The 72,089-nt window shown below is 44.6% G+C and overlaps 3 protein-coding genes and 2 pseudogenes across 3 annotated transcripts; 2 read left to right on the top strand and 3 right to left on the bottom strand.

The window, feature by feature from the left end:
- Positions 1-491: 491 nt before the first annotated feature.
- LOC8042457 (cuticle protein 16.5-like) lies at positions 492-1,885 on the bottom strand. Its single transcript, XM_029973385.2, has 2 exons — positions 1,871-1,885; positions 492-1,376 (listed from the first exon to the last, which is right to left on the bottom strand). The coding sequence occupies exons 1-2, from the start codon at positions 1,871-1,873 to the stop codon at positions 492-494; spliced, it is 888 nt and encodes a 295-aa protein (XP_029829245.2). The 5' UTR covers positions 1,874-1,885.
- A 13,783-nt stretch (positions 1,886-15,668) lies between these two features.
- On the top strand, positions 15,669-19,924 carry LOC121047803 (annotated as a pseudogene).
- A 1,374-nt stretch (positions 19,925-21,298) lies between these two features.
- Positions 21,299-24,042, bottom strand: LOC115314343 (annotated as a pseudogene).
- Positions 24,043-38,198: 14,156 nt separating this feature from the next.
- LOC8025694 lies at positions 38,199-39,005 on the top strand. The gene has a single exon (XM_002409942.3). It carries the CDS (start codon positions 38,199-38,201, stop codon positions 39,003-39,005), a length of 807 nt encoding a protein of 268 aa, XP_002409986.3.
- A 2,576-nt stretch (positions 39,006-41,581) lies between these two features.
- On the bottom strand, positions 41,582-45,980 carry LOC121047825. The gene is made up of 2 exons (XM_040503435.2): positions 45,789-45,980; positions 41,582-42,253 (listed from the first exon to the last, which is right to left on the bottom strand). Exons 1-2 carry the CDS (start codon positions 45,957-45,959, stop codon positions 41,582-41,584), a joined length of 843 nt encoding a protein of 280 aa, XP_040359369.2. The 5' UTR covers positions 45,960-45,980.
- Positions 45,981-72,089: the final 26,109 nt, after the last annotated feature.

Genomic DNA, 72,089 nt, shown 5'->3' with positions numbered 1-72,089 from the left:
GTGTATAGCCATTTCCGTCCGATGTGCACTCCGGTGTGCGTATAGCTTTACTCTTAAATTATGCTCCACCATTAAGCATGCTTAATGCGGAGTATAATGTGATTAGGAATCAGAGACGAGGCGTCTGCAGACGCCTTGTATCTGACTCCTAATCATCGTGACAATACTACCTTCACCACACGATTTGCGAGCACTTTAATATTTTCCTAGAGCGTGTGAAGGAAGTTTGTGTTCGTAATAATTTCATGCGCAAAATTAAAAAAAACGCAATAAAATTAAATTAGTTTTATTGTTTTCTCTACTTAGATGAAGAGCTAAGCCCAGCGGACTCCTAGACGACTTGCAGGCGTTGTCAGAGTCACCGTTTCTGTAACGATACAAACAGAATCACAATTGAGAAGAGGCCTTGAATAAAGGAAGTGTTGAGATACGTAGTCCGAGTTCGCATTTTGGATTTTCTTGAATAGCAACGTCTTGAAAGCGACGAAATGCTAGCTACAGTTTTTTTTTTCAATGTTTAAATCATAAATTTTATACTTACACTTCTTCTTGCGAAGAAGGGTGGTGTAGTCGCCGAAGGTGCCAAGGCCATAACCGTAGTTGAGGCCGTAGCTGGCAAGACCGTGTCCATAGCCGTAGTGGCCAAGACCGTAGCCGAGGTGTCCAACTCCGTAGCCGTAGCCGAGAGCTGGGCCGTGAGCAACGGTGGCAACAGCTGGAGCGTGAGCAACGGTTGTCACAGCTGGGGCAGCGTGGTAGGCGCCGACAACTGGAGCAGCGACGTGGGAGGTGGCGACAGTGCGGGTGACGACTGGAGCAGCGGCCACGGTGGCGACTGGAGCTGCAGCATAGGTGGCGACTGGGGCAGCGGCGTATGTGGCAACCCTGGTCACGGCAGGAGCAGTGGCGTAAGTGGCGACGGCTGGAGCAGCATGGACGGCAGCAACCTTGGTGAAGGCCGGAGCGGCGTACGTGGCGACTGGAGCAGCAGCGTAGGTGGCAACCCTGGTGACGGCTGGGGCAGTGGCGTAAGTGGCGACGGCTGGAGCAGCGTGGATGGCGGCAACCTTGGTGACAGCTGGAGCGGCGTAGGAGACAGTGCGAGTGACAGCAGGAGCAGCAACACTCAGACCGCCGTAGCTGAGACCATGACCGTAAGCGAGGCCATGGCCGTAGCCGAGGCCGTGGGTGAAGCCGAGGCCATGGCCATAGCCAAGACCTAGGCCGTAGCCGAGGCCATGACCGTAGCCAAGAGTGTGTCCGTAGCCGAGGGCGTGTCCGTATCCGAGACCATAGCCTAGTCCGAGACCATAGCCTCCGTTGACGTAGCCAGCGAAGGCGCTGGTCGCCAGAGCCAGAATAAGACAAGCCCGGATCTGTGCCAGATTAAAAAAATATATATATATTTATGGACTGTGTATATAACACAACAATGCGTGAAATGCAGATGGGTCGCTGTTCGCGTTAGTGCCTCGTCCATATGAATAATTATTTCCTTTTGCTTACTGTTGTCTAAGAACCTAAGTTCCATTAGTTTATTTTTGTAGCCTACTACCATAAATAGACAGAACTGTCTGATATATGACACTGTCAAGGTTCTACTTTATATTTTTAACAGAACGAGGTACGTCCAAAGTTTGTAATGTTGGCATTGGTTGGTGATATGGTTATGCATACATAAAGAAGGTTCGCGCAAAGACAAAGTACAGAAATCTGTCGACTGTGACATCGCTCTGTCCATTTGTTTAGTTTATGAAAAGCGTAATTTTTTTTATTTGTTAAATTTAAAAGGAGTCTTTTCAGATTAATTCAAGTGTGCAAAAGGTATCTATTTATATTTCCAGGTACAACGTACCAGACTTATACGCACCATGATTGAATCTGTTGGTTGTCCGTAGGAAGCTTCAACTGTGCGGTTGTGCCTCCTTTCGCCCGTATTTATAGTAAAACTTTGCAGGAGAGGATCCTGGGTAATACTGGCAAGGAATGTTAAATGGAAGAGAAAAGGGCAGGGCAGTTGATGTGATAAAATTCGAAATCTCAGAAGAATGTGAACCACTGTGTGCACGAAGGAACTTCGAATCTCCTCAAGCAACCACAGAATTTCTAATGGGAAGTTATCCGTATACGGAAAAAAAAAGAAAATGATTAGCGGTCACAGGCTATGAAACTAGCTCTGTAGTCCCAAAACCGGTTTACCATGTGATTCTATTCTAGATGAAGCCTTGTTTTCTTTTTTTCAGTTCAGTAAACCCAAGTTACTTAAAATCAAAAGAATAAAACATGGAGGGCAACACGGAGGAACTGTGCTTGGGGTCCTCCGTGTCTTATTCTTTCGATTTTAAGTTTTCGTTTAAGATTTTGCTCAACTCGCTCGTTTTTAGGAGTTAAAACCCAAGTTATTTTCAGGATGCGAAATGTAACTTTATGAATCATGCTTGGTATCTTTTTAATGTTTTGCTACTTTTGGCTATACACATTCACCCTATGAACGCACTGCTGACTTAGGGTACCAGTAGGTGGTAAATAAATATTTCTGTTAAGCTTAGGGCAAGGGATTTTTTTTTCTTTTTACTGAGAATGGTATCTCTTTAAGTCAGAAAAGTAGATACTGTGATGTCTCGTTAAAATGGACGCCTTCGTTTCCCGCAAAATCGTCTATGATGTTAGTTGTCTAAAATACCTAGAGAAATATTCATACCCTCATTCAATTTGTCCGTAGAATATTTAGGTATGGGGTTTTCGCATGATCGGAGTCCGTATTTACTGCACAAAGTGAAGGCGAATGGAATTTTTTTTACAAAATTAGATGTTCACTTATTAAAACAGAAAAGTCGACATAGCGAACATAATACAAATAAAAAAATAATTTTGCATCACGGTCTTTGTTTGCATATTAATAATACAATAGTAGGCCACTTGATTTTTATAGAGACGTATTATTAGAAAATTTTATGAATCAACAATAGTTTTCATTACGAAATCAAACCAATATCGCTATAACACTAACAAGTTGGCGTGCATGAACCATTTTAAGGCCCATCGCGAAGTCTTAGGTGCACGATTTCTTTTTTACAGTTAGGCGATTAAGACTCTGCAGTCAGAAAAAGGAGAGGGTGCTGAAGTTTTATATGTAAAATAATTTTAAAAAACACAAATGTTATTGAAATCTGATGCAGTACAAATATAACATTAGTTTCTTTCGTTTTCGTTTCCCGATCAAACACTGCATGGTAAGCAAGGCTTGGGTCCATATCACATGAGCGAATGACGTTTTAGCGAACAGCGACATTTGAGCGAATCGACGTTTTAGCGAATAACGGGGGCGCGCGTTAACCCATCCGGCGCGCTGCGCTTACGCCACTTCGCGGCGACAGTCTGCGGCGGCTCATTACAAAATTGTGAACCCATTTGGCCCACCCGAAAACGCCGCTTCGCGGCGTCCGACTATTCGCTAAAGTGTCATTCGGTGAAACGCGGGCGTTCGCTAAAACGTCATGCGATCAAGTGAGTGCCTCCCCTCCGGACCACCGTCGATCCCACGGGGTGGGTCAACACTCGCAGGCTTGTCGTGGTGTGCCCAGATTTCAAAGTGTTTCGAAGTGGTCACGTGGTTCAAGGGTCGCAATGGCAACGTAAGATGCGAGGAGATGACAACAGCGTTTATCATCTGAAAGCGTTTGCTCACTTCTGTACGCTTTTACTTCTCACCATCCGAAAACGCAACGCATGCGGACTTGCCATCAAACTGTCCAGGAGACGTGCGCCATTATATTGCAAACGCTCTTCGTGGTTTGAATCGCTTAGTTTCGTAAATCTTGTCTCCATCGTTTCTCGCAGGTAAACTGAGGGTCGTTAGGGTTAGAGACTTGTGCTGCGGGGAAGCCGTGCCCGTCCAGAGAAGTTCAATTCCGCGTCACGAGTAAGGTAATACAAGATAAAATATATTAGGCAAAAAGAAACAAGCAAAACGGTGATTGGGCAGAATGACCGTTTAATAAGTATAGTTCGGTGTTTTCGGTAAATACCGATAAATTCTGAAAATTACGCCCCGACGTGGTTTCATGAAAATTGGGGAAAACGGAGAAACCCCTACTTGGAGGTGTTCCTCGATGAGGGAAACTCAAAACGCAGGGGGAGCAAATGTATATCAACAGCTTTCTTTTGTGTCTTTTACTAGACTCCGGAGACGTCCTCACATTATTCAGGTCACGCGTGTGTTCCCTGGACATTTGGGAATCCCATACACGTGTTTGATTTTTTTTTTTTAACGTGAATTTTGATTAGGCCACGGTTTTTCGGCCTACGAAACCAATTGATACCGAAAGCTCCCGAGTTTGTGGGAGAAAAATAAACCACGAAAATACACCTCAGAATCTGAAGTAAATTAAACCCCAAAATAGCGGTACCCCAGTTATACGGCGGCAGCAAAAAATAACACAAATTTATTTATAAGAAGTTGAAATCCCACACTAAACGTCTGTTATAAGTATGCTTTGGCCCTTCACTAGAGGGAGCATTTTACGGAAACCAGTTGCCAGATGAAAAGTTTCACGTGATCACAACAGTCGATATTACTGTCCCTTTTGCAGCGTGCACTAGGAAAGAGCAGCACTCTGTAATTCTGTTTGAGGGTCTAGAGGGCGATAAGCCCGTGGATATACCTCGCAGGATGCTGAAACAGAACGTAGGCACCATAATGTAACTTATACAGGTGCAAGAGTAATACAAGAAGGCCCAAAGCGGTGAGTCAAATTTGAGTTACGCACCTCACTGCAGCCAAACTCACGCTTTGACGATGCCGGGCTAAATATCAGGAGTTGAAATGCTCGTACTCGAAAACCTCATATCAGAATCAATTAGATGACTCAGGAATTGAAGATAGGTTATTGCTCGGTGCACCACATCATTCGTGATATTCTGCAGTAGCGTACAGCGACCGCCAGGTAGCTACCACAACAACCTACACCAAACATTTAAAAAAAAAATTGAAGAAGTTTCGTTTTTAAGAAATAACAACAAAAACACCAACAAACAAGTTAGAGGTGAACTCTTGGGTATTCCGGTTTTGCGAATTAGAATTTCACAAGCACTTGACTTGAACAAATCACTAGACGTGGGGAAAATCTAAAATTTTGATCGCTAAGGTAAGGCTTGCGTAACGTGCGAGAATGTTGCGATATCTGAATCACGTCACGATTCTTCCGTCCCACCGAACGCGCCGGGAAGGAGGCGGGGCAGCTTTCTTTTCAAATCGCGGTGATAGCAACTTGGCACATCAATCTGAAATGTAATTTTGATATTCGTGGAGGCCAAATGATGACGATTTAAATGTGTCTTTTTTCCTCTCAAATACACGACCGTTTCAGTTTTCCTTTAAGGAAAAGTTTGTGGATATGGGCGAGACGCTGCTATGATTCTGAGGGAGATGATTTTCTTTGAGACATTTTTATAGTTGACGCATTTTGGGTGATCTTTGTTCAGTCAAAAACCAAGAGGGCAAGCGAAGTGTGGAATCACACTTCATCATCAAGCCCAAACATGCTCCTAGCTGTTCCGACTCTGGGCAAGGTTATGCTCACGGACTTCTGGACAATATTTTTTTTTATTATTTTATTTAGAGGATACTACAAGCCATCGAAGGCCCGAGTAGGTGTGGGATACAACATATACATTCACACATAAAACGAAAGCAAATAACGCGACATTAAAAGGTTTACAACTAACTAGCAAATATACAGGATATATTATTTAAAAAAAAGGGGAGGGGGGAAAGCAAGCATCAAGCAGTATGTAATTCCATCATGCACTAATACAAAATGACCTATCCAGATGTAGTATGAAGGTTTATACAATCCTAATGTCCATGCGAAAAAGATGAAGGTGCAGCAATGTACAAAGCAAAACATGTTAGTTATCAAGACGCTCGAGACCTTCTACGAAAATGGTGTCGATAAATAGTTCGAGAGGTAAACCGTTCCAGTCGCTAATAGTGCGAGGGAAAAAGCTAAACTTAAACATATTAGTACGCGCAAAAATGGGTGTTAGTGAAAACTGATGTCTGTGCCGCGTAGCTCTTGACGCTAAAGGGGAAATATATTGCAATGGGTCTATGCGAGTCTGTCCTTGCTGAAGATGAAACAAGAATTTCAACCGCGCTGGTTTCCTTCTGGCCTGAAGAGTCTGTATTCCGTTAGCCTGCATAAGTTGAGATGGTGAATCCAGCCTTCTATACTTTCCGTAAATAAACCGAACCGCTCGACGTTGCACCATCTCCAACTTCCGGATATCTTTCTGAGTGAATGGATCCCAAACAATATTTCCATACTCCAACTTGGATCTGACTAATGAATAATACACTTGTAGCTTAATCTGAATCGGAGCGTCGTTCAACTTTCTTTTAATGAAACCCAACTTCCTGGATGCCGAAGTACAGATATGTTTTATATGAGGAGACCAAGAAAGTGTGTCCGATATAATTAAACCAAGATATTTACATTCTCGCTCCACAGTAACCGGGGTGTCCGCGATATTATAAATGTATTCAAAGGGTTGCTTCTTTTTTGTAATACGTAAAAGTGTTGATTTAGCAGAGTTAAGCTTCATTTTCCACGTATCGCACCATGATACAACGGAATGCAAACTATGATCTAGCAATAACTGATCCAAGCTCGAAGTTATTTCTTTAAAAATAATGCAATCGTCGGCAAAAAGACATATATGGACACCTGCGTCAGTGATTGAAACAATATCATTTATGTACACCAAGAACAAAAGAGGACCTAAAACGCTCCCTTGGGGGACCCCTGACGTTACAGGCAGAACTGGAGAGATGCAACCTCCGATGGAAACAGACTGTGTGCGATGTGACAAGTATGCAGCAATCCAGTTAACAAAACCATGAGGAAGACCAAGCTGTTCAAGTTTAAAAAGCAGTTGTTCATGAGGCACCTTATCGAAAGCTTTGCTGAAGTCCAGGAAAAGCACATCGATTTGACCTCCCCTATCGAGGATTTGCGCAAACTCATGGATGGTAGTGACGAGTTGGGTCGTAGTTGACAAGCCTTTGCGAAAGCCACGTTGAAATTCTGTTAGAAAATTACGACTGTCCAGCAGTTCATTGATTTGGCTGCAGATGATATGCTCTATTAATTTACACGAAGAAGTCAAGGAAGTTGGACGGTAGTTCTCAACTGCTAGGCGATCCCCTTTTTTGTGCACAGGTACCACTATGGCAGTTCGCCAATCATCTGGCAGCGAGCTGTTTGAGTATGATGCACGAAAAATAATGAGAAGATAATGGGCTAGGGACTCAGCGTACCATCGTAAAAACGTGTTTGGAATCTTATCGGGGCCAGCACTTGTTTTCGTTTTCAGTGACAACAGCAAAGAAACTATGCCGTAATACGTTATGAACTCAGAGTGATAGTTTGATGTGGTGGAAATCACATAATCATGGTTACGGATATCGGAAAAAACCGACTGAAAATACTCATTGAAATGGCACGCTATAACACCAGGATCAGTTGAGACAGTGTCATTCACCACGATTTGCTCAACAGGCTTATTTGTTTCAGTCAAGTAGCGCCAAAACTTTTGGGGGTCATGTTTAAGATAGTTTAGAAGCGTACCGGAGAAGTAGTTATTTCTTGCCACTGCAATTAGGCTACGAAGATCGCTCTGCTGATTGGTGACATCACAGTGAACTGGCCTTGATTTCTTCGCTCGTTTTATCCTGCGTTTGAGATGTATGATTTTTCTGTTAATCCACGGATTATTACGATTAATACGCTTGTATTTTGTAGGTACAAATTTGTCAAGGCAGTATTCACATAAGTTCTTAAATTTTAGCCAAAGGGTATCAACATTTGTATCAGTGAAATTATCAAGATTTATGTCAAGATAATCGAGTATGCTAGTATCGTCAGCTCGCGAGTAGTCTTTGAAAGGTGAATATATAACTGTTTTTGTAGGTGAAAAGCGCTCAAGTAAACAAGTCAAGAGGACCAAATAGTGATCAGATATACCCTGTTCAACAGATATGGTACAATCACTAAGCGAATTGTTTACGAAAACAAGATCAAGAATTGAGTGACTTGTACCATGTACTCTGGTTGGATCCTGAACTAACTGCGTCAGATCGAAGGCAAACATCATATCAAAAATAATTTCAGTTGCAGAAGAAGAACCACACATATTCGGCCAGTCAACGGACGGGGTATTAAAGTCACCAGCCAGGATTATTTTATGGTTGCTAAATTTAAACAAGTGGTCAAATAACCTGCACAAGTAGTCAGGAGTAGCAGAGGGGGGTCGATAAACAGTTCCAGGGATAACAGTGTTGCCCCAACAGTTAAGGCGTAGAAACAAGCTTTCATGATTTTCTATTTGGGTTTCCAGGACCGCTTCAATGCCTGGTTTAAGTAAAACAGCCAGTCCGCCACCCCTTCCATCACGATCCCTGCGAAATACATTGTACTGATCCGGAAATACCTCTCCGTCACTAATGTAATCAGTAAGCCAGGTTTCGGTTATAACACAAACATGCGGGTCATGCGTAAGAAGGATAGATTCAAGTGCGTGTGATTTGTTGACGACACTTTGTGCATTTAAGTTCAAAAGTCGAAACTGTTTACGATTAGGTACAAGTCAGTCAGAACGGGTGGTTTTCATCTATAAGAGACCAATAGTAGAGCATTACAATATAAGAGACCAATAGTAGAGCATTACATTCCCAGGGGACTCAGTGTCAGCAGCGCTTTGTATTTTGAACAGATCGAAACAATTTTGAAGTCTAGCTGTGATTAAGTTAAAACGCCATAATTGTTTGCACAGGGATGTTTTGTTGCAGCTGGGCAATTAGCACCTGACACTGACCGTGCGAAAAAAAAACTAGGTTTATTTTTTTTATTTTTTGTGAATTCCGCATTTTTCGTTATCCGTGGACTTACTACCGAAGGATTTTAATTTTTACGTACTCCCTAAAAGGGGCACTCGGCGCAAAGAAGTTCCGTAAAGATGACGAGCTAAAAGCGCCGCTGTACTCGTGGCTCCATAGTCAGCCGCTAGATTCTTTTCTCCCACGACATTCACGTTCCAGTGAAGTGTATGTGCAGACGTGTTGAACAAGGGGAGGACAATATTTCAATGTGAGGAATTGCTTCTAATTATGTCTGTTATCATATGTATGAGAAATAAGTTTCGGTTACGTTTTGAATCAGCCTTGTATTTTCACATTCCTTGAAATGAGTCACAGTCACGGCTTTAGCTGGCTTCAGAGCACAGCAAAACTACATCTCATGAGACCTTTTTGTACTGTCGTGGCAAACCGATCAAATGGTCGTGTTTATAATTGTACTTCCGGTTCATCAGCTCCGTTTTTCCTTTTTTGAGTCTGCCTTGCACTTTTCCGCTGAAATCAGAACACGTGGAATGATTAGGTATACTCAATTTATATGTTGCGGTAAAAGACGACTGCCTTAAAATCACATAGGTGTACAACCCATCTCATTGTAGTGTATTTGAAAATTGTTTGTTCTAACAAGAACTCAAAGCAGCCGAATACTGTGCCTTTGTTCTTGTAGGTCTCTTGCAGTTCTTAAACAGCTGTTTTTTCACTAGTGTTATTGCGTCTTCAATTACTACACATTTATGCGTCGTACATTAAATAATTAAAAATTCAAACCTTGATTTTTCTCCGCAGGCCTAGTATCAGCTCATTTACGGTTAAAAACTAGTTTTCTACAACTTTATTTCGTGTGTAACTGGAGCACAGCCTACACTGAACTATCCGGCCCTGCTGCTTCTCTTCTCGGGAAGAGAACCCTCACCTTGTTTCCCTCTGTACCAGGACGTTTGTCAAATATTGACGTCGTGAGTATGTTTCCTGAAGATTGGAAAAATCCTGTCCTCGTGTTTTATGTTTAGATTTTTTTTCAAATAAACCCTGATAAACGCCGATTTTTTTAAACACAAAATTGCACAACGAAACACGTGAAAAAATAAAACCATTAAATTGGCCCCGAACTTTAAGAAAAATAAACCGCGAAATTACAGAGCCATACACATAATCAAAACAAAATCTTGAACGCTGATAAAGAAAGATTTTCGCTAGCTACACGTCTTGAGCAGCGTGGTACAAGGCCGAGTTGCCAAAGTCTGAAAACTGCGCCCGGTGGGTGTGGGTTTTCCTTTGACGGATATAATAAACATTATTCAGCATTATCAATCTATATATTTTGCCTGATTTCTCGTCGCTTCAATTTCTCAACAATGTTCAGGTTTAAAAACACCTTTATATGTCTGGTGGCGGTCATTTTATTGGTTGAACCGAAAAAGGATATATAGGGCGGCGTTTGCGATGAGTCTCCTCTTATTGAAAGCAGTCTTGCATTGCTATTGTTTTAATAAACTTGACTTCTATGTGGTCTACGTTAGACGCGTGCTAACAGAACTTGAGAGCATGTTGTTTAAGGACAAAAGTTTTTACCCTCTCCTCCAAACGCTTCCGGAAGAGACGTCATGTTCCCATGGAGGATTCCGAGCTTAAAAGGTTCGTCCACTGTTACAAAGTGATGAATGAAAATCACCATAATGCTAACGCAAAGTAAGAAAGAGTTTTTTTTTTTTTTGCTAGTAAGTACGATTTCAGGACGAATATCAAAAAAGAAAATACAGTAAGTTGTTTTGTAACAAACTGAAAATGTGCGTCGTCTGCTACGACCCTAGGGCCGTGTGAGAGTGAAGGTTGCCGGAGGCTGAAATTCTGACCATCCACTATTTCAACATGGAAGTGATTCACAACGCGTGCTTCCGTTGCAAATCTCAAGTTGCACACTTATCGTACAAGACCGAAGTTCGACCGGCGGATGACGAAGCACTAAAATAAGCAGATGAAAGGCTGCGAGACAACTTTCACAATATATAAGTTGATCGGAAGCATTCGCAAAATGCTTCCTAACGATGAATTCACGAACTGGTAAACAAATGCTCGTTCGTCGATTACGCCTGCCAAGTAGGAAGCTGTGACGCCAAGTCCGATCAGCAGCCGAGAACGCTTTCGTCTTTACCTTGAGCAAAATCTAACCCCAGCCACGCACCAGAGCTCTAATATTAGACGAGCGAACTCCGGACTTTCAGCATCTCTGTCCAACATGATGGCCTCTGCACTTCATCCGTCGTCCAGGGCAACATATTCACGGTTGTTTCTACGGCTTCGCTCGCATAAACGTTACCATATACACACGGAAGGGATGAAAATGGCAGAGAGATGTTTCAGTTGACCTTCCTACATCGCACGCATTTTACCTGCTATAACGCTTCGGCAACTTGTGAGCATCAAGCATGCACGTGCAGCGAATGCATGGCGAAAGCCAACGTGCATGTCCTTGAAGCCGGGCGTTCGAAGTAGACGCCCTGCTGTTCTTGTCAGCGACGATATTTTTATCTTATTGAACATCCCAGTAGGGAAACTACTGTCCCTTGAAACGCAAACAACTCGGTTCCACCAAAAAGAAACAAACTTGCATGCAAGACTAAATTACAGTGCCGCCTTTAGTCTTATCAATTTAATCTGAAATTTTATGAACACAAATTAGTTGATTGGTTGGCACTATATTATTTGATTTGAGACGGGCGTTTTAGCAAAGGGTAATTTGCAGACATGGGGGCAGATATTTTTTGTTTCTTTTATATATTTGCTTCTTCTTCTATGTACTTTTTTTTCTCAAAGAAGCTCTTGTGCCGCGTGGCTATTCCCTCCTCACGGGTTTCGGGGCCGGCTTATATATAGCCTGCAAGAAATTGGCGCGCCTGGAGTCCGTCTTCTCCATTACGGCATATCATCCCCAGCGTTGCCTTGAAGGCAGAAACGGCGGTACTGCCGTCGCATTTAGCTTGGGGTGGCATCATACTCCATACTAATATTGCATTTATGACGATAGTGTGGTACAGTAGCGATTGCTTTCCTTTTCGGACTCATAAACATGCCATTCTTTGCGGGAAATAAGCAATCTGGCCCGTGACTCAAAATTGGTTCTGCCTTAGTAACAAAAAAATCTATGACTGAGCAATATCTTCTACTGCTGTGTCTATGATGTTGAGCGACCTCACTTATCAGCATTTTTCCCTAATTAAGAGCGCAGTAAAAGACTTGGACGCACAAACAAAAATAAAAATATTTAAGCGCAAGGTCATGGTGCACTTCGTAAGCCGGTGCATCCCACCTACATGCCTATACTTAGCCAGTGCAGTACGACTGACGCTTTCCTAGTGCTTTCAACGTGCATCACGCAGTAGTTACAAGAAGATCACTTGTTGGTATGCTAATCACTGCAATCGAAACGGGTAGGTTAGGGTATCTACCTTGGTGTTCATCGATTAGAAGTGCGAGCGTTCGCCGCACGTTTTCTCCGTGCGACGCGACCGGCGCGCCACCGCGCGACCGTTACCAAAGTAGGCAGTGAGAACCCCAGCGAAACGAAACCATGCACTCCGCGTACATTGGTACGCATTGAAGACGGAGTGCTGCGGTTGCTGTGGGTTGATGAACTGCTGTGCCGTCAAGTGCTCCAATATTTATGCCTCGTGTCTCGTGAGGACAAAGTTTCATAGTTTTTGAACTGGTCGATGATTTGTGGGACAGCGACAATGATACACCCGTGCCGTGCGACGCCAGACATTTGGTCTCCCGATCATGTCTGCTACTATGTCAGCGCGGCTGACATATTCTACTCTGCTGCTTTACGCTCTCCGTTTGTTTTAATGCGTCAGTATTAGAACGCTTGTTTTGACGAAAACCCGGAAGTGTCTTCCATTTCCAGCGCCATAAAAAGAGGGAGAAGGAGGGGAGAGAGAACTTCAAGAAAGCTTTTCTTTGCTGCAATTCTTCAGTAAAACAAAATAAGAATATCTTCGAGTTTCTATAAAAAATTTCCAGGAATCAGATCGTTACCACGAGATTCTTTTCAAAGCTTCATGGACTCGGTACCGCTTTGTCAGTGCTTCTGAGGTCGGTTCCAAAGAAAGTATTAAGGGCCTCAGCCGCTCTAAAAATAAATAAATATAAATATATATATATATATATATTTTTTTTTTTTTTTTCAGGGACGTTAAAATGATGGTTTTTGAACTCGAACACAGTTTGCGAGTTGTTTAACAAAAGTGACCTTTTCCTTTGGTTTTAAGGTGCGCGAGGTGGTGGTATAATCTTATTAAAAATTGCGTAGGCTTGTGTAAAATAAAATGTACATATATTGATCAATGTAAGAACAACCTTACATGTGCAATTAGATATGCATGTGCCTGTCTCGCTCAGTCACACCCGTTGTCTGTGTGTGAGTATGCGCGAAAGCATTAACGTTTTTCTCTGTTTCCTTCACATTATATTATGCTTGCATGAAATGCTACGTGATGAAACGAAAGAAGTGAAAAATAGACACAAAGCTCACCTCTCGGATTAGCGTAGAAAAGTACCGTATTTTGCTCGTGTTCAGCGTGATATACATATTAATTTGCCTGATGTTTTTTTTTTAGAAGAAAATAAATTTACATGGATCGAATCAAATTACAAACAAACAATAATGAACACATATTTATGGTAATAGTTTTACGGGAAATTATTTTTGTGGAAAGGTGTTTTTACGGAAAATGATCATAGTAATATTGGTGCGGCTTAAATCACGGTTTAAATCATCTTGATTTTTTTCTCCATTTTGAACTCAATGAATGTGGCCAAGATTAATTTCAGAATATTAATGCCTCGTCCATGTTGTAAAAAATGCAGTGACTCTATGCACCTTGTGAAAACCAGGAAGGTTTCTCGTAGGAGGCCAGCAGGCGGTGTGATTGATAGATGTAAAATTAACTTTTTTTTTATATATATAAGAAGCGGAAAAAACAACAAAACGACCTTCTTAGCTCTGCCCTAGCCCTCATGCAACGTCACCCTCAACGTATCGGCTTAAAAAGCCAAAGTTCTATCCGTAACCGCCTCCGCCGCCACAGCTTCGCACGCGAAAAGTCGGAGAAGGCTGCTGAAGGCGTCTCACAGTCGACCGCCTGCTCCTCCGCTAGCGGCGCTACGCGCGTTTTTCAAAGCGCCGCCAATTGTTCCCGCACGGAGCGTATTGAATCACACTGTCAGCGAGATATCCTGGCAGCGATTGATAGATAAATGAGGCTGAAAACAGAATCGAAAAAACGAGATACTCAGCGTGGCCAGGTAAAACCGGTCTGGTCCGCATCGCATATAGAATGACACAGAAGGAGACGATGCTGCTGCAATAATATTATTGAGGAGTTTCAGCGAATATAGGGGGCGCTCTGATCGATCCAACATGGCGGACAAGAGGGAGATAGATTTGCGACGCCCGTAGACCGGAAGCGTATAAATAAAGCAAAGCGTGTCGTTCTCTGTTTGTTGCCGTGTGCGAGACGATCATCGTTTCAATCAAGACCTACCGTGATGCTACAGATGAGGTGTTCAAGCCAGTCGAAGGCAAGAAATCTTGCCATAGTCGAGGTATGTGTGCAAGTGTTCGACGTGAGCTCTCACGCTGGTGCAGCTCTCATCAAGTTGAACCGAATGTACGCGGGTCCAAAGAAAGGTACATGCATTTCAACAATGCTCGCGCGTTGAAACTATGACGCTTACTTTATCTAAAACTAAATGTATCGGTCTGCGGCTACAAACATTTTCGTTGACGTTGCTTAGATGATGTAACCATTCAGGCCTCGCATTAAAAGGTGTTGCGAACTCTTTGGTTGTTCTAGTTATTCAAGGCCAAGATTCTGAGACATTCGGGCTAGTTTAAAAACTTCCCACCACACGGCGCTCAAAAACCGACCTGCAGAATATTTTTCAAACCGAAAAAAAGTTCCCCTCGCCACACTTCCCATTTCCTCCTCTCCCAGTGTTAACTTGACGGCGGGGGAACTCCTTTTGTTGCTGCATCTCGGGGCCAGATAAGCCAAGCTAGGCGCATAATGGGGGATTTGCGGCGGGAGGCACAGCGACCCCTTTCTCCGGCGATACCAGAGAAGCGCCCGAAACCGAACTCTTCTTTCCGCAGCATTTTGAGAGCCTAGACTCTCGGTTTTGTCACCAATTTTTTTTTTTTTTTTTTTTTTTTTTTTTTTGCGGTAAGCATATTTATAGACCGTTGTACTGAAAGAGGGCAAGAGAGAAAAGGGGAAGGGCTAATGGCGCTTTCCCCCTTTCTGATTGTGTAGAAAGAGTGAAAGTCCCGGATGAGAGGCTTCGCCGGTGTTGGGTGTCTGCTGTGCCCCAACTTCGGTCGCGCTTTCTTTTCGGTTTTAAACTCGCAAACTTATGGTGAATTCACCTGGTAGATCTGGCGCGCTCAAAACCCGCTCCTTTTGGGGCGCGCATCTTCACCTCGCGGATTCGGATCAAGTTGGCCATCTTCAGCTCGCAGATTTGTGGCAGCGCGAGCTCCGTGGAGCGCGTCAAAGAGCGGCGAAACCGCTCCGTGGAATTCGGGCGAGCTCTCCGGAAATCGGCTGGTGCTCGGTGGCTCGGTTGCAGCGCGCTACGTCAATTCCTTTCTCGGCGCCTGCTCGGCAGGAGTGGATCGCGCTGTTGTGCGAAATGGCGTCGAAGGTGGGACCGGACTTGCGTGCGTCGGTGCTCCTGCTATGTGAAAGCGATGATTCAGAGAGCTCAGACAGTTCAAGTTCGAGCTCAAGCAGCAGTTCAAGTTCGAGCTCGGGCAGCAGCTCCGGCGAATCGCGTTCGCGGCTACTTTGCGAACGGAAGTTCACGGAGCTCTTTGGACCTTGTAACAAGAGACCCAAGATCGAGGACTACATCGAGCGAACGGTTGACGTCTACTGGGACGAGGAGGTAAGCGATACGTCTCGTACTTCGTCTCATATCTGTTCGGTTCAGCATGCGTAAGCAAAGAAAACCTTTGCTTCCAGTTTCGTCGGAACTTTCGCATCTCGAGGCGAACAGCCTACAAGCTGATCGACGAGTTTGCGGCGTCTCCTATGTACCCCCGCTGCCGATCACGGAGGATCGCCAGCGAAGAGCGCAGAGGAGCACCTGCTGTCATTTCTCTGGTGAGTACTTGACTGTGGTTCTCCGTGTTCACTCCCATCGATTTTTGTTTTCATTCTATGTACACAACTCAGGTACGCGGCTAACAAAGCATGCATCAGAGACGTTGCCGGACGTTTCAACCTGGGTGAGAGCACGCTTCACGGCATGATGGATCGAGTTCTGGATTTCATCCTGAGCATCGGACCGCGCCTCATCAAGTTCCCCGAGGATCTGGAGCGCCTGTCAAGAGACTTTGAAGAGGTTTGTACCATGATTCAATTATTCTAGCTGTATCTCCTCAAAAAGGCTGTGCAGTGTGCACTACCGCACGAATTTCGTGAGGAGGCTGATATATGATATATTTGTAGCCTTGTGCTACAAATATATCAAATATGAGTTAGGGGTAGGTGGCGCAAGGTGCCACCCATTACAAAGGGTATAGTCATTGCCATCCATCCATCCATGAGATGTCTTGAAAGGTCCAAAAGTATCTAACCACACCGTGTAAATTGGAGAGCGACCTTCTTCGGTTGCAGCAGTCGAGGTGGCGCTGCAGATGACATCTTCATACGTTGGCGAATATTGCAATGCATGGCAAAGTTCTTTGCGTTCGGCCAAAAGTACTTTGTGCAAGTCTCGTCAGAAAGAGCACAGTTAACCATAGGCATAGTAATAGACGGATAAAACAACACTCCATAAACAGAGGCCAAACAGGTAGTGCTGGTGATCATCGCACCTCAACAGTAGGGAGCTTACAGGAACTTTTAATTGGGTATACTAGCTTTGAAAACGAGCATGTGTCTCTGCGGTCGCCAATCACTGAATGGTCTCTGCACCTTCACCTAAATGTGGTACTAAAAACAGCAAAAATATTAGCAACCATTTGCAAAGTAACTAGGAAAAACTTCTTTCCGTGGCATCACTTCAACAGGCTCCCAGAAGGCGGCTTGCGAGATTTAATGTTGCTAATAGGAGTCTTATAGGCAGCCGGCAATGGCCAGGCGGCGCCACGATAGTACTGCATTCAGCGCCACAAGCGGAGGCGCCTCTGTTAATGGGGTGGCCTATCTGCCCGCCGGGCCATCGCGAGCGGCAGGGACCCCGATTTCAGCAGCCCCCGTGTGCACCTGCGTGCGTCCCTGGTTTTTTTCATGCGGTTTTTTAAGACCATTGGGAGTCTTGATAGGTTCAAGTGTTTAGAGAATATTCTAGAGTCGTCATCTGGACACCAGTTCGAGTTGTCTTCACTACTTGTGGCCGCCCGATCGGTCTGTGCTTCGCTCGTCTCCCAGGAAGTGACACAATACAACGAGAAGGCAGCGAATAGGCTTATTGTACATCCCGGTTGCCCGTCTTTGAGAGCCGGCAGTCCGGTCCCGCCGACCCTAGTTGTCGCCCGTCGTTCAGAACTCGCAGTCGGAGCCCGTGTCCAGGCCTGCGGATCGTCCTTCCCACGCCAGTGCTGCGTAGGCTAGCTGTTCCGCGCTATAGAGTCTCGCTGCGGAACCACTACGGGATCGTCATAGCCCAGGCCGGTATGGCCAGGGCTCGCCGCTTCCGCCAGTCCTGACCCGCACTTCGCTGGTGGAATGCCCCCGGGAATCGCCATGGGCCAGACCAGCCAAAACGGCTCTATCGTTCCTGCCCAGTCCCAGCCTCGTGCAGCACGCTCTTCCTCTTTCCTCGCCGGCTGACCCCGCTCGCGCCTCGCTGGGCCGTCCTCTCCTCCCGACGGCCACACACACTAGAATAAAATTTTGAACTCAGCATGCTACATAACCGTATGCACATCGCAAAGCCTGGTGTAAAAAGGCGACATGCAACAAAGTATGTGGAAGGATATTTACGCTTCGCACGAGCTTTTTCCACACAAAAACATTACCAGCCTGCTTTCTGCAGGCCGTCACATTTGTTACCAGACTCAGCATGAAATTTGGTTGCTGAAACAAACAAAACTTTGTGCTACGAAAATCCACTCTCGCAGGTTTGGAAGGCTTTGGTTGCGACCACGCGTGCCGAACGGCATCAGGGGTGCCGGAACGGGCCGACGGGCCTTTCGCTTGAAGACCTGATCGCCCGATTCTCGACGTCACAGCAAAGCAACAATCGGCCCGATCGTTCCTATCGTATTTCCCTATATGGCTGTCAAAGCAACTCGTAATACAACTTTTAATATGTTATTTTGCCGAGTAGTCTGCAAAACGAGTTCGTCCGACCACTTTCCGAGCCTGCATATATATTTTCGTTCACGTCCCCCCCAAGAGTTTCTGTAAAGTTCACTTACTTGATGCGTCGCACTGCAGTAATCCACTTCTGTCGCCGTGTCGCTTTCGCTTCCCAAGATCTCAAAGGGAAACGGTGAAGTTTGACGCTTGAGTCACCTTCGCGACTGTGGCCGTCTCTCACGCAGCAGTAGCAACGTTTATTTCTTGGGGGAACTATAAGAGTAGGCGAGATGTTACAGGAACCCGGTGAGGTCGTAGAGACGTGAAGTTGGGACTTACTTTTACGAAAAACGGTTTAAAAAAAAAGCTCACGCCGACCCGGAATGCAACGTTCACACATGGTTTCTGGATGCGCCCGCCCGCTGCACCTGCGACCCGCGCGGGCCTGGCCTACCCAGTTTCTTTATTTTGCAGCCGCTAGATGGCGCAACGTGCAGCGCCAAGCTGCATTGCAGGTTGCCTATACCCGAGATATGAGCCTAGTGAATTTTGGGAAGGCGAGAGAGCAGATGGGCAAGGAAATCATGGAATTATTCACCATGAGAGCAATTGACAATAATGTATCCGCACCATCGCTGTTCCTGTCTAAAGATGGGACTCCAAAGCTTGCATGGCTGCAAATCGGCTTCCAGCTGATTAAATAGCTTTTTCTGGCTCAATATTTTCTTTCTGATTTTGATTTTTGTAGTTCGCACTTTCCTCGTCCCTTTCACGCTTTTTTTTTTGGTTCAGTTTGGCCACGAAGAATGCTTGAGAATTCACTCATGCAGCTGCTAGTTAAAAGATGTGTTTGTCATCCCACTTGCCGAGTTTGTTTTAATTCTTTTGTTGTCAGTAACTTACTAGACACCGAGGATATAACAGTGCAACAATTTAAACCAAATTTGACGCTAACCGTCATTCTGTTTCGTTTGACAAAACATCTCAGAACACCGAGAGAAACTTTTGTCTACCTTTCTTGCTGCAGGTATCCGGTGTCCCTGGCACAATTGGGTGCATCGATGGGTCATACATCGCCATTGAGCGCCCAGCCAAAAAGATCCGGTCAACTTACGTCAACCGGCATGGTTACCCGTCGTTGACACTTCAGGCAATCTGTGACCGCCACAAGCGGTTCCTGGATGTAACTACTGGACACCCAAGCAAGGTCCATGATGCCAGGGTGTATCGAACATCAAGCATTGCAGACAAGCTACCAGAGATCTGCCGCAGGATCCAGTACCACATCCTCGGCGATGCGTCGTATCCTTTGAGAGAGTATATGCTAACTCCCTTCCGGGATTATGGTCGTCTGACCGCAAAGCAGAGGAATTTCAATCTGAAATTCTCTGGCACACGTGTGCTGATAGAGAACTCTTTCGCTGACCTAAAAAAGCGTTTTAGGCAGCTAAAGCTCCTCGAATTCATCACTGTGGACCACTCAGCAAAGTTCATTATTGCTTGTTGCGTCCTCCACAACCTCTGCATTGAGGCCGGAGAGCATAGCGTTGTGGAGGATCCCGAAGACGGGGAGGCTAGACGCCCAGACACTGACTCCCTGGAGGAGTTTGGGCCCATGACGGCCACAGATTCCATCCTCCGCAGACTTGGAGAGGAGAAGAGGGACAGGGTCATTGCCCAAATGGGGCTGAGATGAGTCGCCATCCGGAGACGGAAACTCGCAAGCTTATTTTCACAACCTCATTGGAGGCCTTTAGAATGTAGGTCTTGGGGACAAGGGGCGTCTGCCCGAGTTCTTGTTTTTTCCCTCCCCATCAATGTGGCATAACATTCCTTTCAATTCTTTTTTTTTGTGATAGTTTTTTTTTGCGCTGGCAAAAAAAAGCTATCACCCATTTCGTAGACAGGCAGTGGCCTTGGTGACAGGTAGTGGAGTTTGTAGCATGACCCCTTCCCCGCCCCCAACGTTAGTAACACTACAGTACGAGAGCGAGCTTGCGCCGACCAGCGAGCCATGGGATTTGGGCTTTTGATAAAGACTGTTGATAGACAGGTTAAGGATTGCATATTCAGATTCAACCATAGAGTACCGGTTCACTGTACCATGACAATGCGAAGAGTGATCCACAATATACATTCACGATGTGACTGTGGTGTGTATATATTTAGCATTACTTCACCATGTCACCATTCCCGTGCGGACCTGGGATGAGTCTTGTACTTGTTCTTGTTTCTTCTGATGACCACTTTGGTTTTGCGTGAAATATTTTATTTTTTATTTGTCCAAATTTTGTCTCGTCTTGCCGTTCAGACTATTATTTTCATAGCAACGAAGGGCTGTGACAAGCGTTGATGTTGCTTGTGCTTCCGATTTTATCGCAGTTCTCCCCTGCAGATCTGAAATGAGTCTTCTGCTGTGCTTTAGACCATGTTCTTGTTTCGTTCTCATGACAATTTTGTTTTGTGTGAAATATATTCATCCTTGACTGTCCATACTTTTATGTCTCTTCTTGCCGTTTAAACTGTAACTTTTTAAAAAGCAACTGAGAGCTGATAAGTGTTACTGTTGTTTCTGCGTCTAATTTTATCGCAATTTTTTTTTAACCGTATTGCTATTTTTAGGTTGCTCTGCGTTTTAGTCATGGAACATGTTTGCTGCCATATTTTTTTTTAGCTTGGCAAATGTACTCTGCGTGCTGCTCTGAACTTTACAGGGGATGGGGGCCCGTCAGGCAGAAATGCCTTTTGCCCTGCCTCCCCCTACCCGGCATTGCCGGTGAAAATCCGAATAAAAATGAAATGAAATTTCAATAGACATGTCTGCTTCCAGTAAATATATTCCTGTATTTGTGTGTTATGTTTGCAAATGCTCTCTTTTCGTTGTGTTTTATTCGCAGTATTTAAGCTGCCCTTGCCATGATCATAGAATTTGTATGCTCGAATACTTTTTAAGGTAAGTTTACCTAACCATCTTTTGAAGTATCCACTTCAGATTAGAAGGAAGGCCCACTTGCAAATTATGAATTTATTGCACTCATGTAAAGAATACAGCTATTGTAAAAAAATTCTTTCAATCCTGCTTCGTCTCAGGCTGGGTCACAAGCATGGCGAGAAGCCGCATTTTCTCTCGGTGCATTTCTTGTCGTTCCAGCCGCATCTCTTCCTTTAGCTTCCTTTTGGCTGCACACTTCTCTTCCTTTATCATCCTTTTGGCTGCATGCCTTTCTTCCTTCAACTCGTCCTGTCGTGCTTTTCGTACTGCTCTTGCTTCCTCAAGCTTCGCCATCTCAGTGAAGAACTCCTTCATATGCTCCATGCGTGCAGAGTTCACCCTTCCTGAACGATGAGGGGTGCCTGCACTGCTGGCTGGTTGGGACGACTCCTCTGAGCTTGTAGAGGATGTGCTGGCTACGGCACTGTCGGCTGGTGTTGGTATTGCTTCTGCTGCAGCTGCTTCTGCTGCAGCTGCTTCTGCGGCAGCTGCTGCGGCTGCTGCGGCCGCCCTTGCTTGACTGCTTGGCATAGCCTTCTTGTGCGTTCCCCATGCACGTCCCTGATGACCTCCGGCTCGATACTGTCATCCATCATGCTGATTCTATCCAGTTCATCCTCGTAAGGAACGTCAACAGGTCCCACACCAGAACGGCCGTTGTAGTTGACTGCTTGTCGCTTCCGCTTTTGTATCGTTTTCAGCCTTGTATTACACTGCTCTGGCTTTTTTTGTGATTTAAGTATGGTCTGTAGGTCTTCAGAGATTCTAATAAATACACATTTTTTGTTTTTAAATTTTTTTAGTAATCCAATTTGGGGAAAGTAACGTTCGTAGTAATCAAGCAGCAGCTTTGTTTCGCCAAGTATCCACTTAGCATCTGAAAGAGGAACATTGAGTCATTTACTGTAATACTTAGGGCTTGTCGTTGATGTTAGTTTTCAACGAAGCGAAACACTTTTAGGCACTACTTACTCAATGATCAGGCTCGAATATAGAACGCTTGGTGCTGTTTGCTTTTTTGGATGTGTGAATATGTACAGACGCCGCGGCAACATGAGCCGACAGCCAAGTGCCACCAGCCTAACGCAACTCAAGATATCCACATGCCATTTTTATTGGTCCTGCCTGAACTCTTTTTGTGCCAGCTCATATTGCCACCCCTCCACATTCCCCGTTCATGCAACATGCAAGCCCTGAATAAAAAGTTGAAATGAGGACATCATAGTGAGATCTGGCTTTCTTAGGGAAAAGTAGATTTTTGAATTAGAATCTGGACATAGCTTTTTATGCCAACATGGCCCCAAAGAATCAATCTCCCCAATGTTCTGCCCCCTTTCTCTAGCCAAGCGGGGAAAAAAAGAGTGTAGAATGACATCACTTACAGCCAGCGTTCTTTGTTTTCTTGGGGGCTACCTGGACTTCCTCCGTTGAAGGCGCTTCCACGGGAGGAGGCATTTGGCCTGTAAGGTTATTCACAGCACTGTCAAATCACCATTTTAACACAGGCTCCCAAGAACAAATTTCCACGGAATATTTTGAGCAAGCACTGCTTATCACGAGCAACACCAGCCCGGCTTAAAAGTTCGCCAAGGTTTGTCCTGGTATTTTCATTGAGTGCAGCAGGTGTGGCAGCATCTGAATGAGGGAGATGCATCGGCTTATAAATTTGATCAAAGATTTTACCACCGAGTAACCAAAGCAGGGTCCATAATAGCGAGTACCAGAGAGGAACACCCAGAGCATTTCCCTGAATCATCAACTGGATGCAGGTTGGAGATTGATCACGCTCAATTATGTTTTGATATTCGCAGATGGATAATGCTGAATGGTTTCGGTTCCGGTGACCGAGTCACTCTGGACCACAAGTTACTGTAGCTGTGCATGTAGGAATGTATACATCTATGCGACCGGCCTTAGGATGTTATTGCAGCAAGGCTCATATGGGGTCTAATGAGCAGTGAAGTTTTTCAAGGTGTCTTGAAGTGATGCATTTACTATGTGCCAATTTCATGGATGTACATTATGGGAATAAAATGTAATAACGGGGAAAGGAAAGTGGTTTACACGGCTACTCTAAGAGGCCGGGTGCAACCCTTTCAATCACATGCTTGGCTAAGCTTTCAGGTCTTTTGTGTTTCTAATCCCAATTTAGGTATGTTATTTGAAGAATAGAAAAGTAAAACAGTAATAACTAAAACAATGGTGTCCTCAAGAACACGCAGTGCAGGAGTCGTTGCTGACAACAGTGTCTTGTATGGTCTGCTTTTTGAGCCCAAAAACGCACACTCTAAACTTTCACTGCTTTCATTTTATTTGGCCTATTTACGCGGTCCATTTTACGACAGGAAGACCCGCGGTCATCCTCGAGCTCCTTGCTCAAGCAGCAGAGCCAAACACAGCACCATCCTGCAGGTGAACAAGTCTCAAAATTAAGCATGCACTATGGTTGGCCACACGTGCTGAAAGCCCGAGCTCATGAAGCGTTCGTTCGCGCTGAGAGGGCGCCGGTCAAGGCTGCCGCCTCGCGCTAGTACGGCCTCTACGGATAGTCCGCACTAAGGTAACACGAAGTAGAGCTCCTGCTGCAGTACATCCTAAGGTGAACTCGAGCATAATAACGTGAGCATGTCGTTTTAGTGGTCGCGAAACGCGCACTCGTGCGCAGAAAGCACTTTGTGTTTCGCCCGAAAGTCATCCGCCGACCTCGGAGCACGGACCTCTGCCAACTCACCGTTGCCGTATCCAGCTGCCTCACGTCCTCCGAGAAGGGACAGCAGCAGTTGGCGCACGGCCGGATCTGACAGCTGAGCGGGATCAGCCATGCTGTCGCTTGCAGAAGGGAGAAGCGCGGGAATCGTGCACGGGAGACGGGAGGGCCGGGAGGGAGACTGCTAGAGGCTCACGGGAAGAGCGTCCTTCCGTTTCCGTTCACGTCGGTTGGGCGTTGGGCCGCTCCAAATCCGCGCCCGCATCTTCACCTGGTAGATCCAGAGCGTGGCGAAAGGAGCGGGTTTTCTCCTCCCTCGCAGATTTTAGAAATCAATCCAGATCTACCAGCTGAATTCACCATTAGTTAGAGCCAGAGGCTTCGATGGCAACAGTCCCCCGGTCATCGGGACACCATTGCTGGGTCATAGGGTGCACGAATATAAACAGAAAGCATAGAATACTGTCCGAGGACATATGTAGCTTGTAAGGAATCCGGCAAGGCGAGAGCGGCTGCAATGTCTTTGAGCTCCATCGCTTTCCACATGACCCCTGTCTCCGGCGGCAGTGGATTGCGTCCGTAAAACGAAAAGGCGTTTCCTCAACGCCATCCTCTCGACTTCGCTCGGAACATTTCGTGAATTGAGCGCGCACCAAACGCTGTACCGCCGACGAACATGGGGTACGCTCGCAATGTGCGTGCGAGTTTTCTCATGATAACTGCAGTTTCAGCTTGTAAAATTTTGTAACTGAGTTTATCTTAATAGTGATAATTTGCAGTGGTGACTGACTCAATTTTATCATCTACAACACTTAGTTGAAGGCTCATTTCCGCCCCCGGGTGAGGCTGGAAATTGTTAAAAACGTATTTCTATTTTTTTTTTTAATCGCGATCTTCTGCGCGATACCAGGGAGCCTGCAAAAGCGTCCTTGGAGTGCCGCTGGTGGGTTGCTCCCGTTGACTAAGGCGCTTTGAGGCGCTTGATAGTCGCTGCAGGGAACGTCTGGTGTGTTGGGATCTGCGTTTTCGAGCCCAGTGTGCACGTTTCTTTGTTTGAGTCATGGCATCCACCAGTGTGGCGACGGGGAGAACAGCGGCAGCGAACGTGCCAGTGATAGAAATTGGAGGTGAGTACACAAAATATTGCATCAAATAGTAAGATAATTCGTGGCTGCTTCGAGGCTTTCTGCGGTTCAATAAAACTACATCTGGAGCATCTTCGTCGTTCATTTACAAGGAGATATAAGAACAGGGACACGAAGATAATAACAGCACAGCAAGACGATATGTAGCAGCTCCGGGCGTTTACAAAGTTAATTGAGGTTCCCGTTTCGTGTATCGCTTCTTGATTACAACTAAAAGCGGCTACGTTGAAATAGGCCCATTGCAAGCAGAAATGTATAAATGGTTCATCATTTCCAGTCATGCGGAAAGCAATGGGGCTTAAAAACATTCCAGCCGCACTCGCCTTGCCGGATTCCGTGCAAGCTACATAGGTCCTCAGACAGTATTCGACGCTTTCTGTCGTTATTCGCGCACGCTATCACCCAGCAATGGTGCCCGATGACCGGGGGACTGTCGCCATCGAAGACCATGATTCTAATTAAGTTTGCGAGTTCAAAACAGAAAAGAAAGCGCGAAAGAAGTTGGGGCACAGCAGACACCCAACACCGGCCAAGCCTCACATCCGGGACTTCCACTCTTTCTGCACAATCAGAAAGGGGGAAAGCGCCGGTAGCTCTTTCCCCTTTTCTCTCTCGCTCTCAAAATGGCGCTACCCACGATAAAACGGTGTGAGAGAAAAAAGGCGGAAGGGCTACCGGCGCTTTCCCCCTTTCTGATTGTGTAGAAAGAGTAAAAGTCCCGGATGAGAGGCTTGGCCGGTGTTGGGTGTCTGCTGTGCCCCAACTTCTTTCGCGCTTTCTTTTCTGTTTTGAACTCGCAAACTTAATTAGAGCCACGGGCTTCGATGGCAACAGTCCCCCGGTCATCGGGACACCATTGGTCGGTCATAGGGTGCACGAATAATGACAGAAAGCGTCGAATACCGCCCAAGGACCTCGTAGCTTGCATGGAATTCGGCAAGGCACGTGCAGCTGCAATGTTTTGGAGCTCCACCGCTTTCCGCGTGACTGGAAATGATAAACCATTCATAAATTTTTGCTTGCAATAGGCCCATTTTAACGCAGCCGCTTTTAGTAACGAACAAGCGATACACGAAACGGGAACCTTAATTAGCTTTTGTAAACACCCGGAGCTGCTACATATCGTTTTGCTGCGCTGCTTTTATCTTGCGTGTCCGTGTTCTCATATTTCATTGTGGATGAACGACGAAGACGTTCTAGATGTTCTTATATCGAACCGCAGAAAGCGTCAAAGCAGCCACGAATTATTTTACTATTTGATGCAATATTTTGAGTACTAACCTCTAATTCCTATCACTGACACGTTCGCTGCCGCTGTTCCCCCCGTTGCTGCACTGGCGAATCCCGTGACTCGAACAAAGAAACGTACACACTGGGCTCGAAGACGCAGATCGCAACACACGAGTTGTACCCTGAAGCGACTATCCAGCGCTTCAAAGCGCCCAATCAACGGAAACAACCCAAACAACCCAGCAGCGGCACTCCAAGGAGCGCTTTTGCCGGCTCTCTGGTATCGCACAGGGGATCGCTATTCAAGAAAACCCATAGAACTACCTTTTCAACAATTTCTAGCCTCACCCGGCGGCGGAAATAAGCCTTCAACTAAGTGTTCTAAATGATGAAATCGAGTCAGTCCCCACTGCAAATTATCAATATTAAGGTAAATTCAGTTACAAAATTTTACAAGCTGAAACAGAAATTAACACGAGAAAACTGGCACGCATCTTGCGAGCGTACCCCATGTTTATCGGCGGTACAGCGTTCGGTGCGCGCTTCATTCACAAGCTGTTCCGAGCACAGTCGAGAAGATGGTGTTGATAAAATGCCTTTTCGGTTTACGAACGCAATCCACTGCCGCCAAGATCGGGGTCATGTGGAAAGCGATGGAGCTTAAAGGCATTGCAGCCGCTCTCGCCTTGCCGGATTCATTGCAAGCTACATAGGTCCTCGGACAGTATTCGACGCTTTCTGTCGTTACTCGTGCACCCTATGACCGAGCAATGGTGTCCTGATGACCGGGGAACTGTTGCCATCGAAGCCCGTTACTCTAATTAAGTTTGCGAGTTCAAAACACAAAAGAAAGCGCGAACGAAGTTGGGGCACAGCAGACACCCAACACCGGCCAAGCCTCTCATCCGGGACTTTCACTCTTTCTACACAATCAGAAAGGGGGAAAGCGCCGGTAGCCCCTTCCCCTTTTCTCTCTCGCCCTCTATCAGTAAAACGGTCTATAGGCTGCTTGGCTACTCCGAGCTAGGGTGCCTTCATGTAGGCTCCCTACTCCGAGCATTTGACTGCTTCTGCCGTCCATGTACCCAAGGCCATCTGAGGATGGGCATAGGCCAAGAGCCATCGTCTAGGAACCCCAGAGTTTGAAGGAACTACCGCATTTTCCGGACTATAGTCCGCACCCGGTGCATAGTCCGCAGAGAAATATTTTGCGTCAATTATAAAACTATATGCTTAGATAGTCCGCACCCGGTACACAATCGGCACCCAGTGCAAAGCCCGCACTTAGCACCTAGTCCGAACGTTAAAAGTGTCATACTCAGCAGACCTTGACAAACACCTACTGTATTAGCTCACGATAAAGCTTTATCATACGTAAATCAACATTAGTATAGTCCGTTACTCATGAAATCCTTCACGATTGTCACAGTGAAGGATCTAGAAAAAATAAATTATTGTATTGTCCGCACCTGTAGGTAGTCCGCATTGGTGAATTTTAAACTTTTAAACTTATATAGTCCGCGGACTATAGTCCGGAAAATACGGTACTATAGAGTGTATTGTGACCCTGGATACTTGAAGAGGAAGCGGCGAGCCTTACAAAAAGTGTTTACGGCACGGAAACTCATGCCAGCATGCGTACTTGAACATGTCCGGTGCTCTTACCCCAACCCACCTGGTGTTGCCTATATGGGACACACGTTGGAATAAACAGTGCTGGGGGCTGTAAAACTGTTGTTTTTGTTCTAAAATTTGACCGAATCTCCAAATAATGAGATCTGCAAAAATTCATAATACGAAGCAGAACCTTTTTTTTTTTTTTTTTTCTGGTTCCTTGCATTTTTATATTGCGTTTTGAGATCCTACTGACGTCATATTGCACGTGGCCACACCGGTGACTACAACTCCACCTTTCCGTAAGCAAAAGCTTAAAGTACAAGTTCACCCGTCAAATTTTGGGAGTGTAATTACAATATTGCAATAATTTTTCTCAACTCAATATCTCTTCTCGAAATCGTTAATCACTTTCGTACAGTCACCCTCTTGAGATTTCTAGGCGAGAGACGGCAAAAGCACTTTCCAAAACTAACTGTTTTACATTACCGATTCCTTTTTTTAAAAATCGCTAAAATTTAATTATATCACATTGCAAATTACTGATTAATAATACTATGGGCATTCTCTTCGTATTAAATTTAATTTTTGCAGGTAAAGTTTGCTTCTCGATAATGAAATATAAGTCTGCTGTTGCAAACAGTGCAATGTAGGCGCAATATAATATATATTACTGTCATGCCGCGACCTTGTTCAAAAAGCCGCCGGTGACAACGAGGTTTTACGATGCGCTAGTAACTCCAAAGTATCTGAATCGGTGGTGTCGCCATGCTGTACTACAGCGCAACATATGAGTTGAGACCATAACCGTGCTCTCGCAAGCTCGTTTTTAATAAAGGAGAAGATAATATTTTTTCTTTAGTTCTCTACTTGTGCTTGTAAGTTGTAACACAGCAAGAGCTACTCAAGTCTATTGTAATGCATCACTGATATCCGATAAGCTGAGGTGGCGTGAACTGTACAGCAAAAAATGCTTTGACGGAATCGTTTGTTCTTAGGATAATGCGTGAGGTGCGAGCTAACCTAACCTATACCTACAGCCAAGAATAAAGGCTCCGAGCATTAATTGGAATGCGACAGAAGCACTACGACTTTCCGGACTGCCGTGACTATATCTGGAATGACTTCTCTAATCAAGGTGAACACACGCTCACATATACCGGAGGCACTGTTGAAGTCTCAGGGGCTCGGGTTTGCGTAGAGATTATCATCTGCGCCGATACCCGGTTTTCGCTTTGCTGAAATATTTCAACAACTGCCAGTCTTGAACGCCTCAATGAAAGAACTGATTGTTTTCACGTAGTTGCGTTAAAACATGTGCTTAAGCTACTGTATGGGTGCCCTACTAAAACCAATTTTAATGGCATCTAAAGCGACAATCCCTCTCCTGTGTACTTTATCTTGTAAATAACACTTCTGCGATTGACAAATACTTTTGCGCGCGTGCACCGTCGGCAAAAGTCGCACCATTAAATGATCTCCCTTCTTTTTCTTTTCTTTTTTTCTGAGCGAGAAAAAGGGGGGGGGAGGGAGAGAAGGTTGTTGAGGGTAAAAAATGTTGGAGATATGTGATCTGATTGTCATGATTGTGCATTTTTGATCACCCGACCTCTACAGCTCCCACATGAACGCGACGTCCCATGATGTCAGCCGCAGAAACAGTTTGATCACTACTCGTACATCGCCCACTGCATTCGGTTTACAGGTTATTGTGCACCTTTGTGCGTGTGTGCGTGCGTGTAACTTTGATATTTGTATCTGATATTTGCGAGTGTATATCTCGTAATATTTTCTAGATACAGCATTGAAATTTTTTTTCGTATATTTTTCCCGGAACGGTAAATCATCTATAAATAATTTTTTACTCGAGTTTATAACTGCAAATATTTACAACGCTTCAAACGTGCTTCAATGTGAAAAGTTCCCCAACTTCAGCGTGCAATTAAAAAAAAGAATTTTTTTTTTTTTCTTTTTTTTTTAGGAAAATATTTTTACACTATATCGCGAGGTGTTCCATTAACATGTAGCCTTATTTTGTCTCCATGCAAAATGCAGCGCTTCGGAATACGCGAACTAGGCAACTTTGACATTTTTACCCAAGATTTGTGAGTTGTTATCTGGCAATGTCTTCAAGATATAGCATTGAACTATTTCTGATATGTTCTTCCAAACAATACATATCACCTACATAAAAATCATCGCACTAACTAATAACTGGACAAGTTTACAGTGCGGCAAACAGCTACCACGGCCGAACTCGGTTCCAAGCAATAACAAAAGTTACAAGTACAAAAAGAAAAACGATACTGACATTTTCAGAAGCTTTTATTTTTACGCCACATAGTTTTATTGTGTCCAGAGTTTGCGAGCTCAGGCTGAACTTAAGCAGGATTTACCAATGAACCACTCTAAGCGATCCATTATTCGCAAACACAAAGTAGCGTAGTCTGTTACGATCCGTTCTACCTTAAAATGGGCCGCAGCGGACGCTACGAACCATCGAAGGTAAATCAGTTCTGAGTCTGTGACACGCGACATGCGCTGAGAGGACACGCGGAGAACGAGGCCAAATGAAGCGCTCGCAGCGCTGGATTGGCTGGAACGACTTGCGGCGTCCGGTGTGGTCCATTCCTGGGTATACATAACATAATCTTGTACCAAAGCAGTATGTCTGACTTCTCGGATTACCCCGAAGACATCTCCAAGCAGCTTACAAAAGTGTCATTGTATATTGTCAGAATCTCGAACCGGACAAAACCATTATCACGGAGTACCTTCCGCACAGGACAAGGGGAGGCGTTAAGTGCTCGTTCAATCGTTGTGAGAGCCAGTCCTCCGAAAACAGGATATAAAGCTACAACCCCCTTAGCCAATCGGGGCATGGGAGCAAAGCACTTGACGATGTACCACTGAAACACGATCCTCCCACGGAGAGCTGTCTCGTGCGTCGCTCCCTTGCTCTGATTGGACAACGGGGATCGTAGCTTTCGCCGTTAACCAAGTTATGGTGAAACGGAGATACACTCAGTCCGTGTAGCTTTTCTATCTGATCGTTTTTTCTGTTCCACATATTTTTAAAGTCCAATGTTACGGTTTGAGCGGAGAACGAAACGTGGCTTTTCGAAGTTACTGGAGAATCCAGTGTATGTCTGCTTTGTGTTTCAACGGTCGTTTACTTGCAAAAGCAAGCCGGGTCATCCTGACAAAATAAAGTGCTCCTCGCCGATATTTACGATTCTGCCCCATTCCATGACTAGTTTAAGAAATAATCCAAATCTGAAAGCCCCGTCTCCATACACCTGCGCAAACCCCCGCGTTCTGTCACGCATCTTCTAGATCTCCGGCTTTTAAAGACAACACCCGCTTAACAATTCTCCAAGCTTCTCCCTTTATCTTGCTATCAACGCGTTTCTTTCTAAGCATTGTATACATGATTAAGCAAAAGATAGAGTTGACAACGCGACCACAATTACTACTTTTGTGTATTTGTTTATCGAATGCGCTCTCGCGGCCTGAAGTCATTATAGAGCGGAAGGTAAATACACTGCCAAAATAGTCTGTACATCTGTAACAAATAATTACTAATAATAAACAGAAACAAAAAAGCAGGTCACGAGCCACCGCAAAAACGTCACTGATGGCATTTATAATCAAGATAGGTCATTTATATTAGCAACGAACCAGATGAGGTGGTTTTATTGGCGGACTAAGCAAAGTAGAAAAGATGAACTCGTATTTCAAATTAATGCTGGTGATTGGGTCCGGACAATTCATCGGACGCCGTCTCACCGAAGCCATTTCATCGAACGCCATTGAATCAAACGCCATTTCATCGAAGGCGTTTAATTGAATGCTTTAAAATAGTATTTGAACATCGTTTCTCGTTTTCGGAAATAGTTTCTTTTTGCATCGAAGGACAACTATATTCTGTCATATTTTCAATTAAATGTCAGGACCAAGAAAAGAACTGATTTTCTCCGGCAATATAATGGTAGTCACATGAGGACAAGCGCGCGTACACTATGCAGTGCTGACTACCACGCGACAACCAGAAAGATTTTTGGCTCAGTGACTTGGTCTGCGCCGCCTATTTGTGTCACACTTGTGCTACTAAGCTTGTCTAAAGGAGGGAACATCCAAGCTCACAATTGTTTTGAAGATGTCATTTACGCATGAGAAAAAGAGAAAGATTTAGATGAGGCGATGAAAGGGATAAAAAAAAAGGGTACAAATATTTTCGAACATTTCATTATGCACATAGTTCGCAGCTCAGGCTTAAATCAATCACGATTTACCCAAGAAGCTGTCTGGTTTTCCAAGCTTACTCCCAAGCCTCCCCGTTATTTACAGACTTGGGCCTGAAACATTGAACCCAAACACAAGAGAGAACGCAGCGGAGCCTCCTCTCCCCCCCCCCCCCTTCCCCCTCCCCCTCGAGCGCCTCGATACCACGTGACATTGGAAGTGACTCAGTGCTCGGAAAAGTGACACGTGGCATTCGGATTTGGTGCAGCGATGCGCGCCAAGGAGCGAGAAGTCATATGAAACCCTCACAGCAGGCTGGAACAGCTTGTAGCCGTCCGGATGTCCTACTTCCAGCAAGCCCCCACCTCAGCGACCCGAAGGAATTTTCCAAGCAGGCCCTAAAGCGACCATTGTGCGTTTCGAAAACCTTTGAACGGGGCAATAAAGTTATCACAGAGTTCCTGGTATAGACCAGTGTCCGAAATCCACGCACCCAGCGATCAATAAACCAGAAATACTACTCTCGAACCCAGGCGCTCGCAGCGCCACGACGGGGGGGGGGGGGGGGGGGGGGGGCTGCGCACATCCCGCAGCGATGCCGTAGGTGATGCGATATTAGCCCTTGTTACCCTGCTGTCATCGGCTTTGCGGGAGTGGAGATGTACGAAAGTCGATCATCGGGACGGCACTCTGCCGTTGTTGCTTGTGCTAACAACCAAAGGAAGCGCAGGCTTCTTTTAGACGCCCACTGCGCGCAACACGACTGCACAAGAGGCGACTGCGGTTGCGAAGTGTACGGCTTCCACAAATTTCCGTCCGACGCTGCCCTTCGGCATGAGTGGAACACCGCGCTGCACAGAAAAAATTTCACTCCGAGCAAAAACTCAAGGGTGAGTAGCAGTATGGTGATACTTCGACCAGTTGCTCGCGGGTTGTTGAAACCGAGGCATCCAAGCCGATCCCAGTATTTCGATTTGCTGAGGCGAGCAATCCGTCAGCAACTCCGGAATTGATGACAGAATTTCCCCGTCTGAAGCCCTTTTACACAGCGTAATTGTGGTGATAGCATCTCATTTGTCCTAGAAAAAACCGGCAACGGCTTGCTCGTGCTGTGTTGCAATGTGACCTCTTGCTCGTGCTGTGTCGCGAAACCTTAGAGCATATGTTATCTTCCCAATAAAAGGTATCAATGTAGACATTTCTCCCCAGATTATTCTGTATAGCAAGGCAGTGAGCGTTAATTGCACCTTAGTGGCATTCTTTAGAATGTGCTTTGTGCTATTCCTGGAGGGAACACTATTGGATGACCCTTGGTTGTCACCAAATCCTTCATAAATGTGTTTTCCAGGTGTGCTCAGTGCACTTTTTGGACGGGAAGCCAACGACCACTAATCCAGCGCCAATGCTCAAGCTTGGGTACCAGAGAAAGGTAAATGAATTGGAAAATAACTGGCACATAGTTCTCTTTGCACTTTCTGAAGTGCAAAATTAGTTTTGGTGTGCTCTTTTGCCTAGAGATGCCGCAACCTTTTTTTCAAACCCGAGGTTTGGAGATCAAACGAAGGGATTTGAAATTACATTTGACAGATTTGCCTGACTTCGAACCAGATCAGACAATTCATAGACTAACTACCTTCTAAACCAGGGGGGGGGGGGGGGGGTATGTTCGACAAATGTTTCGTTTTTCCTAAAAAGAAGCGGAGGTGACGATATCCCGTCCGATTGGCTAGAGGCTCAAATGACGAGAGAGGGAACTTCCGTCATTTGAGCCTTTAACCACTCGGACGCAATATCGTCAGTTCCGCCACTTCCGTTTCTTTTTAGGAGAAACAAAACATTTGTCGAACATAGGCCCCCTGGCTTCAGTCAGTACCGGTCCACATGACCTCTTTTTATCCTTTAACAACTGTTGAAAATGACCGGTGCTCACACCTGCATTAGCACTTAACAATAGGCGATGATATGCGGAGGGCAAGTTCGTCTGCTTCTTGCGCAGGGGTGACATCAGAACGCCGAGCCCTGATTGGCTGATCGCGACCCCCCCATCTGAGCGTCGTCTCGTCCTTTGCAACGTCGTCTGCGTCTGTCTTACCTTTCCTGCGACTCTCGGAAGTGCAGGTCTTTACGAGCGAGCTCGATTTCGCCTTCCAGAGAGGGCAGACGAAATAACTCGAGCGGCAGACGCGCATCAAGGAGAGAAGTTAAAGGACTCACTGGCGAGGTGTCCTGAAATGCCGAGGTTTCTTTGCTAAAAACCGACAGTAAGCGTGGTTAGTGTTTGCAAGTTCGCTCCCAAATAAGTTTTCCCTCCTTTCGTGTGCGGCGAGACTCCTCACTCTCTAACAGCGTCAGCGGGTTGGTGCAGTTAACGTTGTCTGCTTTACGTATGGTGGTCAAAGCGATGGCTGCTTTACCTTTCCTGCGTCTGTCGGAGATTCACCGCTTTTTACCGGCGAGAACGCGGCCTTCAAAAATGATTTGTGGTTGTCCTTTGTCCCTTTTGTTCCCCTTCTCCAGGGATTATTTTCGTCATTCTTGTCGAGCTCGCTTACACCTTTGCATTTATTTGTATTATAACAATAATTACGTCTTGGTGTTAACGAATCTACAACAAAACTTCCGCGATACGTTCGACGCCACTCGGGTAGCTCGATCGATCTTGCTCGGATTTTCTTCCACAGATTACCACAGGTTTTCAAACTTTTGCCACTTGGGTTTACGCCACACATACATACCATAATACGCTAACTGACAACAGCCTTTTAGTCGAGCGAGAAAGTTGTGACAAGCAGCGATCGAGCACTTTTGGGCTATGATGTGCTCACAGTACCGATCGCACAGCCACAATTGTTTATTTACAGTCACTACATCGGCTGTCATCTGTCTTTAGCTGATTATTTTTGATCAACTCATTAAACGCGAGCTACCATTCACGAAACTTGTGCAACTAAACGTTTTAAAATAGCGATGAACATGATGTTTACTTCTTGCCTGAGCGAGCGACCTGCCGCGGCATGCTGCTATTGGGGCGTTGCAGCCACTGCTGTGGAAGGTTCGTCTTAGACAGTCCATTCAGAGCCACGGAAATTGCGGTAGCCACCATGTGGCTGCACTTTGCGACCCCGCGAGGGCACTCACAGTGACTCTCTAAAATGTCACCTTTATCGGAGAGCCTCATCTTTACCATGTAGCTAGAATTCTTCAACGACGCCTGGACATTCGCAACTAGAGTGAAATCCCTCACCTGAAAAGAAAGGACGTATCCTTCAAGGTATTTCTTTTTGCCTTTTTCGAAGGCCACGTTCTCACCGGTGAATCTCCGACAGACGCAGGAAAGGTAAAGCAGCCATCGCTTTGACTAGCAGACGTAAAGCAGACGACGTTAACTGCACCAACCCGCTGACGCCGTTAAAGAGTGAGGAGTCTCGTCGCACACGGAAGGAGGGAAAAAGTATTTGGGAGGGAACTTGCAGAGACTAACCACCCTCACCCCTGTCGGTTCTTAGCAAACAAACCTCGGTGCCTCGGGACACCTCGCATATAAGTCCTTTTACTTCTCTCCTTGATGCGCGTCTGCTAGTTGTCAGACAAAAACAACGTACCGCTCGAGTGATTTTGCCTGCCCTCTCTGAAAGGCGAAGTCGAGCTCGCTCGTAGAGATCTGCACTTCCGAATGTCGCAGGAAAGGTAAGGCAGGCGCAGACTCGACGTTGTGAGCAGACAACGATGCAAAGGAGCAGTCGACGCTCAGATAGGGGGTCGCAATCAGCCAATCGGGGCTCGGCATTCCGACGTCATCGCTACCCCCTGTGCAAAAAGCAGACGAACTTGCCCTCCGCATAGGCATGATTGTTTCGTAAAATACTGACTAAAAGCTGAGAACGTCCTTGACAGAGTTGATGACCCAGAGTGCAATGATGGTGGCATAACTTTCAGGGGCTTGTCTCGCCACAACATAAAAGCGCTGGTCGAGTTGCCTTCCTTTCCAAGAGGGTGTGCCGAGAACCTTACAATGCCAAAACACAACCATGTTGGAGCTACGACGAAAAACGAAAATACCTATACTTATTTGCACGTGTTCGTTGCTGCTTTGCGTGCGCCGACAGTGAGCTCCAACTATGTTTGGTCTGTACCATGAAAATTGTTGTTCATGGCAGGCGATAAGTTTCGCTACCTGCAGCTTGTGGTATGATCGCATCTGAATAGTAGCCACAGTTTTCTTTATTAAAAGGCAACTCTGCTTCATTAAAAAAAAGAAATAGTAGTCCTGTTCATTATCACCTAGGAAGACCACACGTCAAATATTACGACGTAGTTCGGTCTAAATGTTTCTTAACAGCTCGGCAAACTTTGCAACTCGCCAAGTTGTCGAAATCGGCTGACTCGAGCGCGCAAATTGAGGCGCAACCAACAGCGCATTTAAGGCTACGGCGTGGGCGTAGCCAACAATGAGCTCAACGTCATCGCAATTGTCCCTTTTTGCCTGTTTTTACTTCTCTGGGCAAACGTAACGGGTGACGTCAGCAACGTTATCTCTCGGCGCGTCTGTGCAGCACGCTTCTTGGGAGCAGTCCGGCCGCCCCGCTGTTACTGCCGTTTCCCGCGTCATAACTGCATTCACACTACGGACACTACGTACGCACTTATGCTGCAGTTATACAGACGTTGAATGTCGTAGACACCAAGACGTGGTGAAAAGTATGTTGCAGACGACACTTGCGCTTGGCACACGCCCGCCCCGATCCCGCTTGACGTCACGTAGAGGATCACGCGACATCTTGTTCCACGTGATGGCCATGTTCAAGGCGGCCCGAGGTCAATGTTGCCGGACGGAGCCGAACTTTCAGTTGAGATTTCTGCTCGTGTCTAAAATTAGATTTAAAAATATATATCCTATTTTTCGCGAAGCAAATGACGTATTGTAAAATACCGCGGAAGCGCCCACCTCGTTCAAGCGCCCGCTATTAAATGTGTTCCAAACTACGGAATTCTGAAAATTTGATGTCAAGCGCCCAATTTGACCAGACAAGCTCCTATGTCTGGATTAATCCAGTGGAAGTGGGGTGGGCGCTCCTCTGGTATTTTATGGTAGTGTCTTTTACTAGGGCTTTTTAATGCGAAATCACTCATTATCCCGAAATCTACGGATTTGAGAGGAGTCACCCTTTAATGATTTATTTTCACTGACAGTGAAATCTGCTTAGTTTGAGTTACCTAAACATACAATGCAGTGGCCTCCTTAAAAAAAATGGCGTTGCTTGATATTTTTTTTCGTCAGCAGAGCTGCTTGAATTGGGCACATAATGCTTGTAGGTAGGGCCTCTATACTACTACACTGATTTCTTAACTGGTCACTGACTATAGCCAGGTAATATGATTTCTTGTGTCACATCACTTCTTCGCAATTTACCCTTTAGGTGAGGCCTGGTCGGCGACAAATTCAAAGGCACCTGCAGGCCCCCTCAGCAGACGTTACAGCCCCAACGGTGTCTGCTGCAATTGATAATCCGACTGCACTACGCCCAACCGATGTTTTGTCAGCATCAGATGCCTTAGACTTGAGCAGTGGTTCTTGTTCATCCAAGACATCAACTGAAACTGCCCCAGACGCCTTCGACTCAAGTAGTGGTTCTTGCTCTTCCAAGACAACACAAGCACCTGCCCAGTCAAGTGTATTTGTACATGGACTTGACCAAGAGGTTGCTTCCACGACTCCTGCACCTAGCGAGTATCACGACTGCGGTGTGCAAGCGAGGCCTCAGATGGTCAACTGTTCTACACAGTGGGAGGACCTTGAAGTGTACGGTGTGCAAGCGAGGCTTCTGATGGTCAACTGTGCTACACAGTGGGAGGTCCTTTCCAAGTCTGTCCGAGCAGAACACAGCTATGCAGCAACACAAGCTGCAACCCAGTCAACGGAGACGCAAACAGTATATCTACCAATGTCGCAAACTCTGTCAGAAGCAGACTGTTGTTTTTATACAGGCCTTAACCTTGAAACCTTGATGGTTTTGCCAAGCTCGTTGCTGCAGTTAGTATGGTGTACAGGTCTGGCACCATGAACACTGGAGACCAAGTGTTGATGACTTTGATGCGCTTGCGCCTGTGCTTGCTTTATGGAGACCTTGCACGGCGCTTCCATATACCAGTTGCACAAGTTGGAAGAGTGTTCCGCAAGCTCATGAACATCTTAGCAGGCATTTTCTCCAAAGTGATTGCCTGGCTGCCAAAAGAGGAGATTTTAGCGACTCTCCCTGCTCAGTTCATCGAGGGTGGATACGCAAATACCACGGCCATCATCGATTGCACGGAAGCACCACTCCAAATGCCGAAACGGCTGTTTGCCAGAGGACAGTCTTTCAGCTACTACAAAGGACGGAACACGGTGAAGTTCCTGATTACTGTCGCACCGAGTGGAGTCGTGAAGTTGGTGTCCTGTGCATACGGAGGGCGTGCGTCCGACAAGCACATAGTAGACGAGTCTGGTTTCGTCGAGTACCTGTCGCACAATGATCACATAATGGCTGACAAAGGATTTAGCCTCAGCACCGAGATGAAAGAAGAGGGGGTGAAACTGAACGTCCCAGCCTTCACAAGAGGACGGAAGCAGATCTCCGAAATGGAGGCGACCGTGTCTAGAAGAATTTCAAGGCTGCGGATTCATGTGGAAAGGGCCATTGGAAGAATTAAAACGTACCGGATATTGAAGCAACCTCTGGCGATTCACCCCAAAAAGATAATGAACAAAATCGTCCAGGTCTGTGCTGGGCTGTGCAACTTGAAGGGTCCCCTGATTGCCAACAGAGAGCCTCAGAAGCGCAAGATAAGGGACAACAATGATTAAGAAAGGGTTCACGAAGCGCATGTAGTGTTACTGAACAACTAAGGGTGGCGCTCTAGTTCTGACCGAGGTTGGAACGGGTAGCGCTGGGAAGAATAAACACACAGAGTACTTGCTGAGACATGCTGTCAGGAGTGACCAAGCCACTTCACACTCCCGTTGCTGAAAGGCCTGCCTGACGAGGAGTCGGCTGCATCCACCCCACCAGTAACCATGAGCATCTATCAACTGTCCCCTTTTGAATTTGACGTCGCCGACTGACCAGCATGGTTGGACAAATTTGAAGATTGCATGTTAACCTTTAACATCACTGAGACAGAGTGCAAGAATCACACAAGAGGCGGTTCAACGCTCACTTTGTGCATTCAAAGAATGTGGTGTACGAGAGCGCTTGTCTTAACCGGAGGGTGCAGGGAGACGATGAGACGGTGGACCAATTTGTCACTTAGCTACATACCCACACTCGCAGCAAGGCGAGAATTCGGCGACCCGAAGAAAGACTGATCCGCGACCAGTTCATTGTGGGATTTTGCAACAGAAAGCTGTCCGAATTGCTTCAAATGGACGCAGATTTAACATTGGAGACTGCTTTCGCGAAAGCCGGACTTCGAGAGACCGTGCAGCGGCAACAAGAGGACCTGGCGAAATCCAGCCTTTGCGGCGCCTTTGTGTGCCCTTCGAGCACACATGCACCGGTACCCTGGCCACAGCGCCACTTTTGTAGTCATGAAGCGGTAGCATGTGGAACTACCCACGAATGCATACCACTTGGTACGCCTGTGCCTATTGGAATTAACTTATCTACATTAATTGTCACTCGAGTCGGACATGCGGTGATGGTGTCATAAACGTGGAATATGTGTCTTTGTGGGTACAACAGGTGGCTACAATACATTGTAGACTTGGCTAGAAAAAATTGCCACAAGAAAAAATTGCATCTATGTGCTTCTGATTCAGAGATAAGCACAATGTGAACACAGGAATAATAATCTTTATTTTCCTCTGGACCATTGCAGTTCCTTCTCATGTGGCTCCAAATGAAAGTAGGTAAGTTATACCATAATTGTGCAATCGTTTTGATTGGTGCAAGTGAGGCTTATATGAAGATAGCCAATTAAAATAAGAGCACTCACTTGACACAACAGAAATACAATTACGTTAAGACGTTTTGCCTCCCATGCAAGAGGCATCTTCAGTGGTTACGAAGCAAATGCAAGGTTCAACCTCAAGTCAACGCTATTTATCAGGAATGTCCTTTTTTTTCTGTTGTGTCAAGTCGGTGCTCTTAATTTAGTTCTGATGTCTCCTAGCTTTTGGAGTATTTTTGCATAAAGATAGCTGGTGCACCTCTGTCCTGTGGATGCTGCCAATCTTCTTGAACCTGAGTGGCAAGTGGTTGAATCAATGGACTTCAAGAAAGCTGAAAGGCAAACAGGTAAAGGGACGAAGCTAGTTGGTGTCGAAGGTTTTTGTTTTGGCACACAAAATGCAAGTTGCCGACTCGTGCATGAAAATTAGTATATCTATCACTCGTATATTTTTCACAATCCAAGTGCTAAACATATTACGAACTGTATTTATTATCAAAGATTCTGAAGTCACCTTAAAGGACCCATGAAACGAATTTCGGGCTGGAGTAAATCAATTTATATTGGGATTTTACTAATAGCACATCGTTCAGTGGGCCAAAAGAACAAAGGTAGAAAGTCAGAAGCCTGACTTTCGCTACGAAAATTTGCAAAACATAGCGGACTATTTCGTACCTCCTTCCCTTCGCAAACTCTCCGCCTTTTCACTGTGATACATCCGCGGACCCCGCAGCGCGTCACCGGGCTACTAGCCACCATAACCGGGCCCCCGCAGCGCGTCACCAGGGCCCAAGCGCACGTCACACGACACCGGACCTCACTTAATCCCTTTACCCCTAAGCTGACATTGCGGTGGAAGCTACGCGCTTGCCGGACCAATCAGCCGCCTCCCTTTCATCACCTGACCTCATTCTCTGCGGGTCGGTATCCGCGAGAGGGCGTGATCACGTGGAAAATGTGTGGCTGGCCCAACGAGCACGTAGCTTCCACAGCACTGTCAGCTTCGGGGTGAACGGGGTGGGGAAAGCAACTAGTCGGAATTTTGAGCGACGGGCTAATCTTCTAGGGGGACAATGGCTGTGTCCGGACAACACAAGCAAGATTCCGAGCAAGAGGGGACTCCCTTCTTTCCGACTTCTTGAACTGTTTGGTACAATGCTCGATTTATGAGTTGAGGAGGAAAGCTAAACAGAAAAAAATTTGAAAAAAGCGTTTCATGACTCCTTTAAGAACATTGACAGAACAAAATAAGACAGTGCTAAAAATATCACAAACCACTTTTTTCCCCCACATTTTCCCCACATATGCCCGAGCGTTGATGCAATTGCACTGGTAAAAATGCACATGTAAACATGAGTGGCAACACGCTAGCCGCAGTTAATTCGCTGTCAGCACAGTCTAGAAATATCGTCTGCCAAACTTGGCACTGTAGTCTAGATCCTGCTTCTAAAAATATTCAAAACAGTGCATGAGTAAAGGATCAGAAACAGTTCACTTCATATTAGCTAATGCAGCATACTCATCAGACAGGACAACGGTATGATCGTGTACGGCATTCACCAGTCTCGGCAGGTAGTGCTGGAAATAGAAGTCTGAAAAGCGGGTGATGTGGTCAATTGTAAAGTCTTGGTCATAATCCACTTCAAAAAGGACGTCCTTATCAAGGGACCACACATAGAAGAAACAACGGGTTCTCTCAGTGCAGAACATTGTGAACTGGACTTGGAAGTAGAAACCCCGCTTTCCATTTTTGGCAAGGAAGTAAGTATCATTGTCGTCCTCGTCGTCGTTGTCATCCCCACTTCCCTCGGCTCTAATGACTTTGACATCATAGTCTCTTGTTTCCCGAATGTATTTTCTGCAGTTGCCAGTTGCGGGGCATTTAATTTCAAGGATGCTGTCATGTCCTGAAAGGCCATCCGGACTTGCCGAAAGAAATGGGTGTGTCGCACTCACGACAGCGCCACACAGGGTCACCACCCTCCCAGTCTTCTGTTGGTATGCCGCTCTAGCTACAGGTTCATACAGTTTCCCGTGCTCAGTGTACTTATTACCTCTAAAGTTTGAGTGTAAACAGCTATTAACAAAGTTGTCAGGTGAGGTCGACGTCTTCTTTGGCACCTTAGACAGGATAGACGCGGTCAACCGCACCTTCCGGCTACTCTTCTCGCACATTCCTCAAGTGAAACCCACTTCTTGTAAAAAGGAAAGCATGCACTACACGAAAGCGGCTCAACATTCTGATGACTACCATGAATCACCTCATCAGACAATAGTTGCAAGCAGGGTGTCGAACCGGAACCGAACCGAACCGAAAACCGGAACAGAACCGTTATTTTTAGCCGAACCGGAACTGAACCGAACCGAAATCTTCGCCGCCATCTTGGAACTGAACCGGAACTGAACCGGAAAAAAATATAACGGTAACCGGTTCAAAACGGTTCACGGTATTTTTTTTTGTTAGTATTACAAATTTATTATTTGGGAATAAAAAATTGGCACGTGTATTCCTCTACGTATTGATCAAATCGTCATATACAGAATTGCAATGTATAATAAATCCTTGTTTTTTGCGGCGCTTTCTTATTGGCACTATGACTAGCCATGTGTCACATCGTCACGTGACGTCATCATGTTAAGACATCCTGTCAAGTAATGTCACATCACGTGACCCCGTGACGTCACGTGACTCACCGCGTTAAGTCGATTCAAATTGAGAACGTCGCTAGATCTATTAACGTTGTTGATACCGTGACGTCACATGACATCACAACTTCGCACTGAGAGTCACGTGACACCATGATGTACTCGATTGTCATGATCCCGAGTCGAATGCCCTGGTTCATGACAACCAGTATCGCCAAACATTCGGGTAACGGCTCGTGTTCAACTCAAAAATTATGATGGGCCCGAGTCCCACAAGAGCTAGCAGCAGAAACAAACGAAAGCGACAAGCCTCAGACACATGCAGCATGTTCGCGATGGTACCTTTATACGGCTTTGAGTTGTTCGGTGCTCGCGAAGGTTACACGAGTGTTTACAAGCCTGCAAATGGTACCATCGTGCGAAGGATACTCGTGTTTTGGCATAGCCTTCTTTATTCTACAAAGCCTGTCAAATCGCGAAATTCTCTGGTTTAAGGCTAGCCGCTGTCGTTTGTTTCTGTTTGTCGCTTTAGTGGGGCTCGGGCCCCATTATAGCCGAACTAAAACTATACCTGAAGATTAGCCCATGCTCTCTGCTTTGCCAACCCTGCGTAGGACTATGATAAACATTGATGGTGCATATATTAGGATCAGATCACGTGGCTGATAATTCTAATGGCGAGTTGAGGAGGGAAAGCTGTTTCATTTCTTTCTTTTGACTGCGTCTGCCATTTCGCGGAGGGGCAAACTAATGGATGCTTTTGCAAGTTATAAACGTCAAGGCTTACAACTTAGCGGTATTTATTGAACTTAAGGTAAAAAAAAAAAATGCTGCACGACCCATTTTACATGTATGCACACCATTGAGGCTCCCAAACGATGATATACGGCAGCCTAATGAAATGTTGCAGCACATGACTGATAAAGAACAGAGTCGTGAAGTAAGGTCCCAAAACAACTGTACGTAAAACCTAAGATAACATTAGCCTCCCGAGGTAGTATCTCGCGACGTTTCGAGCTGAGGCAAGCTGATGCCCAAAAGTGATTTATATTAGGATTCTAAAAATCTTCGTTTGCCCTGTGCGGAATCTATGTTTAATTAGGAATATCATTTTATGCATTTCTATGCATCTCTTTTTGCAGTAAAGCGTTGTGTAAGGGATTATTTAGAAAAAATTGCGTTTCATCTCCTTATTTCTGCACATTTCGTGTATTTGCCTTCAGATATATCATGTGACCACAGTGTTTTTTGCATACCCTGCAACCCAGTATTTTACACTGCAAAACAGCTAACAAAAGCACGTTTCCGAAGACTCAACAGCTGGTGTATTTTCGAGTATCGTCCTTCCGCGTCGGCCTCAGGCGGTTATGTGAAATTCATAAAGTCCAATTTATCGATGATAATAAAAATATACTTAATTCCTGTCTGAAGATTTGGCAGCATAAATAGAAGATCGTCACCTCAAAGATATATAAGTAAATGAACCTTTAAATTATCTGAAAGATGTTCTGCAAATCTTTTCCGGCGCTTTTATCCTCAATAGACACGTTATAGGTGATTTGGAAAAGCTTTAAATAATGTTTTTTTTTTATTTTGAAGCTAATTTAAATAACTATATGTGTTCCTCACGCATATATAACTTCTCGAATATATAGAAGTTTATTATTTCGTTTTTTATGTGTTTTTATTATCGCCTTTTTTTACTGGAACGAATGGTGGAACTATGACGATTGCACACTTAAACTCTCAGAAAGTGTCCAATTAAGTAGCTTCCGAATTGAGTAGAGCATGAAATTCCACTTTGTTCTATTTAACAAAAATCATCAATTAGCGAGGGTGATGCTTATTTGCAAATTAAATTGACCGACATTTTGTCAAGAGCAAACCTCAAGAACCAGGCTATGCCAGTTTATCCAATATAAGAAAATGTTCACATGGGTAAGCACTGTTTTAGGTCAGATTCGATCTCAGTACGAGGGTGCTAGTAGGTTAGAGTGAATAATTTCAGCCACTCCTTTTCGCATGATTCGTCGCCCGCATCATGCTGCCGAGAGCAAACAATGCTAGTTAGAAAAACAAGCATCGCGATTGTCGCTTAGTGTTTCTGTAAAATATAGACTGGAAGGACTTGTCCCGTGACTTTCGTGACATCTTGAAAATTATATTGCCTTGAGTTCAGTCGTCTCGTCATCATATATATATTGTGAAACGTATTCCATAAAACACATTTTATGGTGTATATGGCGACGAACTGCCCATTTCATTATTTTATTCACTGTAATGAATTCCTTAGTTCAAGGGCAAAACCACGAATCAACATCTAATACTGCGATACAACGTTGTACCAATCACGGGTATTTCAGGCCACCTAGCTACTTCACTTCGCGAAAACATTTCGATTCAGGTACAATGTATGTGACTCTGGCAAACGAAGGAATGTTGAGTCGTATATACACGACGTTTTGTATGTTAATGTAGATTTTCCTTTCTTGTTGTGTAGGTATAAATAACAGAATTTTATAATGTTTGTACCTGAAAACAAAACTGGATTGAACAAACGATAAAAAAAGAAGAAATCTATATACTGTAAACGACTTATTTTTCGTGGGCTCAATATTTCGCGATTTAGGTCAAAGCTGAAGTTTCGGAATAATTCGCGGGTTGTAATTTTCTCGACGCGGTGGAATCTCAATATAAATTTCAATCTGTTTACATTTTATTGAAATATTTCGCGGGACCCATTTTTTGCGGATTGTAGGCGATTCGCGAAATTCTCAAAAATAAGTCCTCGCAAAAATCAGATCGTTTACAGCAGTTAGTTTTACGGCCTAAATAGTGCATATGACAGAACAAAGCGGAAAATATATTATCAATTTAGCGGTTCAAACCGGTTCGAACCGGTTCGAACCGGTTTGAACCGTTATTTTTTGCGCCCCGGAACTGAACCGGAACTGAACCGAAAGCCGTGAACCCGAACCCGAACCGAACCGATAAAAATATCGGTTCGACACTCTGGTTGCAAGCCACTGACGCCTGATGCCAAGCTGCTCACATCTGCAGCTATAGTAGCTTGAAGCAGACTTCCCTGCACTGTCAGGAGTGGCGACACAACCGAGTCTTGCATATGTTTGACATATTCTCCGTGGGTGTTAAATTTTTCAAAACGCACTTTTTCAGAGGGTGGTACTTGCTCCCCCGTCTCCTTCTTCAGTATGAAGTACATGTCTCCAATCTGACCTGGTACCACATTGCGTTTCGTGCCGGAGTTCCAGAGAGCAGTTTCGTCCGTGCACGAGCTTCCAGTCAGGCCCTTGCGGACAGCAAACTTTACTTTACAAAGGACAGCACCTACAAATTGAAAGCAAAGATTTATTTAGACATCTGGTAATCTATTGCGCTATCAAGAGTAGCAAAATAGTACAAATGCAGTTATATACTTGCTCTTTTAGTAATTGAAACATGGCGGTTCCTCTATGTCGCAAAGACAACCTTGAGACAGAACAAGATAACATCAGTGCAGTAATTTAGACACACTAATCGCCGAATTCAGAAACCTCACTCCAATTGAGGGCCCCTCCACTTCCTCGAGGAAGGCGCGAGGGCCGGCGCTGGCCGGCGCTGGCTAATGACGACGAAGGATCCGCCGTCACAATTGGCCAGCGCCTTCCTCGGAAAACTGGAAGGGCCCCTCAATTGAAGCGAGGTTTGTGAATTCAGAGGTTAGGCACCAGAACTATGTGTCTTACTAAACACATTTTCTAGAGAAAAACTTTAAGGCAGTCGTGGCAAAGCGATTGGCAACTCTAGTAGTTGCAGAATGCTGGCACGACAAACCGGCACTTGCATACTGTAAACGACTTAATTTTTGCGGGCTGAAGTTTTTGCGAATCGGGTCAAAGCTAAAAATTGGAAATTATTCGCGGGTTCTAATTTTCGCGAATCGAGTGTAACTTTCGTAGCGTTCACATATTGCCCGAATAGTTCGCAGGACGCATTTTCCCCGAATCGTAGGCGATTCGCAAAAATTAGGTCCTCGCGAAAATTTAGTCGTTTACAGTATTCAGCATAATCATTTAATGAGAACTGTACACCATGTGTACGATGTCTCACTGTTTCAAAGCAGTCAGTTTTGGCTGTCGCAACTACAGATGTCGCAAACATCCTGAGGTTTGAGTTCAAAAGGTTTCGAACCTCGCTGAGGTTTGCTTTTGCAAAGTTTGAAGCTTTCTAACTGTACCGAGGTTCGAGTTTGCAAAGTTCACAACATGCGAGCGCCGCCGCGGTCGGGCACGTAGCTAGGATTTTGTTTCAAGGGGGGGGGGGGGGGGGGGCGGGGGTTGGCCCCATGGCCGCCCCCGCCCCCCCCCCCCCCTCGCCTCGCCCCCCCCCCCCCCCCCCCCTGGCTACGTGGCTGGCCGAGGTTCATGTTTGCGAAGTTAAAAGCTTTCGAGACTTCTAGATTATTCTTGCGGTCTAAGTTCACAAATTCAAAGATATCACATTTGTTTCCGATGTATAAGTTTGCAAAGTATGAACTCTAGAAATCTCGGGAAGATTTCAGTTCCACAGTTATCGAGTAAGTTTCGTTCATTGTTTTGACACGTGAGCTCTGTGCAGCAAAGTTGAAACGAAGTGGTAAAAGATAAATGTTATGCTGGGCAAAGCTATCACTGGCACCCTGAAGCTTGCTGGATTGCTGAGAGAGCCGAGAAGTTAGGCTTTGAGTCACTGTTCTACGAAACGACTGTATATTGATTACTTTGGCGATCCTTTATGCGACTGTGAGTTCTCTAATCTAAAAAAAAAATCTAACAGACCTGAAAGATTGGGGAAACATGCTCTGTTCTGCAACTTACCAATGTGACTACACATACGAGTTTTGCCAACCTTGCAAAGAACAGGCTTCTGTCAGCACACGGCAGTCGTTTCCATCAGTTGCAATGCATACCCAGGGCTTACGGGGAACATAATTTTCTGACTAAGATGGAGTTACAGCACCTTTGATGAAGCAGACATGATCAGAGAATTTGTTTATGAGCAACTGACCCACCTTACCGCTTACAACATAATTATACAATTCTAGGCTTTTCAAAGCCTGGACCTCCTCCAGGTCGCAGGCTTTTGTTTTCAACAAATAATATGTGAGATGGTGCTCCTGGAGAGGAGGCCACTGCTTCATGTTGTCGACCCAGTCACATGCGGAGAGGGTGGAGGGGTCTGGAAGCTTCAATGGTGCTAAAAAGAAATAAAGAGCAAAAACGATAAAATTATTTACGGTACGAATGACGAATCATGTGAAACGTCATCAGCCGATATTCACTAGCGTTGTGCTTGACTCTGTTAGTAATTTTAATCCGGAGGATGGAAAAAGGAAAAACAGGCAATGCGCCTTCAGTGTTATAAGATCAGTTTTGAATCGGTTCGCGTGCATGCCTGTCAGTGTGGAAGATCAAATATGATCGCGAAAATGTTTTGTGGAACACTGCACGAATATATTGCGTGCTGCTCGGAAGCACGTAGACGCGATTCATATCCCCCTAAATCCTTTTTCCGCGACAGAAGTTGTCGAAGCCAGATCGATTTCGTGATTTAGCCGAATCGGATCGAAGTTGCGGAAAAGTTCCTTATTCTTCTGTATTAATTCATGCAAGAAGCAAACGATTTAGCGTTCGAACAACACCGTGAACCGCCGGTAGCCCCTTCGAGACTCTTTTTACCGTTCCTTCTACGCAGTAAAGCCGAGAGAGGGAATGCCAAGAGCGTACTAGAGCGGGAAGCATAAATATAGAAAATATTTGCCCTCGTTTACTTAACCAGATGGGTTTTAGATATTACCGGAAATGTGCACAGCAGCTTACCTATTGTAAACTTGTCCGTGGAAGCTTCTGACAATTCCATTTTGAACGAAGCGTGTGCGTCGTCTGCGCCCTCCTCGCTGTTCGACGCGCTCCAACAACGCGGGGCTGCGCGGACTGCGCAGCCCCCCTCCACCACCGTGGGTTTTTTTATTTTTTTTTCCCGTGTGGTGGCGCTAGCATCGATCAACATGGCAGCGCCCATAAAACAGAGCAGATTCTGGTCTATACCTAACCAAAATTCTTGCCGGGATTGTTTTCACTTTTTCAGCAGTCTTTTAACTACTTATGTGTTTTTTCCTCAAGTCCATTCAATCTTGGGATGTACAGACAAGACATGAGATACTTGAAGTCATAGTGCATTACCAACACGGCTGATTCTCTTTTCGAGAACTGTGGGCCGCCGCCTGTACACACTTCGAGCGGGATGTTATGGCGAGTGAACATACTTGTCATGACGTCGATCAGAATTTTTCATGGGTCGTCTCGTAAATTGGCGACCTCGAAAAACTTAGAGTAAGCATAGTGAAGGACCATATATGATTTCCCACCATATATAAACAACTTTGCTCCATTTCATGCGCTGTGTGGCAAGGGTGTGCCTCGTAGCTGAAGCGGCTCCTCCTACTGGCGGTAGGCCAACTGCATGCAGATTTTGCATCGACTGACCATCTTTGGGATATCTGGATTGAATCCCGGACAAATCATTACCTTTCTCATACGCCCTAACACTTGTTAATGCCTACGTGACCGCTGTGCAAGCATTTCAGCACCTCAGGTCTGAGACTTAGCGGTATTACAACTTTTAATTGGGAAGTCCCTGACGAATAGTTAAAGACGGTACAAGCGGCCATGCCGGCGGTTTTCGAGCAGGCTTCTCCCTCTGCACTGACAAGTAGTCGAGATAGCAAGAGAAAATGCACGGCACTCAAATTTGTGACATTCTCGGTCTTTTCATTGTATGCAGGAGACTAAGACACCTATACTGAATATGTCCCGCTCTAGCAGACATCATATGAGTTGAAAATGTTTTTGACAAATTCCGTCAGATCTTCGAAGCTATCGCTTCATTTGCGGCAATTCTTGATTTCATGCCGCTGGTCGCTTGGGATTAACTGGCGCGATAAATATTACCACTTTCGTTTTTTCCTTCGGGCCTTTGACCCTTGCTAGTTACACTATTTCACGCAATATATTAAATATTTAGTCGGAGCAGTAGGACTGCTACACAAGGTTTATCGTCGATAACGCCGTAGTCGTTAGACAACCAGTTGGCGGTTCGATGCTCACTTCAATTGAAACGGGCAGGAGAAGGGATCTAACTTAAGATTAAAACAAATATAGCAGTGCGAGCTTTATGCGCAGCACATGGAGAAGTTTCGCGCTAAACCCTATTGCTGTACGCATTAATTAAGTATTTGGGCGGTGATCAATTTAGCTTGAAGATATATTAGAAAACCAATATATACATCCCAGAAGTAACACAGATGGGCAGTGCAGTTAAAGAATCGCTCAAAACTTCTTCAGATAAAACAAAAATATTGCCACGCGAAAGAGGAAGACAGGCTGTAGCAGCTGTCGTAGCAGCGACAGCAGTATAGAGCATGCGGCGGCCAGTTCAAATTACCCTAAAATGCAATACTTTATATCTTTTTGGAAATTATTTAGGAGTGCTTGCTACTATAAAACATGATTATAAGAATTATCAAAAAAGATTATTATGTTTTTTAACTGAGGAACGAAAAAAATACTTCACATATTCTATTTGATTCAAGATGCATTCCTGCCTCATGGGTTGTGGATGCGAAGAAAGCAGTTTGTGCCTTTGATCGTGTACAGCGCAACATAACATTTTGGCGATTTTCAAACATTAGGGATGCACAGCCTGGAAGTTGAGTTTCCCTGAAATCATTGCCCATGTCAGCCAGCCATGCATATGAGCGCCGGGAAGCCAAATGACTCCATCTGAATGACTTGTTTTTTAGACAAATGACACAAAACATGTATCGGGTGTGATAGAGCATGCATTAGGGTTCGTAAGGCACTTTTTATAGGAGTGCATACTATCAGATACACCATGCTTTGTAGGGTTAAACCCCTCCATTGAGCAGACGTCTCGTCTTTGATTCACAATCATCACAGCATCCTCTGGTGTAGGTGCGGTCCTTCTCCGGGCCTCTGCAGCCAAGGCGTTGCTCCGCAGCAACAGCCAACTTCCACAACCATAGGCCGAGATGCCGGAAGGTGGAACAGGACGCTCCTTTAATTCGTACCGAATAAATCCCATACCAGAGGAAGAATCCCCCCCCCCCCCCCTCGCCATCACCTTTGCTGCTTCTGCTTCGAAACAGGCGACATCGATGATTGGCTACGCACATACGAATGGGCGAACCTCCATAATGCCTGAGACAGCACATTTAAGCTAGCCACTCGCCATTTGATCATCCCCCACATCCCCCACTCGCCATTTGATCATCGAACCTGTTAGGCATCAACATAAAGAATGTGAGAGTCACAATATTAATCAACACTGGCGCATCTATATTTATTATCAGCAACAATATCAGAAATAAATCAGGCATTTTGGCACAACTTCAGATGAAGGTTCTCTAGGTTGAGCTAACACATCTTTAATTCACCCAGTCGGCGTAGTTTCCGTAACCATCACAAATGGAAATGACTATCATTCGCATTGTTGTATCGTATTAACTGCACGCACGATGTTATTCTCACATGGGACTTGCTATAGGTCACGCACTTATTTATTCTGGGAGAAACGAAGTATATTTAAGTGGTGTTAAAATCCTTCTTACTCTACTCTCGGACCGTCGCTTTTCAATACGCCATAGACTATCGGATAACACCTTTGTCCACCGAACTCATCCAAATGAATAGAGACGCAATCGAATCGGACTACTTAGTTGGGCCGAACAGGGAACTTTATTTTTCAGAAAGTCATAGCCTTGCCTGTAGTACCTACCACCTCACGTGGCTGCCGAACTCCCGTATTGATAACCAACACAACCCATATTGGTCAAATCCTGCCCGCTGGTACCTGTGTTGCCACAGTCGATATTTAAATAAATTAACATATCAATACAGGTAGCCACACGCAATCCGAATCGTGCTCATCATATGCCGAAACCCGCAATCTCAGAACTTATTCTCTCCTTGCGATGATTGATTCTTGTTTACAATTTTCCACGCGTGATCTCTTGTTAAACCTCCTAGATGACTTCGAGGATATATATGATTGATTCAAAATCTTTAGGTGGCGCCACATTGTACGATGTGCTCTCGATATAGGAGACCACCACCCATTAAATAGTGTTTCCTATTGTGTTTCCCAAACAAAACGACACGTCATTCAAAAGCATGTTAGCGACGTTATACACGAAAAAAATAAATCAATAGTCATGTACTTCTTTGTATTCACCGGTCGCATCTGTTAAAAAGAAAGATTGTAGCTGGAGATTCGGTATTTGCTACAGACATTTCAACAGCAACACAAAAATATGTTTATTCTTTTCCACGTATTGATTATGCTCCTGATACATCGATGGCGGGGAATACTTTCCATCGTTCGACGTGCCGTCAGGATATTGCCATATAAGTGTGGACGCGAACGATCGAGAAAAAAAACAGCGTTTTAACACCTGGTGGCCTGTACCCGTTACGAGTAATGACTTTAGAACTTTCCAATGCACCAATTACATTCGAAAAAATGCTGGATACGTTATTCCGCTGCTACAGGTGGACAACATATTTATGTTGTTGAGACGACGGGGCATTGTTCTCAGCGTCCTTCGATGAGCATTTCTAGTGCTTTCATACAGTTCCTTTGTGTTTCCGAAGTGCTTCCCTGCAGTTATATCCAAGAAATTCAAGTTTGCATCCTAAAGGCTCAAATTTATCGGTGTTGGTGCCGATACACAGGTAATAACGCCATACCCCAATATACTAGATGTTTTCTTCAATTTCCCGGGTCCGACCAAAACGAAAATATTGCGTTCCTTTCTTTGCCTATATTCGAATTTTCGTCGGTTAATGCGTTGTTTTTCAAGCATCTTCTCAACTACCTTCTTAGAAAGGACATGCAAGTTTTACAGAGTAAACGGTGAGAGAAGGCGTTTATTTGTCTTAGAATCATCTTTAATATCTAGACTTGTACTGGCGCATTTTGATCCATCATTTAAGACCGAGATGCATTCAGACGCGAGAGATTTCGGCCTAAAAACTACTTTAATAATAAAAAAAAAGGTTAAGGCCCACACAACGACGTCCACCTTTCGCCCAGTATCGTCGAAATAGTTTATCGAGCACAAAAAGTGCTACAGTTTACTCGTCAGAGAACTCGCGCGTAACAACAACAATCTCCACATTACAGCGCCACTCATCTGACTACAACGTGTTCAGTTGGCGATTTGGCTCCCAGCTATACAGCAACCCAACGCAAACAAGCCGCATCATTGCTAGCTGGGCCCCTACGAAATCGTATGCGGAATCTCTGACGCGTCGTTGAAAGTTCAACTTCTTTAGCCCGTGATTGATCGCAGTCGAACGTCAACAGGGATCGTTCACGTTACAAGCATGAAGCCATATCACCCACCCTTCACAGCATAGCACCATCGTTCATTCTTTTCCACCAGCTAAACTGTCCTCTCAAGACGACCCTGCGCTGCATGGCAAGACGACCTGCCATGCAGCGTCAGCGGTCACGAGCATGTGTCGGCCAGATTAAGTTATGAGTAAAGCTATACTCACTCCGGAGTGCACAGTATGCGGCTGCTAATTACGAAACTTAACCAGAACACGCCGCTTCGCGGCGTCCAGCTGGCAACCCAAGCCCCGCTGTCTCCGATCTCACCATTTAGTTCTGCGAAGTTTCGCCGACGACATTCATTTTTTTTTCTTTTTTTTTACTGTTTATTGTAAAAACAAATACATCGTAAATATCGCCAAATGCCTCGACAAAACAAAATGTTCGAGAACAACTGAAAAATAAAAAGGGGGCTCACCGCGGATGGAACCTGCGTCCACTTGCGTATAAAGCGGACACCTAACCCCTATGCTATCCCATCAGTTGTTTTTTGTATTTATCGTATGGGAACGTGACAGGAAAAACGGCAAGCATACAGTTCGACAAGGCTATCACTTATAAGAATAACAATACACACCATTAAACGGTTTTTGATCACATCAAAGTATTGTTATTGGTTTACTCTCGAGAAACGAAGAAAATATTAAAAATTAATGGCATAGCTAAAAATCAGGAAGATGGAGACATCGATCAATGAAAGCATACCAGTCTGGGCGTTCCTTAAAATGATCGAACACATTTCTCACGTGAGATACAGTTTCTATAAGATTTGATTTTGTAGTCCGGGGTGGATCGGCATTTCTGTAGATCATTCTCGTCTTCCAGAGACTATGCAAACCCATCAGCGTGAACTAATCATAAGGAAAACTCTCGTTGGGTTTTAAAGGTAAAAACCGGATTGTGTAGGCGTTGATGTCCAAACCCTTTTTCAGTGTTCTCTGTACGACGTCCCAGAAGAGGTAGGCTTCAGTGCAGAAAACAATACAATGTTCTATAGTTTCTGGTTGGTTACAAAAACGGATATTCACTGACCATGGTACAAAAATTCCTCGTTCGCGAAGCCAGGATTTCACAGGCAACGTTGAAGTGTGAAGTTTAAAGAAAAATGACTTTGCGTTAGGTGAGACGCAATTTTCGGACACGCGCAAGAACATATTCTCCTGGTCCATGGTTGAACATACTTGGATACAAAGGTACAGCAAAAGTTACGTCAAGAAGATCGGCATATAATGCTTAGCGTGAAATTGTAAATACATGTTCCAAAGAAAAAGGGGGTCTTAGAAACTCTATTGCGCTTACTCCTTCTCTGAGGAATCCCAACGGACGTGATGTGCCCGCCGATACCGATGAAACTACCCAATAAGGTAAAGCATCTGACTGGTGTGCCCGTAGGTAAGTACGAAGGAAATGATGTGATGTTGTTCTGAAGAATAGAAAACGAGTTATTATTTGTTTTAAAATATAAGTAATAGTCCGAGGCCTCCGACATCAACAGGGCAAAAAAGATTGTCTCGTCGCATAGGTTCCCAGGTGGAGATCCACACAAAAGTAGCAAAAACCCTGTGAAACTTTTGAATGTGGGTTCTGGCACAGCAAATAACCTGAGGTATATACCAAAGTTTCGCTGCAAGAAGAATATTACACGCTTTTGGTCGCCCGAAAACGGACCACTGATTTGTTTTCATACTGTTAGCTTGAGTTTTGATTTTCGCCACTCGTTCTGTCCAGTAGTGACCATTGTTCCGAATACAATTGAGGGGCACTCCTAAGTACTGTGGAGCGACACAAGTCCACGATATGCCAGCATATTCTGAGGGTGTTGTGGCCCATCGCCCGCACCAGAAGCCAACACATTTCGTCTTATTAATACGAGCACCGGTAGCATCACAGAAGTTTTGAGTTAAAGTGAAGACATTGTCTTTGCTTCGCTTATCAGCACAAAAGAAGGCAATATCATCGGCGTATGCCAACACCTTAACCTCTGTGCATTAGAAATGATAACCTTCCACGGTAGGGTTTCTTAGCACGCTTAAGCACTACGGTTCCAGATATAGAGAAAATAAAAGAGGGGATAATGGCCATCTTTGTTTGACCGATGATTCTTGTAGAACTGGACTTGAAAGCGAACCATTGTTTATCAGCCTCGTGGCACAGTTGCGGTAACACATCTCAATACCCGTCAAGATTGATCCTGGGTTTACGTGGCGATCGGAAAACTCGTTGTGACCATTTGTTTTATACGAGATTAGCGGAGTGTGTATAGCCATTTCCGTCCGAAGTGCACTCCGGTGTGCGTATAGCTTTACTCTTAAATTATACTCCACCAATAAGCATGCTTAATGGCGGAGTATAATGTGATTAGGAATCAGAGACGAGGCGTCTGCAGACGCCTCGTCCCTGACTCCCAATCATCGTGACAATACTACCTTCACCACACGATTCGCGAGCATTTTAATATTTTCCTCGAGCGTGCGAAGGAAGTTTGTGTTAATAATAATTTCATGCGCAAAATTAAAAAAACGCAATAAAATTAAATTAGTTTTATTGTTTTCTCCACTTAGATGAAGAGCTAAGCCCAGCGGACTCCTAGACGACTTGCAGGCGTTGTCAGAGTCACCGTTTCTGTAACGATATAAACAGAATCACAATTGAGAAGAGGCCTTGAATAAATGAAGTGTTGAGATACGTAGTCCGAGTTCGCATTTTGGGATTTTCTTGAATGGCAACGCCTTGAAGGCGACGAAATGCTAGCTACAGTTTTTTCTTCTCAATGTTTAAATCATAAATTTTATACTTACACTTCTTCTTGCGAAGAAGGGTGGTGTAGTCGCCGAAGGTGCCAAGGCCATAACCGTACTTGAGGCCGTAGCTGGCAAGACCGTGTCCATAGCCGTAGTGGCCAAGACCGTAGCCGAGGTGTCCAACTCCGTAGCCATAGCCGAGAGCTGGGGCGTGAGCAACGGTGGCAACAGCTGGAGCGTGAGCAACGGTTGTCACAGCTGGGGCAGCGTGGTAGGCGCCGACAACTGGAGCAGCGACGTGGGAGGTGGCCACAGTGCGGGTGACGACTGGAGCAGCGGCCACGGTGGCGACTGGAGCTGCAGCATAGGTGGCGACTGGGGCAGCGGCGTATGTGGCAACCCTGGTCACGGCGGGAGCAGTGGCGTAAGTGGCGACGGCTGGAGCAGCGTGGATGGCGGCAACTTTGGTGACAGCTGGAGCGGCGTAGGAGACAGTGCGAGCGACAGCAGGAGCAGCAACACTGAGACCGCCGTAGCTGAGACCATGACCGTAAGCGAGGCCATGGCCGTAGCCGAGGCCGTGGGTGAAGCCGAGGCCGTGGGTGAAGCCGAGGCCATGGCCATAGCCGAGACCTAGGCCGTAGCCGAGGCCATGACCGTAGCCAAGAGTGTGTCCGTAGCCGAGGGCGTGTCCGTATCCGAGACCATAGCCTAGTCCGAGACCATAGCCTCCGTTGACGTAGCCAGCGAAGGCGCTGGTTGCCAGAGCCAGAATAAGACAAGCCCGGATCTGTGCCAGATTAAAAAAATATATATATGTTTATGGACTGTGCATATAACACAACAATGCGTGAAATGCAGATGGGTCGCTGTTCGCGTTAGTGCCTCGTCCATATGAATAATTATTTCCTTTTGTTTTCTGTTGTCTAAGAACCTAAGTTCGATTAGTTTATTTTTGTAGCCTACTACCATAAATAGACAGAACTGACTGATGTATGACACTGTCAAGGCTCTACTTTATAATTTTAACACAACGAGGTACGTTCAAAGTTTGTAATGTTGGCATTGGTTGGTTATGTGGTTATGCATACATAAAGAAGGTTCGCGGAAAGACAAAGTACAGAAATCTGTCGACTGTGACATCGCTCTGTCCATTTGTTTAGTTTATGAAAAGCGTAATTTTTTTATGTTTGTTAAATTTAAAAGGAGTCTTTTCACATTAATTCAAGTGTGCAAAAAGATATCTATTTATATTTCCAGGTACAACGTATCAGACTTATACGCACCATGATTGAATCTGTTGGTTGTTCGTAGGAAGCTTCAACTGTGCGGTTGTGCCTCCTTTCGCCCGTATTTATAGTAAAACTTTGCAGGAGAGGATCCTGGGTAATACTGGCAAGGAATGTTAAATGGAAGAGAAAAGGGCAGGGCAGCTGATGTGATAAAATTCGAAATCTCACAAGAATGTGAACCACTGTGTGCACGAAGGAACTTGGAATCTCCTCAAGCAACCGCAGAATTTCTAATGGGAAGTTATCAGTATACGGAAAAAAAAAGAAAATTATTAGCGGTCACAGGCTATGAAAGTAGCTCTGTAGTCCCAAAACCGGTTCACCATGTGATTCTATTCTAGATGAAGTCTTGTTTTCTTTTTTTCAGTTCAGTCAACCCAAGTTACTTAAAATCAAAAGAATAAAACATGGAGGGCAACACGGAGGAACTGTGCTTGTGGTCCTCCGTGTCTTATTCTTTCGATTTTAAGTTTTCGTTTAAGATTTTGTTCAACTCGCTCGTTTTTACCAGTTCAAACCCAAGTTATTTTCAGGATGCGAAATGTAACTTTATGAATCATGCTTGGTATTTTTTTTAATGTTTTGCTACTTTTGGTTATACACATTCATCCTATGAACGCACTGCTGACTTAGGGTACTAGTAGGTGGTAAACAAATATTTCTGTTAAGCTTTGGGGAAGGGATTTGTTTTTTTCTTTACTGAGAATGGTGTCTCTTTAAGTCAGAAAAGTAGATACTGTGATGTCTCGTTAAATGGACGCCTTCGTTTCCCGCAAAATCGTCTATGATGTGAGTTGTCTAAAATACCTAGAAAAATATCCATACCCTCATTCAATTTCTCCCTAGAATATTTCGCTATGGGGTATTCGCATGATCGGAGTCCGTATTTACTGCACAAAGTGAAGGCGAATGGAATTTTTTTTACAAAATTAGATGTTCACTTATTAAAACAGAAAAGTCGACATACCGAACATAATATAAATAAAATAAATAATTTTACATCGCGGTCTTTGTTTTGCATATTAGTAATGCAATAGTACGCGACTTGATTTTTAGAGAGACGTATTATTAGAAAATTTTATGAATCAAGAATAGTTATCATTACGAAATCAAACCGATATCGGTATAACACCAACAAGTTGGCGTTCATGAACCATTTAAGGCCCATCGCGAAGTCTTAGGTGCATGATTTATTTTTTATAGTTAGGCGATTGAGACTCTGCAGTCAGAAAAAGGAAAGGGTGCTGAAGCTTTATAGGTAAAATAATTTTAAAAACACAAATGTTATTGAAATCTGATGCAGGACGAATAAATGAATATTACTTTCTTTCGTTCTCGTTTCCCGATCAAACACTGCATCGTAAGCAAGGCTCAGGGGCCACTAGAAGCAGGACTCTAGCCCAGCGGCTTGAAGCAATCCGAGAAGCATTGCCAGCGTCTGCCTCCGGACTGGGCCATATCACATGAGCGAATGACGTTTTAGCGAACAGCGACATATGAGCGAATTAACGTTTTGGCGAATAACGGGGGCGCGCGTTAACCCATCCGCAGCGCTGCGCTTACGCCGCTTCGCGGCGACAGTCTGCGGCGGCTCATTACAAAATTGTGAACCCATTTGGCCCACCCGAAAACGCCGCTTCGCGGCGTCCGACTATTTGCTAAAATGTCATTCGATGAAACGTGGGCGTTCGCTAAAACGTCATTCGATCAAGTGAGTGCCTCCCCTCCGGACCACCGTCGATCCCACGGGGTGGGTCAACACTCGCAGGCCTGTCGTAGTGTGCCCAGATTTCAAAGTGTTTCGAAGTGGTCACGTGGTTCAAGGGCCGCGATGGCAACGTAAGATGCGAGGAGGTGACAACAGCGTTTATGATCTGAAAGCGTTTGCTCACTTCTGTACGCTTTTACTTCTCACCATCCGAAAACGCAACGCACGCGGACTTGCCATCAAACTGTCCAGGAGACGTGCGCCATTATATTGCAAACGCTCTTCGTGGTTTGAATCGCTTAGTTTCATAAATCTTGTCTCCATCGTTTGTCGCAGGTAAACTGAGGGTCGTTAGGGTTAGAGACTTCTGCTGCGGGAAAGCCGTGCCCGTCCAGAGAAGTTCACTTCTGCGTCACGAGCAGGGTAACACAAGATAAAATATATTAGGCAAAAAGAAACAAGCAAAACGGTGCTTGGGCAGAATAACCGTGTAATAAGTATAGTTCGGTGTTTTCGGTAAATACCGATAAATTCTGAAAATTACGCCCCGACGCGGTTTCATGAAAGTTGGAAAAAACGGAGAAACCCCTACTTGGAGGTGTCCCTCGATGAGGAAAACTCAAAACACAGGGGGAGAAAATGTATATCAACAGCTTTCTTTTGTGTTTTGCTAGACTGTGCGCGGACGTCCTCACATTATCCAGGTCACGCGTGTGTTCCGTGGACATTTGTGATTCCCACGCACGTGTTTGATTTTTTTTTTTTTTTACGTGAGTACCGATGAGCCACGGTTTTTTGGCCTACGACACCAATTGATACCGAAAGCTCCCGAGTTTGTGGGGGAAAAAATAAACCACGAAAACACACCTCAGAATCTGAAGTAAATTAAACCCCAAAAAAGCGGTACCCCAGTTATAAGGCGGCAGCAAAAAATAACACAAATTTATTTATAAGAAGTCGAAATCCCACCCTAAACGTCTGTTTTAAGTATGCTTTGGCCCTTCACTAGAGGGAGCATTTTACGGAGACCAGTTGTCAAATGAAAAGTTTCACGTGATAACCACAATCGAAATTACTGTCCCTTTGGCAGCGTGCACTAGGAAAGAGCAGCACTCAGTAATTCTGTTCGAGGGTCTAGAGGGCGATAAGCCCGTGGATATACCTCGCAGGATGCTGAAACAAAACGTAGGCACCAGAATGTAACTTATACAGGTGCAAGAGTAATACAAGAAGGCCCAAAGCGGTGAGGCAAATTTGAGTCACGCACCTCACTGCAGCCGAACTCACGCTTTGACAATGCCGGGCTAAATATCAGGAGTTGAAATGCTCGTACTCGAAAACCGCATATCAGAATCAATTATATGATTCAGGAATTGAAGATTGGCTATTGCAGGACGTTTGTCAAATATTGACGTCGTGCGTATGTTTCCTGAAGATTAAAAAAATCCTTTCCTCCTGTTTTATGTTTATATTAAAAAAAAAAAAACCTGATAAACGCCGATTTTTTTTCTAACACAAAACTGTACAACGAAACACGTGAAAAAATAAAACCATTAAAATTGCACCGAACTTTAAGAAAAATAAACCGCAAAATCACCGGAGCCATACACATAATCAAAACAAAACCTTGAACGCTGATAAAGAAAGGTTTTCGCGGGCTACACGTCTTGAGCAGCGTGGTACTAGGCGGAGTTGCCAAAGTCTGAAAACTGCGCCCGATGGGTCTGGGTTTTCCTTTGACAGATATAATAAACATTATTCAGCATTATCAATCTATATATCTTGCCTGATTTCTCGTCGCTTCAGTTTCTCAACAATGTTCAGGTTTTAAAACACCTTTATAGGTCTGGTGGCGGTCATTTTATTGGTTGAACCGAAAAAGGATATATAGGGCGGCGTTTGCGATGAGTCTCCTCTCATTGAAAGCAGTCTTGCATTGCAATTGTTTTAATAAACTTGACTTCTATGTGGTCTACGTTAGACGCGTGCTAACATGACTTGAGAGCATGTTGTTTATATCAAAAAAGAAAATACATTAAGTTGTTTTGTAACAAACTGAAAATGTGCGTCGTCTGCTACGACTCTAGGGCCGTGTGAAAGTGAAGGTTGCCGGAGGCTTAAATTCTGACCATCCACTATTTCAACATGGAAGTGATTGACAACGCGTGCTTCCGTTGCCAATCTCAAGTTGCCCACTTATCGTACAATACCGAAGTTCGACCGGCGGATGACGAAGCCCTAAAATAAGCAGATCAAAGGCTGCGAGACAACTTTCACAATTTATAAGTTGATCGGAAGCACTCGCACAATATTTTCTAACCATGAATTCACGAACTGGTAAAGAAATGCTCGTTCGTCGATTACGCCTGCCAAGTAGGAAACTGTGACGCCAAGTCCGGTCAGCAGCCGAGAACGCTTTCGTCTTTACCTTGAGCAAAATCTAACCCCAGCCACGCACCATAGCTCTAATATTAGACGAGCGAACTCCGGACTTTCAGCTTCTCTGTCCAACATGATGGTCTCTGCACTTCCTCCGTCGTTCAGGGCAACATATTCGCGCTTGTTTCTACGGCTTCGCTCGCATAAACGTTACTATATACACACGGAAGGGTTGACAATGGCAAGGAGATGTTTCAGTTGACCTTCCTACATCGCACGCATCTTACCTGCTATAACGCTTCGGCGACTTGTGAGCCTCAAGCATGCACGTGCAGCGAATGTATGGCGGAAGCCAACGAGCATGTCCTTGAAGCCGGGCGTTCGAAGTAGACGCGCGGCTGTTCTTGTCAGCGACGATATTTTTATCTTATTGAACATCCCAGTAGGAAAACTAGTGTCCCTTGAAACGCAAACAACTCGCTTCCACCGTAAAAAAAACAACCTTGCATGCAAGATTAAGCTACAGTTCCGCCTTTAAGCTTATCAATCAAATCTGAAATTTTATGAAAAAAAATAGTTGATTGGTTGGCACTATATGAATTTTTTTAAGGCGGGCGTTTTAGCAAACGGTAATTCTGCAGACATGGTTGCGGATATTTTTTGTTTCTTTTATATATTTGCTTGTTCTATATACTTTCTTGCTCTCAAAGAAGCTCCAGTACCGCGTGACTATTGCCTCCTCGGGGGTTTCGGGGCCGGCTTATATAGCCTGCGAGAAATTGGCGCGCCTGGAGTCCGTCTTCTCCATTACGGCATATCGTCCCCAGCGTTGCCTTTAAGGCAGAAACGGCGGTACTGCCATCGCATCTAGCTAGGGGTGGCATCATACTCTATACTATTATTGCATTTATAACGATAGTGTGGTACAGTCGCAATTGATTTTTCTTTCCGGACTCATAAACATGCCATTCTTTGCGGGAAATAAGCATTCTTGCCCGTGACTCAAAATTGTTTCTGCCTTAATAACACAAAAAATCTACGACTGAAAATATATCTTCTACTGCTGCGTCTATGATGTTGAGCGACCTCACTTACCCGCATTTCCCCCTAATTAAGAGCGCAGTAAAAGACTTGGACGCAGAAACAAAAATAAAAGTATTTAAGCGCAAGGTCATGGTGCACTTCGTTAGCCGGTGCATCCCACTTACATGCCTATACTTAGCCAGCCTAGCCAGTGCAGTACGACTGACGCTTTCCTAGTGCTCTTAACGTGCATCACGCAGTAGTTACAAGAAGATCACTTGCCGGTATGCTAATCATTGCAATCGAAACGGGTAGGTTAGGGTATCTACCTTGGTGTTCATCAATTAGAAATGCGAGCTTTCGATGCACTTTTTCTCCGTGCGACGCGACCGGCGCGCCACCGCGCGGCCGTTACCGAAGGTAGGCAGTGAGAACCCCAGCGAAACGAAACCATGCACTCCGCGTATATTGGTACGCATTGAAGACGGAGCGGTGCGGTTGCTGTGGGTTGATGAACTGCTGAGCCGTCAAGTGCACCAATATTTATGCCTCGTGTCTCGTGGGGACAAAGTTTCATAGTTTTTGAACTGGCCGATGATTTGTGGGACAGCGACAACGATAAACCCGTGACGTGCGACGCCAGACATTTGGTCTCCCGATCATGTCTGCTACTGCGTCGGCGCGGCTGACATATTCTACTCTGCCACTTAACGCTCTGCGTTTGTTTTAATGCGTCAGCATTAGAACGCACACTTTGACGAAAACCCGGAAGTGTCTTTCATTTGCCAGCGCCGTAGAAAGAGGGAGAAGGAGGGAAGAGAGAGTTTCGAGAAAGCTTTATTTGCTGCAATTCTTCAGGAAAACAAAATAAGAATATCTTCGAGTTTCTATAAAAATTTCCAGGAATCAGATCGTTACCGCGAGATTCTTTCCTCAGCTTCATGCACTCGGTGCAGCTTTGTCAGTGCTTCTGAGGCCGGTTCCAAAGAAAATATTAAGGGCCTCAGCCGCACTAAAGATAAATATATATATAAATATATATATATATATATTTTTTTTTTTTCAGGGACGTTATAATGATGGTTTTTCAACTCGATCCCAGTTTGCGAGTTGTTTAACAAAAGTGACCTTTTCCTTTGGTTTTAAAGCGCGCGAAGCGGTGGTATAATCTTATGAAAAATTGCGTAGGCTTGTGTAAAATAAAATGTACATATATTGACCAATGTAAGATCAAACTTACATGTGCAATTATATTTGTATGTGCCTGTCTCGCTCAGTCACACCCTTTGTCTGTCTGTGTGAGCATGCGCGAAAGCATTAACGTTTTTGTTTGTTTCCTTCACATTATATTATGCTTGCATGAGATGCTACGTAATGAAACGAAAGAAATGAAAAATAGATACAAAGCTCACCTCTCGGATTAGCGTAGAAAAGCACCGTATTTTGCTCTTGCTCAGCGGTCTATAAATATTAATTTGCCTGATGTTTTTTTTAGACGAAAATAAATTTACATGGACCTAATCAAATTACAAACAAACAATAATGGACACATATTTATGGTAATAGTTTTACGGCAAATTATTTTTCTGGAAAAGGTGTTTTTACTGAAAATGATCATAGTGATATTGGTGCGGCTTAAATCACGATTTAAATCATCTTGATTTTTTTCTCCGTTTTGAACTCAATGAATGTAATGTAGATTATTTTTAGAATATTAATGCCTCGTCCATGTTGTAAAAAAATGCAGGGACTGCACTTTGTGAAAACCAGGAAGGTTTCTCGTAGGAGGCCAGCATGCAGTGTGATTGATAGATGTAAAATTAATTTTATGTATATATAAGAAGCGGAGAAACAACAAAACGACCTTCTTAGCTCTGCCCTAGTCCTCATGCAACGTCACCCTCAACGTCTCGGCTCAAAAAGCCAGAGTTCTGTCCGTAACCGCTTCCGCCGCCACAGCTTCGCACGCGAAAAGTCGCAGAAGGCTCCTGAACACGTCTCACAGTCGAACGCCTGCTCCTCCGCTAGCGACGCTACGCGCGTTTTTCATAGCGCCCCCAATTGTTCCCGCACGAAGCGTATTGAATCACACTGTCAGCGAGATATCCTGGCAGCGATTGGTAGATAAATGAGGCTGAAAACAGAATCGGAAAAACGAGATACTCAGCGTGGTGAGGTAAAACCGGTCTGGTCCGCATCGCACATAAAATGACACAGAAGGAGACGCGCATGCCGCTGTAAATAATATTATAGGCACACATTTAAGCACAAACGAGCCATCGCTCATTCTCCTTGCATATATTGTTTGTATTAAAAACCACTCACAAGGTGGCCAGTGTAATTTGGCCTTCGACCACGCTACGTGAGATAGCGGCGATTCAGTTCAAAAATGCAGAAAGGGCGTTGCCCCGTCGAGATTCGTTGGAGAATGCAGGAGGTGTATGATGACAAATGTTATTCGAAGGCAACAGTGGCAGAATAGGTGGACTGTTTCTGAAAGAATGTGAGGAAAAGAAAGATCTTCCTTGTCCTGGCCAGCGGCCAACCAATAGAGGCGGACGGTATCCGCTGTTTACCCTAGCAGAGGGAAGGGCTTGTTTTAAAGGGTAAGGCAACTTCTCCTACGAAAGACTCAGGGATTCTTCCTTCCTTATCAATTGCTCTGTTTCCTTTGTTTAATTATGCCCCACCTGCTGTTCTACTTTTCTGTTCGTCTTATTGAAGGGACGTGACTGGGTTTCATTTCATCACACCATATCCCTCCACAGTTTCACAAATATGTAGTTACAAAATTGGTGATAACTTTCTCAGTTGAAATGCGGTTATGATCTCCAGCAGAAGTAGGGTTAGTACATCAAACGTATCCCTATACCAGTAGGGAGTGTTGTGTGTTCCTAATAATTTGAATGCGGAAAATAACGAGAAACAATAAAATTAAGTTAATTTTATTCCTTTCTGAACTTAGCCAGGGTCTAATGCTCAGTAGACTTGACGACTTGAAGGTGTTGTCGGAGCCACAATTTCTGTAAAGATATAGGGGGAAGCACATGTGAGAAGAGGCGTCGAGTAAAGGAAGTGTTGGTTACACAGTTCGCGTTCGCAATACGGATAATCTTGAAGAACAATACATTGGTGAAAATGAAATGCTACATTATAGTAGGTTTAAGTAAATGAAAATAAAGTTTATACTCACACTTCTTCTTGCGGAGAAGGGTGGTGTAGTCGCCGAAAGTGCCAAGGCCGTAACCGTAGTTGAGACCGTAGCTGGCAAGACCGTGTCCGTAGCCGTAGTGGCCAAGACCGTAGCCAAGGTGTCCAACTCCGTAGCCATAGCCAAAAGCTGGAGCGTGAGCAACGGTAGCAACAGCTGGAGCGTGAGCAACAGTGGTCACAGCTGGAGCAGAGTGGTAGGTAGCGACAGCTGGAGCAGCGTGGTAACTGGCGACAGCTGGAGCAGCGATGTGGGATGTGGCGACAGTGCGGGTGACGACTGGAGAAGCGGCAACGGTGGCGACTGGAGCGGCAGCATAGGTGGCGACTGGGGCAGCGGCGTAGGTGGCAACCCTGGTCACGGCTGGGGCAGCTGCGTAAGTGGCAACCGCTGGAGCAGCGTGGATTGCGGCAACCTTGCTGACGGCTGGAACGGCGTAGGACACAGTGCGAGCTACAGCAGGAGCAGCAACAGCCAGACCACCGTAGCCAAGACCATGACCGTAGGCCAGGCCGTGGCCGTAGCCGACGCCGTGGGTAAGGCCAAGGCCATGGGTGAGGCCGAGGCCATGGCCATAGCCGAGGCCAAGACCGTAGCCGATGCCGTGGCCGTAGCCAAGAGTGTGTCCGTAGCCGAGGGTGTGTCCGTAGCCGAGGGTGTGTCCGTAGCCAAGGCCATAACCGAGTCCGAGACCATAGCCTCCATGGACGTAGCCAGCGAAGGCGCTGGTGGCCAGAGCCAGGATAAGACAAGCACGGATCTGCGCCAGATCAAAACAAAAATCATAAAAGGACGGCGTATAAAATACAACAATCCGCACATTGCAGAGGGGTCGCTATTCGTGTCAGTCACTCAGCCATATGGCTAATACTTTTGAGCTTTCTGCTGCCATTCAGTTCCATTGGTTTCTTTTCAGTAGCCGCTACAATATATTACACAATGAAAAAATATTCTGTCACTATGAATTTTAAGCTGTTTATAAAACAATATCACGAAAAACTGTCAATGTTTAGGATGTATGCCTATTGTGGTTGGATATGCTGTTTTGCATGAAATAAGAAAATACGCAAAAGGGCAAATTAGTTTACAAAGCTATGTCGACTTTGTTGCCTCTTGGTTAATTAGTTTAGCGTATGAACAACCCGTGTTTATTATTTTAAGCTGGAATACAATGTCGCTTTATGTCAATCCGGGTATGCGAAGTGAGTTTTTGAATCCCAATATTTGGATACAATACTGCACACTTATACGCACCATGGTTGAAACTGTTGGTTGTTCGCAAGAAGCTTCAACTGTGGAGTTGTGCTTCCCTTCGCTCTTATTTATAGTAGAACTTTGCAAAGAAGGATCCTGGGAAATACGGGCAAGGAATGTTAAAATGCGGGGAACAGGGCAGGGCAACTGATGTGATAAAATTCTAAATATCGCAGGAATGTGAGCCACTCTGCGCACGAGGGAACATGGCATCGCCTTTACTAACAGCTAAATTCCTTATGGGAAGATATCCGAGGTCAGATAAGATGAGACTTGTTCTGTATTCTTGAAACTGGTTTGCGATGTGGTTCCAATCTTGATGAAGCTTTCTTTTCCTTCTTAAGTACAGTCAACCCGTGGCATTTTCAGGTTCTGAGGTGAAACAATGTCAAGTGTGTTTGGCAGTAATCCACTTTTATGTTTTTGCTTCGATTGTTTATGAGCATTCAAAATGTGTATGCAATGTTCACTTTTGTGTTTTTTCCTTCATTCTTAATTTATTAACTTTTATGTCTAAGTACGATGGAACTACCTTTTCTGACTGAAATCATTGCTTTTAGGTCACAATAGCATAGCTACTATCTGTACAACATCCACACCCCGAAGCAAAAAACGTGAATGTAATTCGATTGCATTTAGGATGTCGTTATTGTCGATTATACTGTTGTTAAAATAGATTAATTTTTCTATGTGTTTTTTTAAGAGTTATATTAAATTTACGCAACTTTCACTTTGTGGAGACGTGCTATTTAACAAATTTCACGATCAGCACTATTTACAACAACGTGATCACAGAAATATAGCACGCCAGTTTGACATGCATGAACCATTTTATACCAGATTTCACAAATTTTTACTGTATTTGAATCTTTTGCTTAGACGTACAAAATGGTGTATTCGGGAAAACTAAACTGAAGTCTGTTTATCTTATATCTGGAATATATATATATGGGTGTTTTCATCTCAAATCGGGCAGGCTAAAAGGGTCTAATTTTTAATTTTCACGAAAAAATATATGTTTTGGGGGTATTTATCAAATGAAGGAGGGCGCAAACCGCTTGTTTTCTCGATTTTTTGTTCTCGAGTTACGAGCCGTAGAAGCCGCAGTGGCAGAAACTAGTGTTTTTGCCTGCCGTCGCAGGTCGCGTGTTTGACACCCTCTGCTGGCGCTAGGGTTTTTCCTACACCCTTTCAACTTTTCCCCCTTATTTAATAGATATTATAGAGATACTTTGATGTATTCAAATATTTTTAGGAATTTGCTTGTTTTCTAAAACACATATCAAACTCGTCACTCCGGTCGCTTTTCGGTCAAATTTGACAGGTCATTACTTTGTCTCTACTTAAGGTAAATTTTCTTTCTTTGGCTCTACAGAAAGCCCGAAGCAATCCCATTATAAATATAATAATATCATTATGATTTGTGGACTACCCGCTCCGCTACCTTCACGTAAACGTTGTAAGAAATAAATGTTTCAGGTCGATTTTCTCAAAAAACCCATATTTGTAAATTTCTATTTTTTAAATTCTTTTAGAGATATTAGTCGACTACAGGAAAAAACAGTCTAGGAATGTCATATTTTTTTTTTATGTCCTCTGTTTGAGCCGCAATCGCGTGAAATGTGTGAACATTTGTTAATTTTCACAACGTTTACGTGAAAGTAGCGGAGCGGCTACTCGACAGATAATAATGATATTATTATAGCTATAATGTGCTTGCTTCGGGCTTTCTGTGGAGCCAAAGCAAGAAAATTTACTCTAAGTACAGACAAAGTAATGACCTGTCAAATTTGACCGAAAATCGACCTGAGTGACAAGTTTGACATTTTTTTTAGAAAACAATAAACTTATTAGAGATATTCGAATACGTGAAGTTATTTTTATAGTACCTATTAAACGAGGAAGAAAAGTTAAAGTGGTGTTGAAACAACACTAGCGCCAGCAGAGTGTGTCAAACACGCGACCTGCGACGGCAGGCAAAAACACTAGTTTCTGCCACTGCGGCTTCTACGCTTCGTAACTCGAGAACAAAAAATATGGGGAACTTGCGGTTTGCGCTTTCATTCACTTGAAAAATGCCCCTAAAACATATTTTTTTTTCGTGAAAATTAAAGGATGGACCCTTTCAGCCTGCCCGATACAGGAAATTTTATTTCAAATCGGGCAGACTAAAAAAGTCTGCCTTTTAATTTTCACGAAAAAAATATACGTTTTGGGGGCTTTTATCAAATGAAGGAGGGCGCAAACCGCATGTTCCCCAGATTTTTCGTCCTTCAGTTACGAAGCGTAAAAGCCGCAGTGTCAGAAACTAGTTTAAAAGGTTAAAAAGCGTAAAAAGTGTAATTTTAGACACAAATTTGGGTTTGGATGAGGTTGTTGCGGGGATCGTTAAAGCTTTTAAAGAAGCGTCAGGTGGACTTAAGTTTACATGGGAAATGCCCGTGCTGAACTGCATTCGGTTTTTGGACCTTATGGTCATGTTTTCCAACGACCATGTTTGTTGGAGGTATAGCCCGCGTTCTAAGAAAAGCCTTGTTTCTTACAAAAGTGCACATTCCAAACTGGTCAAGAGAGGAATCGCGTTAACATGTCTTCAGGCAGCCCTTGCAAAAAGTTGCCAACATCAGATGGACATCAGTTTTGCTCAACAAGTAAAAAGGCTAAAAAACGTAGGGTACCCACCTAACCTAATTTCAAGCTGCTGTGAGAGCCTACTTCAAAAAATAAAAAGAACTAACTTACAAGGGGGCGGCCAGACAAATAAAGTTAAAAGACGTGTACATGTGATTCCTTATTGGCATAAAGTGTCTCACAACATTAAAAAGATAGCTAGTAGATACGATGTAAATGTTGTTTTTTCAGCCCCTTGCAAGCTCTTAAAAATCTGTCCGATGCTTACACGGCAGAAAAAAGCACTTTGTTCAAAGAAGCACGCTGTACAGTACACTGAATGTGTGACCAATGTTGTCTATGAGATTCCATTAAGATGTGGAAAAGTTTATATTGGACAAACCGGGCGCTGTTTTAACGATAGGGCACGCGAGCATAATCTTTCTGTGCAGAACAACGCGGGGGGACACCTGGCAGACCACTGCAGGCGATGTGCTGACTGTAAGTCTCTTTTGGCTGAAACAAAAAAATTTTTAAAGAAATCAAAAGATAAGACCGAGAGAGAGATTATAGAGGCGTTTTATATCAAAAAGAAAGATGACAAATGCGTTAGCGCGCCCTCTCTCTTTTTGCTTCAGAAAGAAGTAATGTTTCTAGATAGTTGCTTGTGAGAGCGGTGATTGGTTGCAGTGTGGGTTTGGCATACGATCTTGTGTATAAAAGTGACAGTGTTGTTTCTAATAAAATCAGTTGTGAGTTAGCGCCCGTCCTGTCGTCTTCGTGTCTTCATTGACCTTGTTGTGTTGCGCTTTTTAACCTTTTAAATCAGTATGAACCAACTCGCCCAAACACAAGTTTTAATTCAGAAACTAGTGTTTTTGCCAGCCGTCGGAGGTCGCATGTTTGACACCCTCTGCTGGCGCTATAGTTTTCTCTACACCATTTTAACTCTTTCCCCTCATTTAATAGGTAGTTTAAAGACACCTTGATATATTCAAATAGTTTTAGGAATTCAACTGTTTTCTAAAAAACATGTCAAACTCGTTACTCCGGTCGCTTTTCGGTCAAATACGACAGTTTATTACTTTGTCTGTACTTAAGGTAAATTATCTTTCTTTTGCTCTACAGAAAGCCCAAAGCAAGCCCATTATAGATAAAATAATATCATTACTATCTGCCGAGTAGCCGTTAAGCTACCTTCACGTAAACGTTGTGAAAAATAACAAATGTTCACACATTTCACGCGATTGCGGCTCGAACAGAGGACATACAACCACAATATTACATTTTTAGACTGTTTTTTCTTGTAATAGACTAATATTTCTAAAAGAATTTAAAAATAAAAATTTACAAAAATTGGGTTTTTGAGAAAATCGGCCTCAAACTTTCAACATTTTTTTATTTCTTACAAAGTTTACGTGAAGGTAGCGGAGCGGCTAGTCGACATATCATAATGATATTAATATATCTATAATGGGCTTGATTTCGGCTTTCTGTAGAGCCAAAGAAAGAAAATTTACCTTAAGTACAGACAAAGTAATGACCTGTCAAATTTGACCGAAAAGCTACCGGAGTGACGAGTTTGACATGTGTTTTAGAAAACAATGAAATTCCTAAAAATATTTGAATACATCAACGTATCTTTATAATACCTATTAAATGAGGGGGAAAAGTTAAAAGGGCGCAGAGAAAACAATAGCGTCACCAGAGGGTGTCAAAAACGCGACCTGCGACGGCAGGCAAAAACACTAGTTTCTGCCACTGCGGCTTCTACGGCTCGTAACTCGAGAACAAAAATCGGGAGAACATGCGGTTTGCACCCTCCTTCATTTCAGAAATGCCCCCCCAAAATTTTTTTTTCGTAAAAATTAAAAATTAGAACCTTTTAGCCTGCCCGATTTGAGATGAAAACACCCATATATATATATATATATATATATATATATATATATATATATATATATATATATATATATATATATAATGGGATGAGTGAAGATTGACAAGTGCAGCCGCAGTAATATAGAGAGCGAAGAGGGGAGAAGGTGATTATTGAATTTATTGCATTAAAGTTAGGGAAAGGGAAAGGGAAAGAGAGCTGGCGAAAAATTGGGCCAGGAGCGGGGATTGAACCCGCAACCTTCGCCTGACCGGGGCGACGCCTCGGTCAGGCGTCAGGCGTCGCCCCGGTCAGGCGAAGGTTGCGGGTTCAATCCCCGCTCCTGGCCCAATTTTTCGCCAGCTCTCTTTCCCTTTCCCTTTCCCTAACTTTAATGCAATAAATTCAATAATCACCTTCTCCCCTCTTCGCTCTCTCTCTCTCTATATATATATATATATGAGTGTGTGTGTGTGTGTGTGTGTGTGTGTGTGTGTGTGTGTGTGTGTGTGCGCGTGCGTGCGTGCATGTGAGAGAGTAGTTTGAGAACAGTGGACCGGGAAAATGTAATAAGTCAGAGATCCGTACTTGCGGAGTTGCTATGCTAGGAGTTTATTGTATGTATGGCGACAGTTTCGCCAAGAGGCCCGGCTTCGTCAGGGAATGGCATACATGTGAGGGCATCAGACTGCGCTGAGCAGTAAGCGGCCAATGGGGCGAAAAGGACGTGACGTCAGGAAAAATAAAAGTAAAAAGACATATGAAAACACCTAACATATTCAAACAAAACCAAACGCCCAA

This window comes from Ixodes scapularis, unplaced genomic scaffold, assembly GCF_016920785.2.
Source record: "Ixodes scapularis isolate PalLabHiFi unplaced genomic scaffold, ASM1692078v2 PGA_scaffold1__304_contigs__length_218370807, whole genome shotgun sequence".
Classification (NCBI taxonomy): Eukaryota; Metazoa; Arthropoda; class Arachnida; order Ixodida; family Ixodidae; genus Ixodes; species Ixodes scapularis.
The sequence above is the reverse complement of the archived record's forward strand: the minus strand, read 5'-3'. Positions and strand labels throughout refer to the sequence as shown.

What these genes read in the sequence shown, in the direction of transcription:
- LOC8025694 (XM_002409942.3), top strand. Translation starts at nt 38,199, where the DNA reads ATGGTGTACAGGTCTGGCACCATGAACACTGGAGACCAAGTGTTGATG.
- LOC121047825 (XM_040503435.2), bottom strand. Translation starts at nt 45,959, where the DNA reads ATGTACTTCATACTGAAGAAGGAGACGGGGGAGCAAGTACCACCCTCT. An exon ending in AAGCTACTATAGCTGCAGAT is followed by an intron (nt 42,254 to 45,788) that starts GTGAGCAGCTTG and finishes ATGTGCGAGAAG; the next exon opens with AGTAGCCGGAAGGTGCGGTT.